The sequence below is a fragment of the Pyrgilauda ruficollis genome, unplaced genomic scaffold (assembly GCF_017590135.1).
Source record: "Pyrgilauda ruficollis isolate IOZ18807 unplaced genomic scaffold, ASM1759013v1 scaffold152, whole genome shotgun sequence".
Taxonomy (NCBI): domain Eukaryota; kingdom Metazoa; phylum Chordata; class Aves; order Passeriformes; family Passeridae; genus Pyrgilauda; species Pyrgilauda ruficollis.
This window is the reverse complement of record NW_024513877.1, coordinates 906163-971508: the sequence shown is the minus strand read 5'-3', so window position 1 is coordinate 971508 and position 65346 is coordinate 906163. Positions and strand designations below refer to the sequence as shown.

Below are 65346 nucleotides of genomic sequence, written 5' to 3'. Positions count from 1 at the left end.
ACATCTGCCGTCCTCTCCCCTGTGAGACCAGAGGCGTAGACGGTCCCAGAAAAGGTGTCGACAGAGACATGCACGTATTTAAACCTGCCGAATTCTGGGATGTGGGTGACGTCCATCTGCCAGATGTCACAACTTTTAAGTCCCCGCGGGTTGGTGCCGGCTGCAATAGCTGGCAACTGAAATGCCTGGCACTGTGGGCATGTGGCCACAATTGCTCTAGCCTGGTCCCGGGTAAGATGGAATTGTCGGACCAGGCCAGGAGCATTCTGATGGAACCGTTGGTGGCTGAGCTTTGCCTGTTGAAAGGCATTGGGAAGTGGGGCCATCTCAACTGGGGCGGCTAGAGCATTGGCACACCGATTGCCCTCGGTGATGAACCCCGGGAGGTCGGTGTGTGACCTCACATGCATAACATAAAAGGGTTGCTCTCGGTGGGAGACTAGATCTATTAGTCTCGAGGGCAAATTAAACAGAGCCGTATTGGAGACCTCCTGAAGAATTGCGTTCTCCGCTCTGGAAACGACACTGGCTACGTACGCAGAGTCAATTACTAAGTTGAATGGTTGGGAGAACCTTTCAAAGACTCTGACAACTGTGGCCAACTCGGCAATTTGAGGTGATCCTTCAGCTTTGATAATGTCTGTCTCCCACCGCCGAGTTTCAGGATCCCACCAAGTCACTACTGACTTGTGGGATGCTCCAGACGCGTCTGTGAAAACTGTCAGAGCTTTCAAAGGCTTCCGACTCTGAATGGCTTTAATTTAATTTAATTTAAGCTTAAATGGCATATCGGAATTCTTAGGGGGTAACAGAACAAACCAAATGAACCCTGCACCACAACACAGCACAAAAAGGTAAAGTGAATGTGTTCTAACTATTGAGGTATTCCAAAATGCTCTGTGAGATTCTGAGAGGGAAGACTTAGGCCCCATTTATTCTTGGGGAACCTGTTTCCCCAAGAAGTGGGGCAGATAGTTTTCACTGGCCTGCCAAGTGTATGAACAAGAATTGGCTAACTTGTGTTATATTGAAATTGAGGCAGGCCAAAGCTTGAAGGAAAATGGTGTAAAGTTAGGTACATGAACTATGATCTGTGACTGTTGAACCTTTTGATTAAAGGAGCATCTGTGGAGATAGTGAGCCTACTCATAGTCTCCACACTAGAAAAGGGATTACAAACAGCATGAACTTGATGGTTTGTGTAACACTTGTTTTCAAAGATCTTTTAAAATAGTAGTTCTTTTCTTTAAGAGAATATGCCAGTAAGACAAACATAAACACTGAGGTAGCAGTTCTAATGCTATATGCAAAAATACTTCACGAAATAATTTATGGTGGCTAAAGTGATACAGCTCTCATGGTTAAAACTTTAAAAAGTGACTCAGACAAAAAAAAGCTTTGGCACATAAAAAATGTTTTCTATATAGGATGAAACTTGGTATATAATGCATCATTTTTTTGCTGCATAATTTTATTGTTTAGCTTCTTCTCCCATCCTGTTGCTGAAAATCACCAGTTCTAATACTTTATCCTTCCATTTCTTATGGATTCATCAAAGAATATTAAATTAGCTACTGTGATGATGCAGCATAAGCCTAATACATAGCACATTGCTGTTGGTACAGAAGTGAAGTTAACTGTGGTTGTGGTTCGACTAGGTGAGGAAAGTCTCTGACCTGTTGATGTATGGATACAGAGGTCTGTGGTGGTACAGCTAAAGAGTTCTCTAGTGTGTCCCAGACTTTGGGCTTTTACAGTGTCAAAGACCCATGGCTTACTGGCACTGAGTTAATGGTGATGTGCCTTGATTTACCTCAGGATAAGCAGTGTTTGGAAAAACACAAAGGAGTAGCTATTTTATGGGACCATATTCCATTCTAACCAAGAACCGGGCATGTTTTTACATATGTATTATGTAGCATATTCCAAACAGTACATTTTTAATAAGAGTTAACTTTATCAGAAGATACAGTATAATTATTTTCAAGAATGTAGCACTCCTGAATCTGGTAATCTACAACCATCAGCTGGCTTGCCTTGCTGCAGAATGTGGGGATCTTTACAGCTTTTTTCTCCAAAATACAACACAACCAGTAATTCATCATCACAGCTTGGAATAAACAGGATAGCTGCTCTGTGAGGAACTTAAATCTGATTCAAGATAAAATCTGTGAAGGTAGTCTTCTAGAAACTGATTTCTTAAATAAACAAACAAAACCAAAGACAAATAAACAATCCCCAAAAGAAAAAAAAAAAAAAAAAAGAGCCAAAACCCCCACAAACATGGAATAATTTAGTTGTAAATCACCTTTTTAAATAATTGCAACATGTTGTTCAGGAAATGGGTTTGAAACTTAAGTGCATATTGCTCTGCTGGATCATATAAAATCTAAATGTTTTAAGTCTGACATACTTCAGAATAAGTTCTCACGAATAGCCCTTTGTATAAGGGCTGAAAGTACAACTTTGTGAAATACTTCTGAGTGAGGATGCAAGTCTTATTTTAAATACTTCTGCTCCTCTGCTTTTAGAAAAACATAAGTAATATATGTAAAATAAAGATTTTATTTTAGATTGCAGTGCAAATGGTGCATCTAATATATTTTTAGTTCTATGTACTTTGCATGTTTTATTACAGCAGGCTACCACTAGTATTTGTTTAGGCCAATTTTTATGTATGTTCTACTATAAAAATCCTTAGCCAGCAAGTACTTTGTTGGCAATATTCATATCTAGCATACTATAATTGCAGCCTTTATGGTTTATTCTGTTCATGGCTTGTAAACTTTGCATAAATTTTGGAGAATTTTTTGGTTCTTAGAAATAGGTATGAACAACTAACTTCTAATCACTGAAGTTCTTAGACAGTGAGATGACACTGAAAACAGTATTTTTCTTTGCTGTAAGTTAGGGTTTGAATATATGCCTGTCCAAATTTGAAGTTTGCTGAAAACTAAGTTGTAAGTTTTATAAGCATTATGGTCCTGCAATAAATTCTAAGCAATTAGAAAATCAGCTTCTAAACAGAGGTGCAAGTATTACACCTGTGGCACTGATCTGTGTCCTTGCAGAACTTGTTCCTAATTGATGGCCTTATTTACCATAGCTAAACTAATCCTGGAGAGTGCAGCCTAAGACTTTGCAATTCCCTCTGGAGGACAGAGGTGACTACCTCTAAACTACTAAGTTTACCTCTTAAAGGACTCAAAAGGACCTGATTTTTACAAGAGTAATATTTCTCAACAGTGCAGTAGGAAGGCAGTTGCCCATTAGAAGACTGATGAATGGGGAAAGTAATCGATCCTCAAGAATTACTGTCTGCTACAGAATAAGATACTGTACTTGTTCAGGCAAGCCACAACTTGTCAACGAATTGTTACTAATGCAGTAACTCTTTTCTGGCATTATTTTTATGGTTCCATCTATTTGCATTTTTTTGTGGGGGGAAAGGAGTCTCACCATTCACCTTGCACAGGGAGAACAGATAGCAGAAGCAGTTATAGTCACAGCAAGCAAATTTAATTTTCAGCATATTTGCCTCATTCACATCTTCTCTCTGTGTTTTGTATATCAGAAGTTCACATAATAATGCAGAATTGTTTCCCAGTCACCAGTAAGGTGAAACATTTTTTTAAAGAAAATAACACTTCAAAACCAAGCAACAAAAAAAGCCCAATAACCCTGATCAACAGTAACGTAGTAACAATAAAAAACAGTATTTTTTACTATCAAAAGACAGTAAGATACAGAGAATGTGCTGTCACAGTGTTCTTCAAGCATCTAATCTCAGTAATAAGTTTTCAACACTACAGCTGTTGGTTCTCAAATAAAAATGATGTTTCCAAACATTCAGCTTTGGCTTTTCCTTGGCATTCTCTTATTTTTCTGATTAAAACACAATGCATTAAAATACTTCACCACACTCCTTTTCTATACTTTGGGGTTTGTTTCTTACTGGTTTTTTGTCTGTCTTGTTCGTTCTGTAGGAAAATAAATAAGTACATCAACAATTACATAGATAGCTATTATCTGCTAGCTCACTTAACAGCTCTGAAGTAAGAAAGTATTGCCCTAACAGGTGGAGAAAACGAGGCAAAGGGTTCAAATTTTCATCACTAGTGAGTGCACAGGTGTAAACCAGGATTCTATAATTTCTTAAATTCTGCCATATATTCTTTCTAAGCCAAATTATCCTTAATTATGATTTCTGCTGATTCATTAAGGTAATATAGCATATTTTAATGTGTTCCTTTTTAACCAAAATACTAAAGGCAATGTGTTCTAACTAGATGAATGGTCCTTCAAATTACTGTCATGTTGTTTGTCTATATTACTAAGGTACTTCCATGTCAGTTTATATTGAAGTGCATAGTTGTCAGTTGTTTTCAGTTACCTGTACTCAGAATTTACTAAAGTTCTTCAAAGGAACTACCAACAAGCAGCTTATGTCCATAAAGGCTATGTCTTTTTTTTTTTTTTTTACAGTGGTCATCAAGAATTTCGTTATTTATTTCAAAATTTTACTGCTGAGGCATGGAATTGACTAGTGCAAATGCTTAGACAGAATTTCAAGTAAAATGCATACATTTTTTTTCTGTGCAGAGGAAACAATGGCATAGAGCTTACTCTATCCGTAAGTGTTACAGAGGACCTTAAAAAGGCATGTCTGCAAAACACTTAGCAAAAGAACAAAACAAAGGATTCCCTAGCTCTTTTACAGAATAGTACAATTAAACTCCAGTGTGTTTTTGGAGAGTCTGCTTAAAACCAACAAAGCTAAAGCATTAAGTCTATTTATACTCAGCCTATCTCCAGAATTCTGCTTCAGGTAGTATAAGGCTTGTGCAGTTTGACACTTAGAAACAACAGCTACTATGTTGCTTCAACCATATTGTCATCACTGACAACACCAAAGCCATCTCCATCTTCAAAATAGGAAGAAATGTAGTAATTTTCCTAAACCAATGGGAAAAAAATCACTGCATGTGTAGAGAAGACAATTTATAGAAGAAACATTACTTCAACTGCACTCGAGCTCCCACACTTTAAAACAGTAACAGTTTATTGGGAAAGAAAAAGGAAAATCCTGTAATGAAGTCCTCATGTATATGAAACAACAGGCATCACTGTTGTTTTAGTGATAAAAAGAAGTAATTGTGTGTATTGATTGTGTCAATACAGTCTTGTGTACAAGATCTTTTTTTCAGAGCTCTTTGTGAGTAATAAGTCTAGAACAGTCACTTGAATTTACAATACAATGTAGTGCAACAAAGATAATGATTGTAATAATTTCTCCCAAAACAACTCTGCCTTATTGGGAGCTAGGGACATTTCTTTGCTAGCAAATGCTATCAGTGACTGGGATCTGACTGTATAAATAGGAACACTAACATGATACCTTTTCATGCTCTTCACCATATTCCTCTGGTTCTTCTGCTTCTTCATCATCTTCACCTTCTTTGTCTTCTGTCTTTCTCATCCTCAGGTTTTTCTTTTTCCTCATCCTTCTTTTTTAGTGCCTGTCACAAAGCAATCTCTTAACAAGGAAATCCCATGTTACAGCAACAGCATATCCTCCATATTACCAAAGAGATAAGATGCAGTTTACAGCAAGACAGTTAGCATAACAATGCAGTGCAAATGTTGTGTGTCAGTATCTAAAACAATATGATGTGAAGCACACAAACTTAATAAGGATTTGCGTGATCAAGCATCAGCCATAAAAAAACATGTCCTGTGTAATAAACTGAGATGACAATTTCCCTTTACCATCCACTGTTAGAACAGTTGACAGAAGACCATGTCATACTTGGTAAAGCAATACCACATACTGTATGTAATAATGTAACTGCTTTAAACAACTGGTGGATCACCAGAAGAAAAAATACAAAGCTGCTTCACCTTAAAGATTCCCACTGCCACGTAAATAATTGCCAGCAAAACAGAGGTCATGTCCTAAGTTTCTGTATGTTTCTTCCTTCTCAACTTAGTAAATTGTTTAAGTTCCAACATCAGTAGATTGATGAAACAGCAACAGATTCAAAAACACTGGCACCAGTTGCTCCTTCTGTAAGCTCCAATAGTAGCTCTACTGTTCACATTAGGCTGTATTGCTACCCAGTGAAGAGCAGTTGGTTCTTGTGTTCAGGTACAACCAAAAGCAAAGAAAGTAGTTTCTTCACAGCCAGACTCTCCTGACCCTAACCCTTGTGCCACCATGCTGCAGAACAGTTGTCTGTCAGAGTAGTGAGACAAGACCAGAAAATGTGTGCTGGTTATTCCATTTGTACTCATAAACATATTAGGTTTCATTTTCCTTCAATTTCTATTGTAAAATTTATAAAATAGTATGCACATCTTACTTCAATTTTTTTAATGACATCCAGATTTCTTTTAGGCTCAGAGTTTTTTTGCCTTTTTTGTTTTTGCACCTGGTGAAATAAAATGCATCATGGTTTTCTTTTGGTTTTTTTTTTTTTTTTTTTTTTTAATTGTGAAAAAGACAAATTTTCTTGTTTTACTTGTTCTTAAGAATAAATACATCCTAAGTATGCCACGGAAATCCCATACTGTCTGTATTAAAATTACCTGAGATTTTGAGCTGCATCATTCACAGAGATGTAAATCTCTGATTTATGTAAGAGATGCCTAGAAGGCCAGTCTAAAATTCAGTTTGAACAAGTAGTTGACCAAAGGCTGTTGTGGTGCACCAGTTTAGTTGTTCTCTTGCACTGGGTGATTGGGAATTTGCACAGAATAGTTTTGTATTGCACTCTATAGCTTATATTATATCATGGGGTTTGTTACCCCATTTCCCCATCACATGGTCTTTCCCTCACCTGTCCCAGTATCACCTGGTGGTCTCTCCCCTGGGTTACCCCTGCCCTTGCCACTCCTCACTGGTATTCCATTGGCTGTGGACCTCTCCCTCTGTCCCCATCCCGGGGGGTATAAAAGCTCCCTGCTGCCAGGGAACGCTCTCTTTTCTCCCATGGGTTTGTCCGCCTGATGTGTGTCTTGGAATAAAGGACAACGTTTCCCACATGGAGGAGAGCGCTTCTCTAATCTTTTACCTTCGTCCATGAAGTATCATGTGGGCAAGGGTCTATAGCTAGCTGGAGTGGACCCTGACAGCCCAGGAAACACGCTTCTTCAAAAGGCTAGGCTAAAATATAACATTCAGCTTCACAAAATACTAGTCACCTATATACTTGAAATATGCTAAGAACCTAGAACAGAATCTCACTTGTTATGTTTGATCATCTTGAAAAGATAAAAACTCATTTTTACTAATTTATACAAAACATTAATGATGGATGCTTCAGACAAGTAGATGTAAAAAAAAGGCAGAAGTCCATTAGCTCTAACAGAAGGCATGATTACTATAGCTACATGGCTTTTGGACTACAATTGGCTCTCATCTAGTGAATCTGTGTTGTGTAATTCTGCATAGTCCCCTGATTCATGAACATAATCTTTATCAAGTTACTCCCTGATTAACTGTATGGTGGAGCAAAGATCAAAAATAGTAAACTATATACCCAGGTAAGAGGTACTTGAATGGCAGCACCCTAAACCAAAGTTCCCCAAATACTCAAGGAAGGAGAACACTGGGAACTGCTGAGAAAACACCTATATTTTATCAAAAGCATTTGTCATCAATAACATTGAGTTTATTCCAGTGTTTTGCCTAGGAAAGGATTATATGACTACTGCACGGAGGTGAGGGGAGTCAAGCTGCTCAGCAAAAACATGAACAGCATCAAAGCAAACACTTCCAGAATAAAGTAGGCTTTTTAGGAAAAGAAGCAGTGCAATTCAGAATTATCATCCCTACACAACCTCCTGCAAGCTATTACAGATAATGCATATAGAACAGACAGATATGTGACAGTTGTCTCTAAAAGCTGGGCATCTTTGGCCCTTATAAAATTAGAGACACTGGCCCATTGTTAGAACTTCAAGCAAAATAGCTCCCTACATTATATACCTTAGAGGTGCAATGGAATACAGTCTAATGTCATTTCCAAGTACCTGGTCTTACAGTACTTGGGCTAAAATGCATACATTTAAGTGCTATATACCTATGCATATGGCTAGCCTACAATGTCAACTGAACCCAGATGACATTTTTTTTTATTTTATTTATGTATTTTTTCTTTTCAGCAGGTACTGCTGGTATCTAGGATATTGCATTTCACAGCCCAGGGTCAGTGTGGGAGAAATGTGGAATTCTACCTGAAGTTTTGTCACTGAGAAGGCAGGTGGTCAGGTCTTCAGTTAAAACATCCATGGAAACCAGAAAAAGGGAGGGGAGGTGTGTAAAAGTACAGCTGCCCCTGTGCATGGAATTGCATGGTATTGATCCCAAAACCACTCCTGCAAGCTAAAAAGGGAGAATGGTAGGAACCTGGTTTGAATTTCTTTACAAATTCTGTTGATTTGTTCACCTTTGTTCCACCATGGTTAAAGTGTCACCTAATCTATGTGTCCTCAAAATACAATGAAGACACATACCGGGAGCTCTAATGGGTCATTGATCAGCTATGTACAAACTTCCTGACTCATATATGTATCATCAGGATTCCACACAAAAAAAAAAAAAACAACAAAACAAAAAAAAAAAAAACAAAAAAAAAAAAAAAAAAAAAAAAAAACAAAAAACAAACAAACAAAAAAAAACACAAACAAAAAAAAACCAAAACAAAACAAAAACAAAAAACAAACAATCAATCAAAAAACAAAACAAACAAAAAAAAAAAACAACAAAAAAAACCTAAATGTATCATCAGGAGTCCACAAAAAAACCTTAGCTCTACATTGGTTTTGCTTTCAGGGGAACCTGGTTTTTAATCCAATCAAATTCTGATGGTCAGCTGATCTTTGCCATTATAACATGTAGAGGAATGTACTTTTAAGTGCCAGTAGAGAAACTGGAACTAAAGAAAGAAGAATTCCCCCAGTGAGCAGAGCTCACTGATCTCAGGGTGAAAACTATTGTGCATAGGCTTACAGAAGCCCATGGTTTCTTCTTTTGGAATAAAACCCCAGGTATATTCTGGTCCCGCCTTTAGAGATTTAGCAAATAAATATTTCATTTTCAGTTGAATCTTACAGTCTGCCTTCTGTATCATGCTTCTCAATGATGCTCTAAAAAGGAACAAAGATTCCAGCTGAACCAGTCTCTGTGACTACACACATTCCCATTCCTTTTTCTGTTTTATCTATGAACTGAAAAATGACACATGAAAGACTTGGAAGAAAGCAAACAATTATATATAAACAGACAGCTAAACACATGAGGCCAAGTGTTTCTTCTCACAGGAGGCCACAAATTTCTACAGAGAACTTAAAATAAGATAAGTCATGCATACTAGAAAACACTTTGAAAAACAAATGATGCTGTATAATAGAAGTCTGATTTTCTGTAAGAACTAGTGCTACCAGTTCCAACTGCTTTACAAGGATCTGATTCACGATTCTGCAGACAAAAGCTGAAAATAAAGTAAAATCAGGGAAAACAGAAAATAACCCACATTAAATTACATATAAAAGGCTTTAAAAATTCAAAAATCAATCAAATCATTAACAAGATAATTGAGAAACCAAAATATAAAGGAAACCTGAACAGCCAGTTACTACTGAATAGAAGGATGAGTGCTGACTAAAGAGACAAGTTTTCAAAACAAAAAAGATTTGTGGATTTTTAAAAAATTTTTTACTGTTACATATCTTGTACATTAATATGGTGCCTCAACATAAAAGGCAGAAAAAAGGAAGGTAAATCTGTTCCAGTAAGTTAAAACATCCTACAGAAGCAAGCAAAAATCACAAAAGACAGACTAATAAAATATTTAGGGAAAGAATCTGCCAACAGCCTTAATGATTTAGACTAATTAACATCTCTAGCATTTTTTCCTCTTACTATCTCAATCACAGCTTCTGTCTCGCAACTACTATGTAATATTTGCTTCTTAAAATATATAACATACGTTTTTTGTTTGCCTTCTTTGGTTTCATCTATCTTGGGAGTCTTCTCCAATCTGTACAGAAAATAACTTTAATATAGAAAAATGATTTACGGCAGTAATCCTTCCCCTGCCACCAGGGAAAGGAAGGGTGCTCAATCCTATTTACATGCATGCCAAAATGTTTTAGCACAACAGTTTTAAGTTTTAGCTGTAATTTAAATTGAGGAACAGGAGTCAGGATTGCCATTTCACCCACATAATGACAACTGGCTTCTATCCCAAGGTGACAAAGTTCAGCCATTCCAGTGGCCCAGGGGCTCTTACTTATTATGTAATTAAGTTTTCAGTAGTGAGATAAAGACATGGGGAAGGCTAATATTATAAAACATAGCTTCCCATGACAGACATAAGGCTGGGTCATTTTTAGTAATGTCAATGTTTGCTCCCAGTTCAAAAGTCTTATGAAGTGAGTAAGGAAAAAGGAGAGCAAGAGTGAGAGCTAAATTTTGCATTTGTGCTGCCAATTGGTTGTTACAACAGAGATTCTTTCCTTTTTTTTTTTTTTTTTTTGACAAAACAACACTTAGCTTGATCTGAAATCATGCCAAGTACAATAACTCTCAACATACAAGATTGGAAGGAATATATTATGTGGTAATAATTTCATATTTTTTTATTGTTTGAAAAATAACGAATCAAATACTTAAAAGATCAAAACATTTCACAGGTTCATAGAAAATTAGCCTTTGATAATCTCAGCTATTTCCTGGTGTCCATGTTTCCTTGCTCCTTTGCTTTATCCTGGTACTCCTGACTATCTCTCAATTGCTATAGAGAAAGCGTTATTCAGTTCACAGTCAAGGCATCCAGACACAGTCCTTAATATTTACCTGTAATGCTACATACAGTGCATTTTTCTAATCCCAAGTTGAACAGTTTCTTGTTGGCAAGCAGTAAAAAAACCAAACAAAAAACCCACTCCAAAAACAAACAAAAAACACCCAATACTCCAAAAATACTATAATTTATTCTTTTATCCTTGAAAAGCATGGAATTGTTAAATGCAGATTTATTCAAAGACTAAGTAGAAACATCAAATATAACACTAACTCTCTACTCTTCAAGAGTTTCACAATCAAACCTTTATTACAAAACCAGTGAGTAACATTTAACATCACTGTTAATCATTAATAGTATCCAGTATTCCCATGTCTCAAAAGGTTGTGTCTGATCATCAGCTTCCAAGACTTTCAGTACTTTTACAATGGAAAAGCTTTGCATCCTATCCAAACCAGCAGCTAAACACTTTAATCCATTTAAGCTCCTTCCAGGCACAAGAACTAAATTGAGAAATTAATTGTAAATAATACAGTAGTCATACAGTGCAAGTACACCCATTTACACGGAATAACCTTTTATATACAGTCTCTAATGCCAAAAGCAGTAGCAAAACTTTAGTATTTTTAAATCAGTCACATTTTTTCTTGCCAAATTACCACACGCAAAATACATTTTGTGTAAAATTACTGAATCTGATTGCACTGTTAACCCAAGTAGGGATAATATTTGCAGATATTTTACAAAAAATAGTAACAAAGATAGCCTTTGACCTTTAGCATCAAAGACTTCTAGCACAAAATCACAGACTCACAGAATCACAAAAGAGTTTGAGTTGGAAGGGATCTTAACCATCATCTTGTTCTAACCCCACTGCCATGGGCAGGGACCACTTCCACTAGACCAGGTTACTCAAAGCTGCACCCAGCCTGGCGTTGAACACCTCCAGAAATGGGGCATTGTTGCAGTGTGCTTTTTGTTTTATTAGTGGGTTTATTGTTTGATTTATAATTTGGTAGTTTTCTTTATGCTGCTTCCTTTTTGTTCTCGCCTTTTCCCAGAATTTTTGTCACTTTTCTTGTTGTTAGCTGCTAGTTTCTATTTCTCCAAACTTTATCAGTTTACTGAAACTGTTCTCCTCCCTTGGAATTTTTATTTGTTTATACATTGTGGTTCCCACCTTGCTTTTTACTCCCAATTCTCCTGATTTGTTAGAGATTGTACCCTACCCTGAAACCTGCCCCCATATACAAGCTCCTGTCTGCCCCCTGTTCCTCGTCCCAGGAAGCAGAAGAGGGGAAGTTTCACCATCAAATGAAGTTTCCCCGGGACCGGTGTGCTGCCCTGTGTTTTATGCTTCGCCAACAGCTGGTAGCTGGGATTCACGGTGCTCGAGGGGGGAATCTTCCGCCCATCCCCCCTTCCCCCCCCCGCCTTGTCATCAGCTAGCCGGGAGGAGCGGCAGGACATCCACAACTTCCCTGAACAACATGTGTCAGTGCCTCAACACTGTCACAGTAAAGAATTTCTTCCTAATGTCTAATCTAAACCTACTCTCTTTCAATTTGAACCCATTCCCCCTTGTCCTGGGCATGCTATTGCCCATCTTTTCTGTAAATTCCCTTCAGATACTGAAAGGCTGCAATTAGGTCAGCCTGAAGTCTTCTCTTTTCCAAGCTGAATAATCCCAATTCTCTCAGCCTCTCCTCACAGGAGAAGTTCTCCATCCCTCTGATCAACTGAGTGGCCTCTTCTGGACTTGTTCCAACAGGTCCGGAACATGTTGTTCCAACAGGTCCAGAACATGTTGTTCCAACATGTCCTTCCTGTGTTGGGACTCCAGAGCTTATGCAGAACCGCAGGTGGGGTCCCACCAAACCAGGGAAGAGGGGAACAATCCCTCCCTCAACATGCTGGCAATGGCCCAATCCAGGTCCAGCACTTTGCACTCATTCCATGAGATTGAAATTTCCAGGTAGAATGAGATATGGCTTTCACTTGCTACCTGAATAATGAAAGACAGACAGATACATCCCAACTAATTAAAACATTTCCCTTCTCACACTTCAAAGGACCATTTGGCTCACAGATACTACTCTGAGGTTTTGTAACAATCCATTCACTCTTGTAGCAAAGACAAATTAAGAATTTCCTGCTTAGCGCCCACCCTATAACACCTTCTTAGTTTTACAAGATGTTTTGTAAACCAGGTAACAGAAAATATCAGTTAAAAATAATCTACTCTGCAGTTTCTTAAAGCTAGACCATTTTTGCCACAAAATGCAGTCCCAGAGACAACTGCACATTGCAAATGAGATAAAAACAAGCTTTTTAAATTGAAGACCATCACTGATGTAATTATAACCCACCCCACAGATGTGGCATTTTTGTACAACTCAAGATTCAATAAAAAGATACCTCAAGTTACCAACTTACCCTTGCAGGGGTGATGAGAACATTTGAAGCATTATTTTAATCTATGAAGTGGCTATCTACCTGCTTTCCCTGCAACTGCCAATTCTGGTAGGAAACAGTTTTCAAAACTGCCAGTTGTACCAAAGAATACACTCAACAACAGAGAGAGATCTCTCCATCTCAGAAAGGCTTCAGGAACAAACATAATACTGGTGAACAATAAGAATGATCACATGATGTAAAGTCAGAAAAGAGAGCTAGTATTGCCTCATAAAGCAGCTGGTTCATTGGAAATAACCCTGTTTGGCTCTCAGACACACCAGTTTTCTTTTCTGTGCCTCTAACAGAAATAGCAAACTTCAAGCCTGACAAAGATCAAGAGTACAGCTAGCCTCTAGTGAGATGGAAATCCAAAGACACTGAAACTTGTTTACCCAGAAGATGAAAGAGGACATATGACAAAAGAGTAATTCAAAATTCTTCTATCATCATAAAAGGATCTAGAAATAAGGATCAGATCTGTTCTTGCCTCATAACCAGTTTTACCTGGTTGCACAACCTGAACTCCAGCTGCAAAACAGGGGAAATACTCTGTCTTTTGTGAGCCACAACATCTGGCTGGCAGTGCGTTCACTGCTCACACTGCTGCTCCATTTCATTGTTGGCTTTAGTACACAACAACTGGACAATAAGGAGTGTTACATTCAAAGCCTAATTAAAAAGAATTGCATACAGTTTCAAAAACACCTAGAATTCACCATTACACCATGAACAGAAATGAACAAAAATTATGAGGGGACTGGATCATGCACCTATACATTATCATAATGAATATTTACCCAGAAAATATCTTGATGGGTTTTGTGTGGAAATGAAACCTTACATTTTAGATTATAAGTCAGTTCCCATTATTCAAAATCACCACGAGACAGGAAAGAAAATACTATCTAGTGTTTAGCCGCTTCAGGCTTTTAAACACTTCTATGAAACTGTCACAGCACTTTCCATTTATAACACTCAGAATAAGCACTCAGCAGCTAATTTTCCTTTTTTTTTTTTTTTTTTTGACAAAACAACACTTAGCTTGATCTGAAATCATGCCAAGTACAATAACTCTCAACATACAAGATTGGAAGGAATATATTATGTGGTAATAATTTCATATTTTTTTATTGTTTGAAAAATAACGAATCAAATACTTAAAAGATCAAAACATTTCACAGGTTCATAGAAAATTAGCCTTTGATAATCTCAGCTATTTCCTGGTGTCCATGTTTCCTTGCTCCTTTGCTTTATCCTGGTACTCCTGACTATCTCTCAATTGCTATAGAGAAAGCGTTATTCAGTTCACAGTCAAGGCATCCAGACACAGTCCTTAATATTTACCTGTAATGCTACATACAGTGCATTTTTCTAATCCCAAGTTGAACAGTTTCTTGTTGGCAAGCAGTAAAAAAACCAAACAAAAAACCCACTCCAAAAACAAACAAAAAACACCCAATACTCCAAAAATACTATAATTTATTCTTTTATCCTTGAAAAGCATGGAATTGTTAAATGCAGATTTATTCAAAGACTAAGTAGAAACATCAAATATAACACTAACTCTCTACTCTTCAAGAGTTTCACAATCAAACCTTTATTACAAAACCAGTGAGTAACATTTAACATCACTGTTAATCATTAATAGTATCCAGTATTCCCATGTCTCAAAAGGTTGTGTCTGATCATCAGCTTCCAAGACTTTCAGTACTTTTACAATGGAAAAGCTTTGCATCCTATCCAAACCAGCAGCTAAACACTTTAATCCATTTAAGCTCCTTCCAGGCACAAGAACTAAATTGAGAAATTAATTGTAAATAATACAGTAGTCATACAGTGCAAGTACACCCATTTACACGGAATAACCTTTTATATACAGTCTCTAATGCCAAAAGCAGTAGCAAAACTTTAGTATTTTTAAATCAGTCACATTTTTTCTTGCCAAATTACCACACGCAAAATACATTTTGTGTAAAATTACTGAATCTGATTGCACTGTTAACCCAAGTAGGGATAATATTTGCAGATATTTTACAAAAAATAGTAACAAAGATAGCCTTTGACCTTTAGCATCAAAGACTTCTAGCACAAAATCACAGACTCACAGAATCACAAAAGAGTTTGAGTTGGAAGGGATCTTAACCATCATCTTGTTCTAACCCCACTGCCATGGGCAGGGACCACTTCCACTAGACCAGGTTACTCAAAGCTGCACCCAGCCTGGCGTTGAACACCTCCAGAAATGGGGCATTGTTGCAGTGTGCTTTTTGTTTTATTAGTGGGTTTATTGTTTGATTTATAATTTGGTAGTTTTCTTTATGCTGCTTCCTTTTTGTTCTCGCCTTTTCCCAGAATTTTTGTCACTTTTCTTGTTGTTAGCTGCTAGTTTCTATTTCTCCAAACTTTATCAGTTTACTGAAACTGTTCTCCTCCCTTGGAATTTTTATTTGTTTATACATTGTGGTTCCCACCTTGCTTTTTACTCCCAATTCTCCTGATTTGTTAGAGATTGTACCCTACCCTGAAACCTGCCCCCATATACAAGCTCCTGTCTGCCCCCTGTTCCTCGTCCCAGGAAGCAGAAGAGGGGAAGTTTCACCATCAAATGAAGTTTCCCCGGGACCGGTGTGCTGCCCTGTGTTTTATGCTTCGCCAACAGCTGGTAGCTGGGATTCACGGTGCTCGAGGGGGGAATCTTCCGCCCATCCCCCCTTCCCCCCCCCGCCTTGTCATCAGCTAGCCGGGAGGAGCGGCAGGACATCCACAACTTCCCTGAACAACATGTGTCAGTGCCTCAACACTGTCACAGTAAAGAATTTCTTCCTAATGTCTAATCTAAACCTACTCTCTTTCAATTTGAACCCATTCCCCCTTGTCCTGGGCATGCTATTGCCCATCTTTTCTGTAAATTCCCTTCAGATACTGAAAGGCTGCAATTAGGTCAGCCTGAAGTCTTCTCTTTTCCAAGCTGAATAATCCCAATTCTCTCAGCCTCTCCTCACAGGAGAAGTTCTCCATCCCTCTGATCAACTGAGTGGCCTCTTCTGGACTTGTTCCAACAGGTCCGGAACATGTTGTTCCAACAGGTCCAGAACATGTTGTTCCAACATGTCCTTCCTGTGTTGGGACTCCAGAGCTTATGCAGAACCGCAGGTGGGGTCCCACCAAACCAGGGAAGAGGGGAACAATCCCTCCCTCAACATGCTGGCAATGGCCCAATCCAGGTCCAGCACTTTGCACTCATTCCATGAGATTGAAATTTCCAGGTAGAATGAGATATGGCTTTCACTTGCTACCTGAATAATGAAAGACAGACAGATACATCCCAACTAATTAAAACATTTCCCTTCTCACACTTCAAAGGACCATTTGGCTCACAGATACTACTCTGAGGTTTTGTAACAATCCATTCACTCTTGTAGCAAAGACAAATTAAGAATTTCCTGCTTAGCGCCCACCCTATAACACCTTCTTAGTTTTACAAGATGTTTTGTAAACCAGGTAACAGAAAATATCAGTTAAAAATAATCTACTCTGCAGTTTCTTAAAGCTAGACCATTTTTGCCACAAAATGCAGTCCCAGAGACAACTGCACATTGCAAATGAGATAAAAACAAGCTTTTTAAATTGAAGACCATCACTGATGTAATTATAACCCACCCCACAGATGTGGCATTTTTGTACAACTCAAGATTCAATAAAAAGATACCTCAAGTTACCAACTTACCCTTGCAGGGGTGATGAGAACATTTGAAGCATTATTTTAATCTATGAAGTGGCTATCTACCTGCTTTCCCTGCAACTGCCAATTCTGGTAGGAAACAGTTTTCAAAACTGCCAGTTGTACCAAAGAATACACTCAACAACAGAGAGAGATCTCTCCATCTCAGAAAGGCTTCAGGAACAAACATAATACTGGTGAACAATAAGAATGATCACATGATGTAAAGTCAGAAAAGAGAGCTAGTATTGCCTCATAAAGCAGCTGGTTCATTGGAAATAACCCTGTTTGGCTCTCAGACACACCAGTTTTCTTTTCTGTGCCTCTAACAGAAATAGCAAACTTCAAGCCTGACAAAGATCAAGAGTACAGCTAGCCTCTAGTGAGATGGAAATCCAAAGACACTGAAACTTGTTTACCCAGAAGATGAAAGAGGACATATGACAAAAGAGTAATTCAAAATTCTTCTATCATCATAAAAGGATCTAGAAATAAGGATCAGATCTGTTCTTGCCTCATAACCAGTTTTACCTGGTTGCACAACCTGAACTCCAGCTGCAAAACAGGGGAAATACTCTGTCTTTTGTGAGCCACAACATCTGGCTGGCAGTGCGTTCACTGCTCACACTGCTGCTCCATTTCATTGTTGGCTTTAGTACACAACAACTGGACAATAAGGAGTGTTACATTCAAAGCCTAATTAAAAAGAATTGCATACAGTTTCAAAAACACCTAGAATTCACCATTACACCATGAACAGAAATGAACAAAAATTATGAGGGGACTGGATCATGCACCTATACATTATCATAATGAATATTTACCCAGAAAATATCTTGATGGGTTTTGTGTGGAAATGAAACCTTACATTTTAGATTATAAGTCAGTTCCCATTATTCAAAATCACCACGAGACAGGAAAGAAAATACTATCTAGTGTTTAGCCGCTTCAGGCTTTTAAACACTTCTATGAAACTGTCACAGCACTTTCCATTTATAACACTCAGAATAAGCACTCAGCAGCTAATAAAACTAGCTAAAAATCATGAATGAAAAGAAGCACTTCTCACAGTAATAATCACCAGTGACTTCTAGATCTACAATATCCTCACAGTATGGTAAATAGACATATCAGTCTTTCTGCTCCACTTTCCTTCTTTCCCACTAGCTCAGCTTTCTGACCAGGAAGCTTGAATTTTAACAATATAATGATGATGACTGGATGTCAAGTATAACTCCAGCATTTACTGTTATCAAAAATAACAAAGCTATTAATTTTTAGTTATGCGTAAGCAAAAGCAAATCTGAGGTCCCAAAGAATAAGATCAAGATCTGGCTTATAATCCAGCTCTGCTTCTGATAAAAACTTCAATAAATCACTTATGCTCACCTCAATCTTCGTATTTCAAGGGACTTGTCAATAACACTTTCTAATATTTCCTGAATGGACTTAGGGGGGAAAAAAAACTGAGTACCTTTTACAATTTCCATCTATTAAATATAATATTATTTCTTGTGTCAAGCAGTATTTCTTGTGTGTCTTTACAATTTACAATTTCAATGAAAGCTGAATTCAACACTAGTATTTACTACATATTTCTTTGCTCTGATGAAAAAGTTTAGGGTATTGTAACACACAGAAATACCGAACTAGCTTGTACTGGCTAGCATATAATTGAAAAGGCTGCATGTAGATGGTCTAAATGTTTATTACTGTATACCAAATGGAATAGATGTTTAATACCTCTCTTTTCCACACAGTAGTGTTTTTCCAGTTACAGCACTTCAATATGTGTAAAAGCAGAAAAATTCCCTATTAGCTTAAGCTACCATTTTTCTTCCTCATTATAAGAATGAAACTAATCCTCAACACTTGCTTTACACTACCTCAACCTTCACAGAATAATAAGATATAAATAAAAATAAAAAGCACACAAACCTATAATGTTTATCTCCTACTGTCAAGAAGTATGGCATTTTTTTTGTAGTATCTCTAAGATCTTGTTTTAAGGCCAACATGTAATCTTCGTCTTCTCTTATTTTCAGAGGCACTGGCTTATTGTCCGTACTCTGTACAAATTATGTTTATTATTTATAAGGTCCTGATATCCACCAAACATACAGGTACATTAACAAAAACTACGAGAAACATATAAAAAAGGAGTGCAATTATGCACTACACTACTTCTCAAGTACACTTCATTGCATTTTGATATGCATAGTAACTATGTTTACACCTAAATTTATATATTTTATAACTTCACTTTATCTTTCTGCAAAAATGTACCACAAAATTAATGAAAAAAAATTTATTAAAATTGTTACACAGTCATTCATAGTAATCCTAAACTCTTAATTGCCAAAAGCAGTTATTCTCACCAACCTTTCTCAGAAACCACTCCCTCTCTCTTCAGTCAAGAGTAGTCTTGTTCTCAACCACTTCTATGATAGCGTTACAGCTACATTAAGTATATCTGAATAACATGGACACGCTTCCCATGACTATTATAATGTAAACAGGTTGTGTTGTAAACCAGACCCTCACACAGTTCAGTTTCTACCAGCTGAATTTAAATAAATTGTTAAGGGTTGGATTTTTGGGGTTGGAGGTAGGTTTTTTTGTGGGTTTTTTTTTTGGGGTGGTTTGTTTTTGGGGTGTTTTGTTTTTGTTTAACTTGAATCTTGAAAGTGAGAAAGATAAATATGTAAAAACAGTTTTAAAAATATCCAGAATACTACAGACAGAATTACAGAATGGACCTTGTTTCTCTCATGTGATAAATGGTGCTAAATCAATAACTGAGTGGTAGGTTGCAAAGCATGAAGTGCTATCACAAGTCCCAGATCTGGACCATGAAAGGAGCTCACTGCTTCTTCTATCTATATTTTCTAGTTGGCCAACACTTTAAATCACTTAATGTTGCTGATGCTCCTTAATTTGGTTTCTAATTGCATTTACAGAAACTTTGTGTAAATGCAGAAAGTGTCTAATAGAAATATGCAACAGCAATAATGCACTGCTTCAAAAAATTTCACTGTAAGTTAGTCAAAGTTGCAACATACTTTTGGTCATTGTCCAGTCATTAAATCAACACTTCAATTTTTTATTGATTCTACTTATACAGCTAGGTTAATTCTGATTTTCCTGAATGGCACCAGATTTGCCCTGAGAAGTTTAACTTGGTTCTGAAATTTTGTTCACAAAAGGAAGAAAGCTTTTTTACCTTCACCATGGTATACATGAAATATACTGGGGCTAGTAATTCTCCTGTAAGGCTGACTGTACCTCAAAAGATGTAGTTAGTATACAGAATTCAGATGGCACAGAACTGTGCTACCAAGCAGACTGCAACATTCATATAAAACACAGTTACAGATGACTTAATAATGTGAAATCACACATCTTAATTGTAATGCTGGATTAAGAGGATGAGTAATATATGGTTCAGTAAGTCAAAAGCTTCCCTGCACATCAAAACACTGTCAGAAAATGGTTTTTATTTCCCTTTGATTTTCAAATACATCCTAACTGCCAAGTCTCAATTACGCTCCCTTAATTACACAAAGTATCTTTCAGTTATTTTCAAATGCTGGCTTCTGCAGTACAAGACAATCATACACAATCTTTCATGTTTGCAAAAATAGTAATTTTCTAAAATCAGCAAATCTATTTATAGCTTCAAAGATTAATGTAAACTCATTTCAGACAAATTCAAGTATCCAGTGTTTCTATTCTTGTAATTTCCAGAAAACCAAATCATGATGAGGACTTCAACGCATTAACTCCTTGCAAGCAATCCAGTTAAATAGGGCATACAACAGTTAGCAAAGGGGCAGGAAAATGCCTTTGATGATGATTTAAGAAAACTGGTGACATATACATTATTATAAAATCCAAAGTTCTTAGCAGCGTTCATGTATTTCATTATGTTCTCTAAACATGACTCTAAACACAGTTTACCTAAACACAGACTGTGCTCCACGATACTAGCTGTACTTACTGGAAATGGTGGTGGAGGCTTACAGATGACATCAGGTAGAGCTGCACCTTTACCAAAGCCAATAGCCTCCATGTTGAAGGCAAATGAAGCATGCCCTCTTCCTCCATCTGACCCAGCCATTTGGATGTACTGAAAATATTACAGATTTTTAAAGATATATTTTCCTTACATGTTTCAAATTGATGTACATATTACCAAGAAAGTTAGTGTCTAACAAAGATTACATTATTTTTAAAAACAGAGATATTTTTTTAAATAGCAAGCCATTTTCAATGCCCATCTTAGATTCTTCCACAGACTGTAAATTTGATACAAGCATAAAATCAGCTTCATTCCCTTATTTCTGCTAGCCAGCTCTGCATGCCTGAAACTGCCTCCTAACCTAGGAATTTTAAGCCATCTTCTTCTAAACCTTAGTTACACTGTATTGAGTTCAACCAGAAGAACCAGAAACAAGTGAAAAAAAAGTTTAAGAACCTGGAACATTTTGTGACTACATTCTAGTGGTTTTTGAACTTTTCTCCAGAAACCAGTTTGTGTTTGTCATTCATGACTTCTTCATCCTGACTGTTTTTTGTCCTTTATCTTAGCGACTATTTCTGGATCTTGATAAAGTGACATGGGCAAAGAGGTAATAAGATAATCAAAAGTCATTAAAAACTTCAGCAGGACTGCAAGCTAACTGCTGGGGGAAAAAAAGGATGTTGCTTCTAACTGAAATATTTTAAAAGGTCATAAAAGAAGAAGAGCCTCCAGAACATTTATAGCCATATCTCTCCACTTTCATTGTTATACCTCCATCTCATTAATTGTACAACCCATGTGTTGATAAGTAAATCAAAACATGAGAATGGAGGAAAGATGTCAATAAATGGGACCCAAGAAAAGCTGAAGCACTGTGATACTGCTCACTCCCACAGACGATTCAGATCGGTGCAAGGTCCGAGCCCAGAAATCTCATGAGCTGTTCACTATTAACTGCAAGGTCACTGTATTTGCTCGGTACAACCAGGTTTTTCCAGACTTACTGCCGTACCTGTACAACTGCACCTGGTTCCCCCCAGGCAGAAGCAAAGGCTTTTTTATTAAGGCCAGAGAAAACATGTTGATGCCAGTTTTTTCCTACTTGTTACTTTCAACAGAAGTAAGCTCTATGTGGACAAAACAAAATCATAATCTGTAATTCCATGCCACTCTGCAGCACAAAATACTGTCTAAAAAATAAGAGAGACCGAAATAAATATTTTTTTTAAGAAAAAGGGAAGGGAAGGGAAGGGAAGGGAAGGGAAGGGAAGGGAAGGGAAGGGAAGGGAAGGGAAGGGAAGGTCCTCTGAAAACAGGATGAAAAGCAAGACGTGAGCCTTGCAGAATGGAGAAGATAAAAGACATTGTAAAGCCCCAAACATGAGCAATTATCTAGATGTGAAAAAAAAAAAAAAGGAAACAAGAGCAGAACAACACAACAAAATAAAAGTTAAACGAGATGCTGAGCTAGCAAGGAAAGGCATTAAATGTAGTGAATATGAAGGTCCATTTTTTTAAAAACTGCTTTAAAATTAATTCTTAGTAAATTTGCGTAAATGACATTGGTCTGATAAGACGTAATAAGCTTTAAAACTAGCAGCACTTCAACTTCACATTTTTACCCAAACTTGTGATTTTTTAAAATCATAACCTCAGAAGGTTTATGTTTACCAACAGTACAAAGTGACAGTGACTGACTGAAAAAACCTGAAGAGTTGGACAACTAAGCCACGAAGCATGACAAAGTTACCACAACTAGTGTTCTGTTTGCCTTGGGGGATTGTCTAAAAGATCACCTGGGTGTATTTTCTTGTTTCTGGGTAGTTTGTATGTCATTTATAAAAGAGAAGATTTTCAGATTTAGGCTTTTCAAATTCCTCCAAACCTATGCATGCAGTTTCTCGGGCAGTTACTCAGGGGAAGGCAGCTGATGTTTCAAGAGGGAAAGGCCCGTGGAATCCGGATCCCCGACAGCTGCCGGGCGGCCGGTGCAGCAACAGCAGACTTAAGCAGACTGAGAGTTCTGACGAGCTCTCGGTATCCAATGCTTTCCTCACAACAAAACTCCTGATCGTGTTCTGGCGTTTGTGGTCCTTGATTTTCAGAGGCAAGTGCCATCAGTTAAAGGGAAGAACAGATATAGAAGAAAGTACTGAACTTTAAATACTGAGGTTTTGTGGATGTCTTTTTAAACTAACTCCCGCGAAGGCAAGTCGGAGAAGACATTTGTCCTGAGGGTCACTAAGTTCTGCCGTGTGAGAATACCCCTCTCAGCTGCTCTCCACTCCTTTCCCGCTCCCTGCACCTCGCTGACGGCCCGTCACCCCTAGAGGGTCCCGCCGCTCCCCGCACGGCCGGGGCGCTTCGCCTTTACTGCCCGGTCCGCCGACGGGTCTCAGTGCGGAAGGAGGGCTCAAACACCCGACCCCGCCTGCCACGGCAGAACCCCTAAAGCCCGTCCGGCCTTCCCCACCGCTCACCCAACACCGTCACGCCCCGCCTGCCGCTGCCGCAGTGGGCCGGGCCCGCGCTTGCCCCGCCCCGCCCGTGCCACCGCCCGGGCGCTGGGCGGGGCGTTCGCGGGCTCGCAGCGCCGGCCGGGCCATGTCGGCGCTGGAGTGGTTCGCTCACAAGCCCCTGGGCGGCGGTATCTTTTGGATCCAAGAACGCTTCTACGAGTCGGGCAACCGAGCCAACATCTGGCTGGTGCGGGGCTCGCAGCGAGACGTGGTGATTGACGCGGGGCTGGGGCTGCGCAGCCTGCCCGACTACCTGCGTGACGCCGGGCTGCTGGCGCCAGCTGAGGGCGCCGGACCGCGGCCGCTGCTGGCTGTGGCCACCCACGTCCACTTCGACCACTCGGGCGGGCTGCAGCACTTCGAGGAGGTGGCGGTGCACAGCGCCGAGGCGGCGGCGCTGCTCCAAGGCGACAATTACGAGGCCGTGACCTGGCTGTCAGACCGGGAGGTGGCGCGACCGCCGCGGCCCGGCTGGAGCGCACGGCATTTCCGCGTCCCGCCCGTCCGGCCCAGTCGCCTGCTGCACGAGGGTATGGGGGCGGCCTCGACGCGCTGAGGGGAGCGGGGGCACAATGGTCTGGGTATTACGGAGCAGCTTCTTTTCAATTTCTTTGCTGAGCGCCTCATGGTTTACCGAGCTCCTAGTATAAAATCATTAAATCGATTAATTTTGTCACTCCGGTGGATCTAAAAGCCACCCACAGTCAGCATGGGACCAAAAAGACACATACTAGGTTAAACCGTTTCTACCAGCTCTGAAAGTTTTGGCGGCTGTTTTTTTTTTTCCATCTAGAATGAGAATCACTCAGTAATGTTTTAGGTGACTAATTGAGTACCCCAGGTTTATCCTTAGGCTTCAAACGGTATGTCAGCAGGTCATGTTCTGGTATCTGGTGACCTTTATTGTTTATAAGCTGTCAAAACATGGACAGTGCAGTTAACAGAACAATTCCTGAAATACGTACTGAGAACACAGTTTTTATTTTACAGAATTTACTGAATTTTACCTGACGTACATAAAATGTAAAAAACACTTGTTACTGATGTAGTGTTTACGGAAGTGGCTTGTTGCAGATAAAAAATGATCATTTAGTGTCTAAGGGGACTAGGTTTTTGGTAACAAAACACCTAAACTTTACAATACTGTTCAGTAGATATTAAAGGGCGGGTGTCACACAGGTGACACCTTAGGCACAGTGCTTACTCTCTTCTTGGCTTTATTAGGCCATCCCACATAGGTGCTGGAAAAGCAGAACTGAACTTACTGAAGGCTTCAGTAAGATCAGATGATATTTAACTACAGTAATAGTTAAATAACTATAGCGACATTTAACTATAGTAAATTAACAGAAGTTTACGTTGTTTTTTTTTCCTCAAAAAGTAGGGAGGATTATTAAAAAAAAAAACAAAAAACTTTTGTAGAAGAGCAAGTACATTGGCTGCTAGAATAGCATCAGAATTTCTAAGATGTTAACTGAGACATGAGACACAATATCGTTTCAGTGTCTGGTACAATTAAAAGGCATTCACTTGTAAACTGACAAAAAAGTGACCTAATGGTAAGAAAGTTCTATTTTTATGTCTTAATGAATGAGATGAAGAAAGTGTGTGAGGCCTGTCTTGGTTCTCCTCCAGCAATTTATGTTTTAGCCTTTTGTCTTATAGGAGTAGCAGCAGTGTAATTCTAGAGGAACTCTAAGGGTAAAATTATAATAAATCGTGAAATACATTCTTTGCAAAGAAGAACCAGGTTAGATGTGTTCTTTTTGTTTCCATTTTATTTTCTCTACTGCATTGCTTTTCACATTGTGCAGTTTGTTAGAATATGAATATATTCCATTAATACAACCCAAGTCTGTGTTAACTGTTAGTGAAAATAGCTTTTTGCTAAGCTTATATTTCAGACGCCTCTTTGGCACTCACAAAGAAAATAAATGCCCCACTCCCACTGTTGCAATGTGTAGCATGTATAAATTCTGCATATGAGTAGGTAGTTCTCTATGTCATTTAAGAAACATGGCAAATGAATACATTTTCCTATAACAAATCTGTTTGCAGGGGATGTGATCAACCTCGGAGATCGACAGCTCACTGTCATGCACATGCCTGGTCATTCACGAGGCAGTATTTGCTTACATGACAAGGACCGGAAGATTTTGTTCAGTGGCGATGTGGTGTATGATGGATCTATGATCGATTGGCTTCCCTACAGCAGAGTCAGTGACTATGTTGCAAGCTGCCAGCGCCTGATGGAGTTAGTAGACAGAGGTCTTGTGGAGAAGGTACTACCTGGGCATTTTAACATATTTGGAGCAGAAAGGCTGTATCGTTTAGCTTCCAACTACATTTCCCAAGCTGGAGTTTGTCACAAGATTTCTACCTATGCTATGAGATCCATTGCAAGCGTAGCACTTCTTGTTGCAAATTCAAGAATCACTTCTCAGTGACAGTCAATTTTGTGTATCTGTCACGTGCTGTACAACCAAATGGGTTATGAAAGCATCAATAACAAGCAGAAGCAGTATGTGTTAACAAAAAGATGGCCAATTGATACAGGTGAGCTTAAAAAAATTCTCCCTGTTTTTTCTGCTTTATTCATATTTTTATAAAAACTCTGTAAACTAGTAGCTTTAGCCAAAGCTATGGTTTTTCTTTCTACTTTTTCAGAGCATGTTTTTGCATGTATTGGAATTGAAATATACTGTTTTATTTTTGCTACAACTCTAGCAGATGGATATATACTAAAATGAGAGGTTTTACATTCATGCCTGAAACCTTATTGATATATTACTAGACTTGTGATTATTCATCACCTGCTCAGGTTTTGACCTAACAGAGCTGTTGCTAAGACCTAGCATGTGCTAGGAGCAGTGCCATTAGATCAGAGCAGGGGTAACACCTATGCAGGACTCTGTGAGCAGAAAAAGATAATTCTACAGCCATTGCCACCTGTAGGTTTGGTATCTGCTGCACCTCTCACCACTTGAAGCTTTATCTTTGCAAATTACTTGTCTGGCATTTTCTTTAGAATACACAAACACGTGGAAATTCTATAGACCAGACTTTCAAGCTGGAAGTCACAGATACATCAGTTTATCACAAAAGCTTTTGGCGCAGACAGACTGTTGAAGCTTTCATGTTTCCTGGTGTGGTGCAAGGAACCACTGCACCAGGAGAGAGTGAGCAAGCAGGAGCACTCTCATTCACCATTGGCTGGGGAACTTTTGCTTGTAGGCATGTGAGTTAGGAATTAGACGATTTGTGAACTAGTGAGTTAATGTGTTAATTACCCTGTACAAAGTGGATTGAGCTTTTGCTGGATGTATTTATTTTTTTCTGATCAGCTTATAAAAAATATTTGGAGAGTTTGTTGTTCTGGAAAGCTGAGAGAAGTGGACTGTGACAAGCTTTAAGGCGTTTGTTTATGCTAAAGGGTATTTTTATGTGATGGTGTTGTAACTTAGTTGTTAATCATCTGTGTTGGGGGGGGGGGGGGGATTGAGGCTTTAACATGATCTTACCATAGTGAAGGTGCTGCATTAAGTACCCAGTACACTTTTGATCACAAAGTGAATGTAGCTCAAATTGTTTACTGTTTGCATCTGAAGTATGTGCTGCACATGGTTGTTCTGAAATGTCAAGTGTGTTTCATTGAGTTTGTTCCAAAAAATATGTTGAATATATTGAGAAATGCTAAATAGCATTGCAATTTGCTTGTGAAAATTGAATGTGTGATATTTAAAAGTTGCTGAGATGATTAGAGTTTGTGTAATTATTCTAACAGTTTGTGTACATTTAACTTTTTTAAATGGACACTGTCAGAATTTATTTTTTTACATAGACATATATGTTTCTAAAAAGACTGCAAATGTTTCTCTCAAATTCTAGTGCAGTTTAACTTTTCTTGTTTACCTTCACTTTATGCAGAAGGTTTTGCCCCCATTATAGCCAATAGTCAGGGAGCCAGAATTCTGGGCTCTGTCTAAGGCATGAAGGAGAGGAAGTTGATAGCCTTCTAAATAGATGCAAATTCTTGTGGTAAAAAGACCAACCTATTACAAAATTTAAAAAGCATCTCTGTCTAAAAATTATATAAGTGAGTGTCTTAGGTAAGGCTTTTTCCATTTTATACATGCCTGCACTTCTGCCTTTACTGTGAATATATTCTTTACCAGGATTTGTACTGATTGGTTGTTGCCTAGTTCTTCTTAGAAGTGCCTATTCCAAGCTGAAGCAAAATTGTGAGTGGGCAGGCCATGTGCAGAGATGCAGCACTCGAAAGACCTGTTATTAGTCAGTTTACAGTCTCTTTTTTTGAGAAATCCATGTACATCAGTGTCTGATGTGAGGAGTGTTCAGTGGATAGACTTACATCATAAAACCAAGAGTTGTTTATCTTCACCTCAGTTGGCAGAGGTAGAAATACAAAAAGTCTGGGAAGCAGGCTGTCTCTAAAGCTTACACCAGTTATCCGGAGGATGCCATGGTGTTACAGGTTACCTGACAGTATTTGAATTCCTGCAAATTAGTTGACAGTGGTGTAACACCAGTAATAATCATTCTTTTCAAACAAAGCTTTTGTGAAGACTCTGGGAGCCCTGGTGGTAACTCCGCACGTTAAAGCAGTCACCAAGAAATCCAAAGCCTGCCAATATCGATGTCAAGTTGCTAAAGTTTTGTAGATGTTCGCTAGAAGAGTAAGATAACTTTGAATTGGCATTCTGTCTTATACTACTATCAGTTTGTTTATTTGATCCAATATTAGAATCTCTGTAGCCAGATTTTACTGTATTGTAAAGCCTGAGCTTTTATGAGAAGACTCACAGGCAATGTCAGTTCAAAAGGAAAGAACAACCTCCATCCTCCATCATTTGTGTTCAAATCTGTGCTCAATATCTCTATCAGCTGATATCCTTAAATGGCCAGATCACTGTCAAAATGCCCTATTAAGCTATGCTTAAGTCCACTAAGTACGTAACCAAAATTTTTACTTTTTTACTTTGCCACAATATAGGGGATAATTTCCTAGCTCAGAAATGAACTTTACATGCACATAACCCAAAGTGGAGTTTGTTAGTAAACTGCTGCTATAATCCAAATGAAAGTAGTTTTTTGAGGGTCATGAAATTATTTTTTGTATTATAAGAAATTCACTACTAGATAAACAATACTTAAATTATTTTAAGTTAAAAGAATGGTGTTGTATTGTGTTTTGTTATGTTGTATGCCAAGTTGGTTTGTTCCTTGTACCCCTCTAATGTAATGGTTCTGCCCTGGTTCTCTCTCTCCTTGATCGCCCCGTCTGTCACCTCTCCCCTCCCTGTTACCCCTAGCAACCATTGTATCTATTCCCTCAGTCCTTTCCTGGTTCCCTGTCTGTCACTCGGTGCCCCAGCCCTTCTGTCTAGAATCTTCCATCCTGGGCATCGAGTGATTGGATCAGGGGCCCAGACTCCACCCCTGCTCTACCCTCATTGGTTTCTCCTATGTGCCTGTTATCCTACCACCACACCCACCTTTTCTCTGATTTGCTGGAGACCACCTTTCCTCTGTCTGGGAAGCAGGCTGTCTCTAAAGCTTACACCAGTTATCCGGAGGATGCCATGGTGTTACAGGTTACCTGACAGTATTTGAATTCCTGCAAATTAGTTGACAGTGGTGTAACACCAGTAATAATCATTCTTTTCAAACAAAGCTTTTGTGAAGACTCTGGGAGCCCTGGTGGTAACTCCGCACGTTAAAGCAGTCACCAAGAAATCCAAAGCCTGCCAATATCGATGTCAAGTTGCTAAAGTTTTGTAGATGTTCGCTAGAAGAGTAAGATAACTTTGAATTGGCATTCTGTCTTATACTACTATCAGTTTGTTTATTTGATCCAATATTAGAATCTCTGTAGCCAGATTTTACTGTATTGTAAAGCCTGAGCTTTTATGAGAAGACTCACAGGCAATGTCAGTTCAAAAGGAAAGAACAACCTCCATCCTCCATCATTTGTGTTCAAATCTGTGCTCAATATCTCTATCAGCTGATATCCTTAAATGGCCAGATCACTGTCAAAATGCCCTATTAAGCTATGCTTAAGTCCACTAAGTACGTAACCAAAATTTTTACTTTTTTACTTTGCCACAATATAGGGGATAATTTCCTAGCTCAGAAATGAACTTTACATGCACATAACCCAAAGTGGAGTTTGTTAGTAAACTGCTGCTATAATCCAAATGAAAGTAGTTTTTTGAGGGTCATGAAATTATTTTTTGTATTATAAGAAATTCACTACTAGATAAACAATACTTAAATTATTTTAAGTTAAAAGAATGGTGTTGTATTGTGTTTTGTTATGTTGTATGCCAAGTTGGTTTGTTCCTTGTACCCCTCTAATGTAATGGTTCTGCCCTGGTTCTCTCTCTCCTTGATCGCCCCGTCAAATCTCTCCTCCCTGTTACCCCTAGCAACCAATGTATCCATCCCTCACTCCCTCCCCGGTTCTCTGTCTGTCACTCGGTGCCCCAGCCCTTCTGTCTAGAATCTTCCATCCTGGGCGTCGAGTGATTGGATCAGGGGCCAGGACTCCACCCCTGCTCTACCCTCATTGGTTTTTCCTATGTGCCTGTTATCCTACCACCACACCCACCTTTTCTCTGATTTGCTGGAGACCACCTTTCCTCTATGTATCCGCCCTACTTTAAAAACCCAAGTCAGAGCCCAGTTGGCTGGGTCTCCAGCTGGTAGCTCCCCTGGATGTTAAACCTGGGTTGCACTACTGCTGGAGTCCATCTCTTCTTTGCCTCTTGTGGGTTAGCAGCCCTATCTCTCTCTCTCAGCCGCGGATCCTCGTCCCTCAAGTCGAAAGCCTTAGGCGCTCCCCTGACCGAGCCCCGGATCAGGAGAGTGCCCCCGTGCTGCCGGCGGTGCTGGCCGCAGCTAGCCGGGACACACCTTAAGGTCAGCCGCCGCCGCTGCAGAATGGTTTCTGATATTTTTGTTAAGACTTACCAAATTTTAATCATAAGAGTTTGACAGTGCTCCTTTAACACTATTTGGATTAAATATTTAAAAAATACATTGTAAGTTTAAATACTATGTCATGTGAGTGTTTAGAACTCTGTTGATTTCTTTGTAGCATCTAATTATTTGTTAATGCAGTTTCCAATAGACTGGGAATTGATATAAAAATCAGATTGGAAGTTTTGTTCTGTAATCTGTCAAGGCTGTTACAATGTTAAACAACAGTTTGCATATAATTAATTTTTTTTGTGTATTATCATAATAAAATATTATAATCCTATGCAGTTAAGTAATATTTTCTAGGTATTTCTCAACAGAAGCACTTTTCATTCTAGATGGAGTATATTTACAAGTTGCTAGCAGAATTATTTATGCTTCCGAGAAAGAAACTGCATTAAAAAAGTTTACGCATTGTACATGCACTTTGCCTTGTAAGAGCAGACATCTGTAGCCAAAGAAAAAATAAAATAATGCAGCTCTGTTAAGGAGAGCTTGAGTGAGATAAAGGTGGAGGAAAAGGAGGATTTATTAATATTTAATGTTAAAAATCTGGGTCTCAGCATTCAACCAACACTGGTCCAAGTTCTTATTTATAATTAATGCATATGTAACTTAAATCAGTAAGTAGTACCTCTTGGGTCTAAAAATTCAACTATGTATTATCCAAAATACTGCTACTCCATCTAAAGTCCTTTCACTTTCAAATTGAATTAGGAAGTATAGAAATTATTTAGAAGCAATGAAAAAACCCATTCATTATGTTCTATTTTAAATTTATTTGATGTTAACTATTACACGAGGGAGCTGCTAGCCAAAACATTTTAGCTGTATTGCACCGGGTTTTCAGGGCAGTCAGACAGCCGTTCCGAGGTGCATCCGTAGTCCAGGCACTCGAATGCTGCGAAGTCCCTTTACTAACTTAAACAGCCGCCCGTTGCTTGGCGTAGTGGGATCCTACCCCAAAGCCTGTTACTGCACGTGTAGTGTCCGTAGGGTGGGAATGTCCCCTCGCTGTCCCGCCCGCTGACCGCGCCAGCTCCGCGCTGGGGGGAGCGACGCCGCCGGCTGGCCACAAGCTGGGCACGGGCTGCATTTACCATGAAAACAACAGAATCGAGTATCAAATTAGAAACCAGCGGTGTTACAAGCCTGCTCCTTGCTTTTACTGTGCTACCCAAAACAATCTTCAGCATAGTTACTCCTCATTACTCAGATTTTATTGGACAGTCTAATCTCACAATAATTTAAAAATTATTGGTTAAAGAATTATTTTAGATTTAACTCTGCATATTCCCACACGTGTCCAACAGAGTCCTGGGGAGGCAATGAGGCATTCAACAGAAATTAAAATTGGAAAAACAAACAATAAAATTTTTTAAAAACCCAAACAAACAAACAAAAACCAATCCCCAAAAAAAACAAACCAAAAAACCCCCAAAAAACCCAAAAAGACTTGACATGGAAAAAGGCTCAGAAACACTTCTGTGATTGTGCCAGGTATTTCCCAGAAGTTTGACCCAGATGCACAAAAGAAGCACATTCACAATCATCAAACTGGCAATGATACTTGGTATGTGTTTAATATGGCTTTGTATTTTTACATATGATTTGTTCTAAGAGTGACACGAACAGAACTCTCTTGATTTGCATGAAATCTTGCCCAACTTCTCCTTTAAAAAAAAATCAAGATTAATTTAATCTGATATGTGATCTGATTTTGAGCAGTTGGGATGAGGTTTATAGTCTTCTGCACACTCAAATTCAGTTTAGGACAACAGAGTGGTAGGATAGTTTCAAATACTGATAAAATTAGGACTAGAGAAGAATATATCTTCACTCAAAGGGAAGACAGACCTGGCAGACAGCCCCACAAATGACTTTTAAAAAGCAATATATGAGTTTGAAAATTAAGTAAAAGCCAGTAACAACATTTAAGTATATTCCATTATTATTTTCCTTATTAAGCTGACAGTATGTATGTGTGAGGAACATGCTAGTACTATTCTAACCTACCAACTCTATTCATAAGAGGTCGTTTTAAGATGGGTTTAACCAACTTTGAAAATGCAAGGATTTATAAGTCACTGCTACCACCACTATATTTTTAGATATTATTATTTGAGCCTGTCTGTTCTCTTCAGAATTCTTTGCTTCTCCATTTCACATGCAGTATGAGCACTGCTGCTAACTTAAATCAATTTACGAAGGGTGGAACTTTGGTTTCTAGAGCAACTTTTTAGCTTATAAATTTAGAAGTAAGGGACCTGAATGTGGATCTCCAGTTGCCAGAAGCACACGCAGAGTATCAGTATCAGGTATTTCACTCTGCTTGACACAGAGCAGCCAGGGCACAGGTGCACCATGAGAGAGGACAACGTGGAAGTGAAGTGCAGTCACATAGGCAGGGATTGTGACCTCCCTGCAGAGAAACCTGACCTGTCAGCAGCCCAGTGACTGCAGACAGTGGTAAGGTGATGACTCATGTTCATGGCCAGGCCATGAAGTCTGGTAAATATGTCAGCAAGCGCAGCACACAGTACAAGAACAGGAATAACCCCAGTGCAGCTCAGGCAAGAACCAAGGGCCCCTATGCTGACACCCAGGATCAACATGCAGAGGAGGTGAGAGTAGGGACGAATCAATGTAATTTGGGGCTCTTGGTTCAGTTGTGGGCTCCTGGTGCTACTTTCCCACACTTCACTCACCATTTGGTTAATGCTTCCTTTTCTCTCTGGACAAGTAAATGTGTTGTATGAAACACAAAAAAAAAAATTAATCTGTGGTTATATTTGTACCACAGTACAGGTTGAGGGTCAAACCTGCCAGTAATTTATGCTTTTAATTGCAAAGCTACCATCTGTAAATGGAAGTCAATTACAAACCTCTTGCCTCTGCCTATTTGATATGTGGATCAGGCATAATATGAATAGACAGAAAAATAAGTTTCATCAGTGTTTCAGTCACATATAGGGTATTTTTTTTTTTGAAAGAATGCCTAATCCAGTGTCTTGGCTGTATAGTGTGACTCTGCCAAGTAATTTGAAGAAGGCAAAAAGTCTTATTTTCACTTGACTTTGCTCAGGAAGAATGTGTCTTGACCAAGCCAAACTCTACATATTCAACTCTCTGTATTCAGTGTAAGCCCATTAATAGTTTCTTATTGGAAACATAGGTGCAAAACATCTCCAAGACCTGAAGGAATTTTTCATTGTCTAAGAATTTTCAGTCTATCTAGCCAGACTGCATAACACAGTATTAGCAAGGATCTGAATATCATCATGGTCCAGTTAGTAACACTGTACTATGTTGTCAAAGCTAGTTATGAAACAGCCCTTGTTTATGAAACAAGGCACACTGACAATTACTTTGTCACACTCCAGAGCACTGAGGCAGCACTTTTCACAAATCTGAGTTTTCTCACGATTGATATGAGCATTTGCTCCACACAGATATGTAATGTTGATTTACTGACCGTTTTGCAAGACACAGAAATATTAGTGTCAATGATAACTGGAACTATACATTAAGGTCTTCAGTCTCCACACAGTACATACTGCTTTCAATCAAATTTTTAGTAAGACAAAATCTGTACAAATGCCAGAAATGCTTCTATAAATGCCGCTTTTGTGTGCTCCTCCACAACCCACCGCACACGCAACAGCTGGAGTGAGCTGTAGCGAGCAGGCCCTGGGTCCACGGGGAGTTCTTCTGACACAGCCACCACACATCCAGGCTACAGCAAGGCCAGTAGAAGTGTTGACCACAAAAATCGGATTTGTTACCTAGTGTGCAATAAGCCAATAATTACACACTTGAGGGAGATATGGATTCTTTATTTTAGAGTTGCACTGGGTGCTGCATGGTATTCCATGAATCAAGCATGCCAACTATCAAAACTTTTTAGTATTTACACATTTTAGCAAACACATGCATTAGGCTTCAGGTTACGTAGTTCTCTTAATAATGACTATTCTAGCTTCTGTTGTTAATTATTCTCTTGCTTCTCATGCTAATTAGTCCACATGCCCAGTCGTTCTCCTGAGTCGGTGGGCAGCTGGAAGTGAAGCTGATTCAGCACAATTGCTGAGTTGCCTTTAGTAATTTCTTCCGTATGTGGGGAGTTCTGCCAAATGTCCTCGTGGCCAGGAAATTCTGAATTGTTTGCCTGACATCACTGAAATACGTCGGGCCCTAGAGCTTGCCAAGGAAATTCCGACACAAGATTTTTCTTTCTAACGCCTGGACATCACTTTAAGCTTGCTTTGTAGCGTCTATCTGTTTCAAGGATTAAATCTCCTTTCTTGTTGATTAGGCTTGAAAATCAAGATCAAACATGCAGAAACATCCTTCTTTAGGAAAACTTTCTCGTGCTGCCCGTTTCGCAGCAGAAGCGGTTCGGCGGCCGAAGGCGACACCGGGAGCCATTGCCGACTCAGAGCACACCCCTTCCGCCCTGAGTGGCAGAATCTCACCCAATAGCAGAGCGTCTAGGGCTCTCAGGCGGGAGTTTATCGACTCTCGGCCAATCAGACGTAGGTACTTGGTGGGGGCGTGGCTTGAGCGGCGTCGCCAAGGCCTGGAGTGCGCCGTCGCCGGGTCTCGGACGCTGCAGGGCCGTGCGGAGGGGCGGGGGCACGTTTGCCGGACCCGGCTGCCCGGCGACGGCACGATGAGCCTGGCCCTCAGGTCGGTACGAGCACGCCGCTTCCCTGCTTCGCCCATCCACGGAGCGCGGATGGGGGTCCCTCAGGGCCGCACCGCCCCCGTTCGGGAGGTGTTGGCGGAACGCGGGGCGCGTCAGGCCGTGGTGGGGCCTGGGTGTCATCCCCGGCCTCCAGCCGGTCACATCTGATCCCTTTGGCGCGGCCGGGGAAGGATCAGGGCCGTCTCTCTGCTGGAAGAGGGAAGGGTCCGGCGCATCTGGCCTTGGGAGGTTCTCTTCTGGGTTGTCTGATGTGCTTTCAGAAGGCCTGTGAATAGGCATAAAGTTAAACTGCTCGGCTATGTTTTGTTTATAAATTCTGATTCAGTAGCTGTTGCATAAAGGACCTGGCAATTTCTTGTCTTCAAGTGTAATGACTACGCTTACATGGTAACGGTTATCCTTAATTTTCAAGTCTAAGAACTTCATGATTAATATGGTTAAAGTAGTCGCAGAAGTGGCACTAAACTGCCTGTATGTGAGTACTGCTTTTCCTTTTGATAAATTATTTTATGCTAAGCGTTAAATGAACACTTAAGTACTCAGATTGCTCTTTCAGAAGAGCTCGGTGTTAATCTGCTTTTACATTTATAAATGGATTTCTTCATTGTAGTTCACAAAATCTGGGCTCCCTAGATCTGAACTACTCTCCCAGTCCTAATTACGTAGCAAGCTCAGAGTTATTGTGGTCCTTCCAAGAGTTGTAGTAATCCAAAGCCTGTGTGAAATCATACTGTCTCAGTTGGTCTGTTAAGGACATCTTATTCTTTGAGGGTAATGTGGTTTGAAGCAGGCTCAGCTTCTGCGGCTTGCACTTTTCATGCCTGCATTTGGGATTTTTGCTTCAGTGGTTGTTGAAATCTAAATCTAGATAAGTATTTAATCTTAGGATTTGATTAAAATTAGCAAATTGTCAACAAAGAAGGGCATAAAGTAGCTTATTAGAGAGGATTTAGAAAGTTAATCTCGCAGTTTTCTGATCAGTAATCTTTATGCATTGTGCACTAGGTGATGCAGCACTCATTCTGCCTCTGATGCAAAAGGACAAATGAGCATAAAAAGCCTGTTCCTGAGATTATGACATAAATGATACAGTAATTTAGGTTAGGAAGGACTTATGGAAGTCATCTTCCTGATGATAGCAGCTTCTACATAAAGCTGGCTGAGGATAAGCACCTTTTGTAGTTAGGTTCAAAAAATTCTGGAGACTCCTTCCCAGTGGGACTGTTCTAACACACATGCACTGAGAAAATGTTTTCCCTTAGATCCAGCTGCAGTTTCTCCTCCAGCTGCAGTTTTTTCCCTTAAATTTTGTAGTTGTTGTCTCTTGTCCTTTTACTATGTTCCTCTGAAAATATAAGCTTATTCCTAGACTAGCCAAAGAAAAGGGGGCTGTCTTTGAGCTAGATTTGCTGATTTGGAGGGCTTGTCTCTTTTGTATATACCAAAACCGAGCAAAACATCTTCAAAACATTGTGTATATGTGTATATGGGATCTAAAGGATTAAAAAAAAAAAAATTCTGCAAGTTCTCTTTGTCTAAGAACTGTTACAGGCAACAAAGCTGATTTGTAGCACCTAATGCTAGTTTTAGTAGCCAGACTTGTTTGGCCTCATTTGGCTTCCACTGGCCTGTCAGTCCCCAAATTTATTTTATTTTTTTTAAGCTACAGTGTAGAAACTAACTGTTTTCATGAGTAGTATAATTTCAACTGCTAATCTAGTTTGTAACCTCAAGAAGCCTTTTTAACTGGTAATTTTTCTAACCTCTTTTTTTTGTTGTTGTTTCTGCTTATTAACAAAAATGCCTGTGCTGGTTTTATTTTGGGTAGGAGACGAGAGGTGTCATTCAAATTTCACAAGGTAATTGTCTGTTTCTAATAATATTTTAAACTGGGAATACAAGCTGGGAAAATACTGACTAGGTAAGGTACTGATTTCTAAAATTATGGTGAGTTTCTTATTGGTGGAGAAGGTTATCTACAGTGGCATCTTCCCAGTAGAAATGTGTTACACTATGTTACCTTTTCATTATATAGGAATGAGCTCTCAGTAGATAAAACTAAAAAGAAGAAAAGAAGAGAACTGACTGAGGAGCAGAAGCAAGAAATTAAAGATGCCTTTGAATTGTTTGATACAGACAAGGATAGAGCGATAAATTATCATGAATTAAAGGTAGAAGTTTCCTTTCATTTAAGCAATTTTATAGCAGATAATATATCTGTTCCATAGTGAATTCTTAAGATGCTGGCTGTATCTTGAAAAACTTCCTTCAGAATGTGTTGCTGGGTTAAAGGAGCAAAGAAAAAAAAAAAAAAAGAAAAAACGGGAAATATTCTCTTAGTGTAAGGATAAGCTTTTCTTCTCACTTGATATAGTTCATGAATAACAGAATTGCTATAGAATTCTGAATAACCCTGGTATAATTGCTGACCTGGGATAAGCTTGGACAGATGGAAAAAGTGTCCAAGGATAAGCTTGGACAGAGGGAAAAACTGTTGAAAAACTGTTTGATTATTTTTAAAGACACTGTATAACTTAAAGCCTGGTGTTGGTTTCAGATGTGTAAGTAAAAGTTGTAAATGAAAATTGTAAAACTGTTGGCTACAAGCCAGAGCTTACCTGTATTTTTCCAAAGAAGGCCTATGATTTGTAGGAATAAGGTGTGCTTTTTGAGGGAGGCCAGTAGTTGCCCTTCCCAAAGAAGGATGCTCTTAATGATAGCTATTAGCAGATGGAGTTTAGGATCTCTTTCTAAGTAAGGCCTCCCACCTGAAAGGCTACAGAGCAGTAAATGGGGTTCACTAAACTCATCTTAAATCCTTTATGCATTTTTATTCTAATTTAGACATCAAGAACCAAAAGTAGCTTTGGAGAGGCCAGTGTTTCAGTCACATATAGGGTGAGGGTTTTTTTGAAAGAATACCTAATCCAGTGTATTTGCTTTATAGTGTGGTTCTACCAAGTAATTCAAAGAAGGAAAAAAGTCTTATTTTTACTTAATTTGCTGCTACAGGAATGTGTTAGGCAGAACAATTCCCTTCTCTTTATTTCACTTATTTTATCTTTGCTGGAAGTCACTGTTACTAGGGTTGTGCTGGGTACACTCTTGGTTACGGTAATGCTTTTTCTGGTTATGGTATGCTTTGAATTCCCAGCTGTCATGATTACTTGAAAAGCTCTTTCTTAGCTGTCTAATCAAATATTGTCATCCTGAAGCTTATACTGTGAAAGAGCAGAAATACATAAAGAGAAAAACTACTTGTCTCCTTCTCTACAAAATCAGCATATAGTATCAATTTTTGAATAACTACTTCAGTGGTTTTCCACTGTGTGTGGTTAGCCTGCATTCATCAGTTTGGAGGAAGTTAGGGTGCTGTGTGCTGAGCAGTTGCCTTCTAAGGTGAAATTGGAAACTAAATGTGGACTTCAGCACTAACGGAAAAGTAAAACCTAGGTTGGCTTCTGTGGCTGACTAGAAAAGCAGTTAAAAGTCTTGTAGGATTTGTAAATCCATGAACATACACACTTGCATACAATTTGCAGAATGATTTTCAATTTTGTCTTAAGAAGATCAGATTTTGAAATGATTTTGGAAATGAGGAATAAATTTATTGTCCTAAGATGCATTTGGTCCAGTCTGTAAAATCCCTGAAAATGCAAAGTTTTTTTTTTTTTCTCACTGTAACTAGATATTCCATTTCCTAATAGTAGTTCTAAATGGTTTTAATATCCCAAGCTCTTTTCCTTTTATTTATTTATTATTGTTACTAAACCATTGATGTGCTCTTTCTCTCTTGGGCAAGAAGGTAATTACTGAAATAAAAAGGAAAATCTGTTAAATCTTTATTTTGATCCTTATTTATGATCACACTTCCATTTTATTCCAAAAGGTGGCAATGAGAGCCTTGGGTTTTGATGTGAAAAAAGCTGATGTCCTGAAAATACTTAAAGATTATGATCGAGAATCAACAGGCAAGATCACCTTTGAAGATTTTAATGAAGTTGGTATGTGATTGTATTTGTACCTCTAGAGATATTTAGCCTGTAGTAGTGAGTACAATTTCAAAGCTGTACTTCATGGACTTCTTCAATTGTTTAAGAAATAGAAGTGGGAGATTTCATTTAGTACTTTGTTTAATATAGGCCAATAGTAAAGGAAGATAAATATTTGTTTTCTGAATTCTTAATTTGATATGTGGAGATGAATGATAGCTGCAGTATAAAAGGAAGTAGTTTACACAGTCTCTTTCAAGCTTACACAGAGGAATAAGTGCTAGTTTAAAGTGTAGATGTTCTTGTCTTGTTCATGGATCTCTGTAAGATTCTTCCTGCTTTGGAAAAGGTATTTGGCATTGAATTTCATGGGAAGGTGCGCATACACAGAGAAGCAGACTACAGACTTCATATATAAAAGATTAAAAAGATTAGAGAAGTTGAAGTAGATTTTAAATATTGTACTAGAAGAATTTTCAGCTGTTGATAGAGCCAGTAGCACTAGTTGTCTTTAATCTGAAATTTGTGTATTGTGAAATTTTATGTACTTTGAGTTTGTAGTGATCTGCAAAATTTTAAGACTTGATGTTTCTTTGAAGATTTTAGGGGATTTTTGTTATGCATAATTTATGCTTTTGCATACAATTTAAGTTTACCAAAAAGCAATCTGTATGGGTTTACATTTCTAGCTTATTATGTCCATTATAGTTCATTATGTTCATGATAGTCCATTTCTTCAAGGTCTTGTATTTCTGTAGATTTTATGGAACAAAATACCCAACCTCCCAGTACCTATTCCTGGCTACAAATAGCAATCATCTTAATGTATTGAAACAATTAGTGATTGAAATGTGGCAACTTTTAATTGTTTTACAGATTAGTACTGGATGAAATGTCTTGTTAATGGCAGGTGATGTTTTTATAGTTATATTCCAAGTTAGAGAACATTATTTTTGGTTCTTTCTGATTTATAAAGTCTGTGTGGAAGTATTAGGAAGAAAGTTAGTGTATTCATTCAATAGTAATACTAGTCTTAAAATTACATATTACATTATATAATATTATATAAAATTAATATACTGTAATTACCATGCAATTACTTTTTAAATTCCTGATGTTGAGTCCTGTTCATTGTTTTCTTGTTCTGTCCTGGCTATCAATATCAGTCATTAAGTGCTGCAAGAAGCCAGGAAATTCTTGTAGAAAACACAGTATATATATACTTAGAAGGGGATTGAACCTGTTGGAAAACTTGAGTTGAAGTAGCGTACTGCTGTGGTGCCATATGACCTTGACACACAATTAAATATATCACTTCTAAGAGAAAAACTGAGGAGTTAGATAAAATAGGTTATTGAGACATTAACTGTGAGGAGCCCTTGAATGTTAGAGCCTGTAAGCAATTCTTGAGCCATCAATTTCTCTTAATTTCATGTTCAACTGAAATACATAAAGATGCAATTATAATTTGTCTTCTATATTTTTGTATTTAGAGACATTTTATTATTTTTCAGTTGTCTTTTTTCCACAAAAGGTAGCATTTTTCAAATTATGTAATACTGTCATGCAGCACTGTTGTTTTGAAAAAATATTTAAATTTAGCATAAATCTGCAGATCTATAAACTTGATTGCTGTAGTTGGCTTGTATGAGCATGAAAAATTTTTTCCTCTCAAGTTAGCTAAGCCAGAGCAGACATTCCATCTTCAGTTAGTAGCAGATGGTAAGTGGTTCTTTCTGTGCAAAGTGTTGATGTGATTTTAATGGCTTGATAATACAAGACTAGCCCTGCAATACAAGACTGGCAGGTCCAAAGATGTGGAGACACGTTATTCTTGGTTGGTCTGAAGTAATTACTAGAGAAATATTTAACGAGGCAAGTTTGTATTTTCTGTTGTGGAAACTGACAAATTATTGTCTTGAAAAGAATAATAAAGGCTGAAGAATTCTTTCAGAATAAACATCTTGTGATTCATAGCAGCATTCTTTTCATAACCCCTATGCTTAGTCTTTTTTTGTTTTCAGGTTTGGGGGGCTGGGTTGTTGGTTGGTTATGATGGCTTTTTGTTTTATATTTAAAAGAGAGGTTTCATGTGGATGTTTTTCTTCACTTACTGTTTCAGTGTTCTCCCCAGCTCAAAATTCTATCCTGATTAAAACATGTAAGTAAAAAAAAATTCTCACCTTCATCTAAAAGAGCTGATGGTGTTTTTTTCTGAAAATTTGGAATTTTGAAAGAGTGGCATCTTGTATATACTTTAAATTCCTATTGGAAAATGTGTGGAAAGTGTGACTGTGTCTGAACTGCCATGCAGCTTCTACTGCAACAGTTAAGTCCCAAAGAGCAACTTGGGAAAGCAGAGGTGAGAAAGAGAGGTCAGACAAAAGCCAAACAAATATGCACATAGAATTCTATAGAAATGTAAGAACATGTGAAATCAGACGTGTTCTTCATATTGTCCTAGTTTGCAAAGGTCATTCTGAGTTTACCTTTCTGAATTTTTTAGTCTAACTTAAGTATCCTTTTTGCAGTGACAGATTGGATACTGGACAGAGACCCACAAGAAGAAATACTCAAGGCTTTCAAATTGTTTGATGATGATGACTCTGGCAAAATAAGTCTGAGAAATCTACGCCGGGTTGCTAGAGAATTGGGTGAAAATATGTCTGATGAAGAACTGCGGGCTATGATTGAAGAATTTGATAAGGATGGAGATGGAGAAAGTATGTGTTGGCAAATATAACACCATATCATCTTGTTCTTAATTTTTTTCCTTTTTTAGGTGTTATTTTGTTGTGAAAATGTCCTCTTTCATTTCCTTCTAGATTCCTTTCATCTCAAGCATAATTTGGCTTACAAATAATGCAGACAATTGCTTTTGACAGCTACTAATCTTGGAGTTTAAGAATCAAATTGATTCACCACCAACTCTTACTCAGTCAATGTCTATTAAAAGATGGGTGAAAGTGTAGTTGAAGGTAGAAGTAAGAGAGATTCTGTGTACCTACATTATATTTTTATTTTCTTATTAATCAGTAAAAGCAGTAAAGTGCTGAGAGGAACTCTTTTGGTCACTTACTCAATATATCTTAAGTGGCGATGTGTCCTTGTTGTGATTTCAGCATTGGATATGGAGCATTAAGCTAATAAATCATGCTGGAAGTAGCCTGGGTCTGTGTAGGATCAGGTTGCATGGCTCTTTAACATACTTCTGAACCTTGGAGTGCTGAAAAGCATAGTGTGAAAAATGGCTCTGCAAGTGACAAGGTCCAGAGTAGGCTGCAGAAGGGATTTACTAGGTAGATAAAGAATGAAGTAGCAAATCAAGTTTGATACTATGCTTGTTAAATCATTGTGAGCACTGAAACTTAGTTTTCCACTATCTTGAAAACAATCTTAGTTTTACATCAGAAACGTTAATACCTGAATTTTGAGGATCACTCACTTAAGATCTTGCACATAAAGACTGTGTCAGTCAATCGAACACCGTTCTTACAGGGTGGTGACTCATATCTGAGATTTCAGTAGCAGGTCATCAGTTTTTCCTGTGACAATGATATTTATGCTTGTAAGCATATGTTGGGCTCAAAATGCACACGTAGTATGGAAAAAATTGTGTTGTCAGCCTTTTGACAGATAGTCTTCTCTGCTGTTCAGTGTAGGGGTTATTTTTTACAGTCATAGCTGTAGAGGTGAGTGAAATTAGAATTCTTTGTGCAAATATGTTTTGTCATGTGTTGATCTCCTGGAGCTGCCAAATGAGATGTCAAAATTGTGGATCAATGTTCTTTTGTCACATTGCTATTTGGGTATTACATATGGAACATATACCATTAGCTCCTTTCAGGAGGGTTATTGAGTCATTATTTTGTGTCAGTACTACTTTTTTTTTTTTTAAATCAAATTGATCAGCTAGGACTAAGTGTCTCAGTTTCCTCTTATCAGTCATCCATTCATTGTGTTTGTTAGAGGAGTCAAGCAGAAGATTGAATATGGAAGATTGACAGCATAATGTTTGTGTGTGGTGCTGTTTATCCTTAAAGTTCTGTGTGTTTTTTGTTCCTTAAAGAAAACTGAGGCTGTTCTTAGCTTTTCAACATTCATTCTGAGAAAGTTAATGATTCTGTGAATCACCATGTCATTTGTCTTCAAACACCTGGCAAATGTGTCAAAATCTTGCTGTCATTTAATTCTCCTTTTCCTGCTCTCTGAAAAAAATTTGAAACTGTTAATCGTTAGTATTTTTTATTGATATATCAAATACAGGAATAATACCACTTTTTATTGATATATCAAATACTGGAATAATACAGGAATAATACCACTTTTACTGGTTTAAACCCTGTATTACATTTGAGAGATTGTTTTGCTCACAGTGAAATAAGGTATCTTGTATGGTACTCAAGTTACATGAACCCTTATGTTCCCAGTAAAACCACTGAGTTCTACTGGTAGAGTACAGTACTACACAGATTTCTGTAAAAGAAAGTATATTTGATGTATTTTTGTCTCCCTTAAATAATTAAATAATCTTACTTTGGTATTCCTGGGTTTAATAATTACTTCTGGTTTTGAGCACAGCTAACTTGAAAAACGGTGTAGTGTCAGTTCATGCAATTTTGATCATTTTGTGTGGATGCAACTGTAGGAAACACTATCCAATCTCATGTCTTGGATTTTTGGCACAAAATTAAGTACCCAAACCAACCATACACACCTTTAACTCTCAAGATTCTAAGTCAATATTCTCTTTCTATTAGCTGTGATTCTAGTTTGTTCTTTTATGATTACTTATGTCATGGAGTTGAGGGAAATATGATGCCATGGAAAAAAACAGTTCTTCTGCTTTCATGGTGCTTAATGCATGAAACATATGCTATATCTGAAGAAGACTAACTGGAATTACTTTGGTTACTGGAAATTGTAACTACACTGCTTTTTGAAGTTTCTTTGAATATTGCAAAATTTGTCATTATAGTGTTGTATTTCCACATTGCAGCATTATTTCAAGGATGTTGTAAACCAGAGAATATTTTTGAGACAGTGTTTGAATTTGTGCTGTTACTATGTTGTTACTGTGATAAAGCTGTGGAAATGCTTTTAAAGTCATACAGTTACTGTATTTTTGTGTCTTAAAACTGGATGTAGCTATGTGATGGACTGGTATTTCAGAGCATAGGGCCCTAAGCTAGACTAAATACACTTGTTTCCTATTTTTTATATACATCACAGCAGGACATATTTAGGTTTTTTGATTTTTTTATTCTTTAACATAGTTGAATTTATTTTCTTCTAGCTGTGAATGTAGTTCCTTCTTTGCAGTGTTTTGTTTAGGAACAGCTTGGGCTGGGATGGATAATTGTTGGGGCTTTGTATGTATCTTGTCTTTTCCATACCCGCATCTTACTCTAATCATTCCCCAGTACAGTAATTAGTTGCACAGTGAACATGTTCACCGGTTCACTCTTTTACAGGGGCTATGTTTTAACGTATGAGCAAGATCAGTACCTCAGGTATAACTGCAACAAAATAATTTATGAATGCTAATTAATGTATTATTATGACTTAATTTCTTTAAGTGCATTTGTGTAAAATTTCTGTTAATTATAAATGAAGAATGAAGAAAGTTCAGGTGGGGAAAGGCTCATCAGATGTCCACTTTAAATCTAGCTAATTTATGGAATAATTGGTAAACTATATTAAAATTTGTTTTGTATTTGTAAGTGTTATAGAATGGGTAGACAGGAATAGCATTGTTTGATCTGTGATGGTAAATTGGATGTAAATGTTTTGAATTGAGATTTTAAGAATAAAACTAGATTCAGTCATGACTAACTAAGGTATTGTTGCTTGAGAAGTACATACTTAATAAAATTTAGATACCATTCTTAACACTTTTATAGACCTTTAAAATAATACTATTTTGCATTAGCCATCTTATATATGTTTGTTGGGGTTTTTTTCCTATAATATTTCACTTTTAGAGTATTTTTACTTTTATAATAGAAATAATAGTAATTATAAGTGAGCTAGATTCTGGGTTTAGTATTCCACATAATAAAGCTTGCATTCTAGCTTCATGTTACATGAAAAGCTTGTGCAAAACCCTTGTTCTAGGAGCAAATTTGTAAACACTCACAGTAATGGATCAGATGCAGCAAATACTAATAGAGAAGCCTTTAAGTAATTTAAGTATTTTTTACTTCACTTTTAAGTAAAAAATAATGCAGATATGCATTCTTTTATTTTAAGGTTTATTGTTGTTTGCTGTTTGTCTAATGAATTTCTTTTTTTGTCCTTTTTTTTTTTTTTTTTTTTTTTTTTGCAGTCAATCAAGAAGAATTTATTGCTATTATGACTGGAGATATTTAGCATTAGAAGAAAAGAAATTAACTGACCACAAAAGGGAGGAGTTGTTGGCAGCTTCCGTTACAATATTTTGTACTTTCATTTATTTTGGTAGCTGGAGTGGTGCAGAAAGTTAGTTGTCACAGGACCAAAATAAAAACCGGTTACATGCACTGATAATTCAGTACTTTGTATCATTAAATATTATCACTAGGATAATTCATGTAATATTTTAGAAAAAAAAATAAATAATACTGCATTTCAGAATGTTTGATTAACTTTGTAAAATAGCCTTGTCTCAAATTTCTAAATTGTATCATATAAGAACTTTTTGAGCTTCTTGACTTTGTGTTAGCATTAGTTGTGGCCTTAGTTTTGATAGATAAGGTTTGAAAAACTTCCATTTTAATAAAACATTCTTTACTGTTACTGGAATGTCTTATTACTGTAGTTCAGTCTGGGCTGAACTAGAAGGGACATGAATCAGAGAAAATGTTTTTTTTCTTTTTTCATTCATAAGCTTTTACTTTTGCTCTTTAGATGAACTGCATCATTAAATGGGCAAGTATATGCATCTTCAAAGATGCTATTTATTAACTCTGTTACCCCTGTATGATAACAAGTGACACACAACTATGCATGATTTCAAAACATGCTTAAATCACTCAGATGTCAGCCAGCAATTCTTTCTCCAGTATCCACAGTTCTGATAGTTGTGGAGACAATGACAGTGGCAAACTTCCTGCAAGCCAAGCAGTATGCTTTAGAATCTAATAGCAAAAACACCCCATGTGAAATATAAACCGTATTTTAAAAATCCATTAAAAAACCTGCAACAAACCCCCACAACTCCTAACCAGTATTTTGCAATCTTAGATTTGTTTGGGAGGTGAATTTTTAGGGGAAAAAATTCAGTGTTTGGGACTGAGCCTATGGATGGCTCTTAACAAGTATTTTCTAGGATCAGTACAAGAATTGTCCAGTTCAGTAGCTTCTGAATTTACTTTTAATTTTTTTGTAAACTATTTCACGGGCACTTTTAGTTTCTGCAGACAATCAAAGTGATAAAGAACAGGAAAGGTCTGTTTGTAGTCTTCAAAAAACTTTTTCCTCAAAAATCCTACCTTTAAATTTGCTAAGTGTTCTAACATGCTGCAGTGGTCTTAAGAGGGATGGTACCATCTCTGTAGATGGCTGGTACTTATTTTTTGATAGGTGACCACTTACTATGTGTAACTCTTCAGTAAGATATACTTTTTGTCTTCTGAATTGAGGCCTTATTTCTAGCTTTTGCAATATACTTGGTAAACCTTACTTTGTTCTTGCAGACATAGCATCATTTGTTAGGGGCCAGGTAACAATAATTATAAGGCTCCATAAACAGAGGCCAGTGACCTGGAGAGAGGTCTTGTAAGTCACTCAGACTATGGGAGTGTCACAGAAGAAGGGAAAAATAAACTTTCAGAATAGTGATACTATTTTCTCAGTAGTACTTGCACTAGTGTCTCAATGTTTGGTTTTACTTTTTTTCCTCATTTCATTGTTCTGGATATTTTTGCATTTCAAAACAAAATGTGCTGCTGACTGTTGATCTTGCAGTTTTGTGTACTGGGGTACAAAATAATTATGTCAGATCAGAGACCAGAGCATGGTAAGATAAAATCTCTAAATTTGCAACTTTCAGCTCGGCCCCAGCTTTGATGCTACATTTAATTCTCTTTGCTTTGTGGCGTTCACACCTATCCTGGTACTTTTTTCGTAGTTCTCTTGGTGTATCATAGGATACAGATTCACAGTTTTTTCTTTTTATACTTTGCCTGATATCATAGAGGAGGCAAGTAATGTGGCACATTTTATCATCTCTGTTGTAGAACACTGTCAAGGGGTCATCACTACATATGTAATAGGTGTGCTGTTGAATGTGTCCCTTATTTCTAGACTTGCAAAAGTGGGTTAGTGTTAAATGAACAAGATCTGCCTTGGAGTACCGGGAACAGATGTTCCTCTGTCACCTCTGCTGTGGAGGACAGTGATGCCTGGTGGAAGTGTAAAAATGGCAGCTTGGTGTCACTAGTAGGTCAGACATGACATACGCACACGTGATCAGGGTCCAAGAAGAAAAAAGGTTTTTTTTCTGTGTGTTCTCCAGCTTATATACCCTTAACAAAGTGTGATCTTAAGTCATTAACTACATCACAATAACGTCTTAAATTCATTGGTGCAACACAATTAACGTAAATATAATTGGCAAAAGTTTTACAGAAATTTAATAAGGCAAATATACACATCTACTTATGCATGTAGCTGGTCTTACAAAAATGTTCATGTATCTTTTCTAATCTTTTCCATGCTGACGGCCCTGTCTTCTTCCTTGCTATGGATACACTTGAAAATCATCAATTGTTATTTCTTCCATTAACTCAGCTTTGCTTGCAAGCCAGCTGTTAAGACCCTCCATAGCTCAGCAAATGTTGTAATCCATTGCACTGAAATCACTGGAACCTCTTTTTAAGAGCTTATAGTAACAATTGTTTATAACTGTGCCAAATATCAGTAATTCCATTAATTAATCCATGATTAATTGCATGCAACTTTCAGGAAATTGAAAACTTTAATAAAAATACCATGTTGGAAAACAGTGTACATCAAATACTACTCTACTGGCTTATTTTAGAGTTATCTTTTATGCACTAGGTTTGTGACATCAATCATATTTGGTTTGTGTTTATTCATGCAAAAATTTCTATGGCACAGTTAAGTCATCAACAGTCAGATAATGTTACAAGTTACATGTGCTGCATCATGTAAAGGCTCTGATTGAATTGAGAAATACCTTGAGTGTTTTGCTGGTGTGCTTGACTTTACATCAGAGCTGTGCTTAAGTGTGCTGTTGGGACTTGGCAAAGAGGAAAAGGGAAACTGTCTGGCAACAGAGCAGAGGCCAAAGAGGCAGTTTGTGACAGGAGAGATGAGCACAGAGCCACTGGGAAGGGACACAGCTGGCCCTGAGTCTAAAGCTAAACCACAGGCCAGCATGAGAGGAATGGCAGCCCAAAGGGGAGGGCATCAGGGTCCATGTTGATCTCTTTGTCTTTGGTCTCTCTAGTTCATAGTAGAGCTCACAGACACAGCTTCTCTTCCTGCACTGTGGCTGGAGCTCAGGAAGATGTTTCTGTTGTGACTGGCATTGTTGGAGATTGTGTGGTAGTTAAGCCATGAAGCAAAGTGTGGAGAAATCCTTCAATTGTTAAATCCCTGGCCAAAGAAAGTTTTGCAGCCTATGTGCAGTTCTGGGATATTACAAAGTAAACTTTGTTAGCAGAAGTTTTTATCACAAATTACACAAGAATGAAGGATAAGGACAATTGCACCTAATCCATTTGCCCCACAGATTGCTTGTAGTTGCTCATAACCCCTCACACAGTTGGAGGTTTTTTGTAGACTCATATCTGATGGATACACTGCTCTGTTGAGACAAATTTCAGCAGAAAACACCCTGGAATGACCATTTCTTCTAAACAGAAAGGGCTTCAATAGTTCTTTTTTCTTCTGCCAGAGAGAAAAATGGATACCCGGGGGTGAAAGTGAAAAAAAAAACAAACCAAAAACAACAAAAAACTGTTTATTAAAAAAAGGAGAAGAAAAAAAAAAAGTGCGCACGAGGGACAGAAAAAGGAAAAAAAAAATTGAATAAATGATGAGGAACCTTAACCCCCAGAGACCCAACAGCAGCCTTCTGTCGGCTGTCAGGCCATTTCCCCTTTGTGCAGTTCCGGTCACAGCCGGCAGGGGCGCTGGTGGCTCCCCAGCTAGGCCGGGCGGGTGCGGTGATTCCCCCGCGGCTGTAGGTGGCGCTGTAGCACGAGGTTCAATCGTCCCTCTCACACGGCAATGGCTGACACGGCCGGCAGAGGGGATGGAAAAGGAGCTTCCTTTACAAGCCGCAAGGGGCAGCCGACCGTGGTGCCCCTCTGGATAGCGAAAGGAGCTGTAGCAGGGAATTTCAGGAGAAGCAAGCTGGAACGGAGGTAGCAAGCAAGCGGCAGCAGAAACTCCGCAGCTACAAGCCGGACGGCGGAGGGGGGTGAAGAGCTGCAGTGTAGCAAAACTCTCGGCAGAGGCAGTGCGAGGGGTGGGAGCAGCAGCATAGCTGCCGAGCGCTGCAGTGAGGCTCCCCGGCCTTTCTGTCTGCCGGTGGCGAGCAGCCCCCAGCGGGAAACGAGGTGATCCCGGGCTCCTGGGACACGCAGTGGCTCGGGGCTTCCCACAGCAGAGCAGCGAAAGAAGCCAAGGCGGCAACCTCAGTCACAGCGAAAAAAAAAAGAAAAAAGAAAGAAAAAAAAAAAAAAAAAAAAAAAAAAAAAAAAAAAAAAAAAAAAAAGAAAAGGAAAAAAAAAAAAAAAAAAAAAAAAAAAAAAGAAGAGAAAAGACCCCCCCCCCCAAAAAACACACCAGGGTAAACCGCGGGGGAGGTGGGGTGGGCACAGCAGCCGCCGCCCCTGGGCACAAAACACATCAACACCTAAATGGGGTGGGATAATAAACCAAGACACACTCGTTTATTTGTTTTGGTTGAACTGAGTCCTACTATTAAGCAGTAATTGGCTTTGACTGCAACTTGCCTTAGTGCACGAGGAAGCTGTTTGAAGCAAGAGCTGCGTTTTCTGCGACCTTTCAATTAAGTCAATAGGTTGTAGAAGATACCAACTTGCACTAGAAAACTTTTGTATAACTCTTGCTGTAGTTACCACAGATGTAAGTCTGTAGGGATGCTTAGAATGCTCCTATTTTTATTTAAGTAAAGAAAGAAAAACGATTCTGCAGAGGGAAAAAGTAGGACAGTGTTTTTGGTGCTTCCCTAAGGTACAGCAAGGGAAGTATCTGGACAGATCTATTCAGACATTTATTAAGGTGTTACACTTATTAGCACAAAATCAGTAGAAGCATCATATACTTCTGGGGAATGTGCAAGTGTCTTACTTTTATGATTGCACAAATGGTACATCTACTGCAAAACTGTTGCTAAGTAAACAGAACACATTGGCAATTACCAGCAGTCAGGAGTGATAGCTCTCAGAATACATAAGTGGGAAATTTCCATATGTAGGTCTTTTTAAAATTACATATGAGCGTCTTGGTGGTGGAGGTTGTATTTTGCACCTTTGCTATTTGAAAACCATTTATAAAACAGTACTTAAATGAATTTCAAGGAAGAAATCAATTTAAAGGAATAATTCTTTTAAAATTTTCCTCTTAAAGGGATAAAGAATGGACTTAGCAGGAAGGGGCTGCTTTTGTAAATAAGATAATTTCAAATGTTTAGTGGAAATGATGTTATAATATCAGATAATTCTTTTTAATTGGAAACAATAATTATGAATTCTTTATTTTAATTGTAAATTAATGAAATTAACTTCGGAGAGGTCTTATTTTGTTTGATTTTTCTGAGCTTTCAATTTTATTATTTTTTTTTTTAATTTTGTTGTTTGGCATGGGGTTTCTTTGTTCACGTTGTGGAGGTTTTGTTAGTTATGGTTTTGGATCTTTTTCTTAAGTGACCTTGAAGTTTGACTGATTTAAAGCCTACTTTATTGGCGTGGGAAGGCTTTTGACAATTTGTGTTAGCAAAAGCTTGCAGCAATTGACATCAAGTTCTGTATTCTCTTCTGAAATAAGTGGGTAGGAGATCTTTCTCCTTTTTAATGCCTTTATTAAAAAGAATCGGCTCAGGTGGGGAGAAACCAATGGGTCTCGCCCATGCCGCAGTCGCTCCCAGGGGTGGCATGGAGGAGGAGGGTGATGATGCAGCTTTGTCCGCTGGTCTGCAGGCAGAGCTGGAGATTCCGTCCTCACGAGAGATTAGGAGATTCCTCCTTTTTGGTCCAACACCTCGTGTCCTCTCCGTAGTCAATATCTTTTAGGTTAGGGTGAGAAGCAAAAAGGATCCAAGCAGGCACTGGACTACGCGCCCATTCTTAGACATCACCTAGGTCCCCTAATTCTATGTTGGCTTGTGGTTTTTAGGGGTTTTCCTGGAAAACTGGAAGATTTGGTGCAATGCATTTCTCATCTGCATACTAGCTCTGATGCCACTCCCATGCCCTGCTGCTGCAGGGTCCCAGTGTCGCTCCCGGGTAAGCACCAGGGGGACAATGGCTAATCACCAACCATTAACAGGTAATTGAAGAAGAACTCTTAACAATGAAGCTAACTTAATAGCAACTGGTCCAACCGGTTTTAACTCTGCAACCTTAAAAAAATAGATAACTTCTTATTCATAACATCTTCTTTCCCAGATGTTGGCAGGCACTCTTCCCATTCCTCTGCTGGAGTCAGAGACATTGCAGCACAGTGACTGTCCCAACTGTAAGTGAAAATATAGGAAAAAAAGAATATATTCAGGAACAGTTACCATTGAAAAAGGAGTTGCCTTCAAATAAAAAGATCTATTTTAACCCAGTTGTGATGGGGTTAAAAAAGCCCAAAACACAACCAATTTGTGCTCTCCTGGTTAGTGAAAAGCAGAGCTATACATAGAGGTTAAAACAAGAGTAGTGTGCTGTACCTGAAAAGGAAAGTAGTAAAATGTCTATATGGTATTTTTGATAGCTATATATGTAAATAAAACAATCACATCCAAATGACCTAATTAAGTGAAATCAGTAAAAAATGCTAGTTAATTGTAGGTCATACTGGGCCACCCTTAAAAAGGCATGAAAAAAGGCAACAATTCAGTTATTCAGCCCTCATTGGAAGTTAGCTACTTCCCCAGTAGTCCTAAGAGAGCAAACCATAATCCCACTGTCTTAATGAAGACCTCTTCAGTTAATAAAATAGGTGCTGATGTCTGGAGCTGTGTGAGTTAATTAATTATGCTAGTTTTTAATGGCTGCCACATTTATGGAAGCTGTTGCAGTGTTAACAGCATCTAATTCATTTCTCTGTGAAACACTGAATTTCATGACTTGGGAAAGTGTTGGCAGGACTCATTTTTCCTTCTCACACAGTTTTTTGTTTGACAAACTGTTTATGCCCTACCCAGGGCAATCTTCACAGTAAGATTTATTGATATTACTGTTGTTTTAAAACATGGATGTTCAAGATGTTACTTGATAGCTTAATGAGACAGTTCAGTAGGAATATATATCGTTCTGGCCATGAATTATGTTTTTAAAAAGTTGCACAAAAGTTAACCATGTCTTTTCATGGTCACTTTCCTAAAATCAGCAACTTCCACTTGGTCATCAAATGTGATACTTAGCTGTATTCAGAGAAGTGGAGCACAAAATTCGTCAATTATGGTTTTACCCACTAGGGGGACCCATTGTTACGACTAAAATTGGACTCTGACATTTTAAGTAAAACCAGCATGATCAAATATCAGGTGGAATTTTTATACCTGAATCTTTTCTCTCTCTTGGTGTGCATGCACACCATAAAAAAATCTGTGGGCCTTTTCTATCCATTTACCCGAAATCTGCCAACAAAGAGGCAACTGCTGTGCATCACAGATAAGAACTATTTTGCATGTATTGAAGGCTTATGTTTCTCTGTTGTGTCACTTTGCAGATATATAAAAATAGAAAACAAATATTTGGTTGCTTGTGGTGTGCAGAATTTACTGAGAAAATACGTACTTATTCAAAGGTACACTGGTAATTTTATTCGATTTTATATCTGAATGGAGGGGAAAATGTATCCTTTTTTTTTTGTTCTGACAGCCAGATAGTACACTCATGTCCTAATTTTTTCTTGCCTCAAGCAGTCACCCTGCTTTACTCTGGGCTTTGCAACTTGGTGCCCTGCTCTTACAAAGGCTCCTTGCTATATCTTCTCATGTGTGCATTTCCCCCATACTAGGCTCAGCTTTGTTCCAGTCATACCGCCCATCACACTGTCCTTCCTGTCTCCTGGCTCTGAGGTGGTCCAGTGAAGAGGATCTGTGGCTGCCCCTGTCCCTTAACTCATGATCTGTCCCCTGTACCATGCCACTCCTCAGCATCCCTTTTAGCTCCTGCAAGGACCTCACAGCTTGGCTTGACTCTGATCTCCCCCTCTTTTCACTAACACCATCACAACCCTTACGTTGCTTAGGTAGATTAGTGAGGAGCAGATTTCTAAAAGCCAGCAATAAAATGGTCTGGAAATTTCTACATGGCAGCATTTCTTGATCAGTGGTCACTTCGCCTGGTGGTGTTACAACTTTTCTCCTCCTCTTATGCTTCTGTCTGGGTGGGAGGCAGAAGAGAAGGGGCATTTTCTTGCTTCTGTTACCTTTTGTCAAGATGAATTTGTCACCCAAATTCTAAAAAGTTAAAGCAGCATGTTTCTTAGATATGAAGTAAAAAACAATGTAAGTTATTCCGTATGCCTAGAGTGAAGTTATTTTAATACTGTTTCTAATGCCATTAGTAACTATTCTTTTTCTCAGAAAGGATGCAAAGCTTTATTTATCCTTGCTATTTCACATATTTATTATTTTAAATTCTTTCCCAGTTGTGATGGGAATGTGATGCAATAATATTTCTTTTGGTTTTTAACAAGGGTTTTGTATTTAAATGTGCTCCAATGAGTGAAAATGTATTTTTTAATTAGTATTTATTGAAGTAAATTTTTTTCTCTTACATCAAAGACTGATAAACAACTGTGCTATGTAATAATTAAAAAAATTTCCAGCAAAGGGCCTATTTGGTTCAGTTCAATGGCCCTTTTTGACACATTGTGCAGAGCACTGAGATGAAGTATTCAGGCCACATTTGAGTAAGTAATGAATTTACAGCTTGATTTCCATAGTGAAAAACAGGAGATGGCAATCTCAGTCACCATCGTCTTGGCCCTTGAATCTCATTTTTTCAAATTCCAAAGGACTTTCAAATTCCTCTGCTACCACTGGAAAATAAGTACCTACACATCCCTCAGAAGTGCCTTTTACTTCCTATAACAAAGTTATTTTTGCCATTATTAGACTCATCCTGTGTTGGGATCCTGATATACTACCTGTGGCAGACTTCCAGGTAGTTTCTTTTACTATGTATTTATTATTCCTGACAGTTTAAAAAAAGGATAAAAACAAACTGCAGAAAATTTTGTGTGGTTGTGATAAAGTTGAAGGATAAATCTGCACCCACTTCTCCCCTATTAATGTGTCCTACAGAGCTGAGCCCAATGCTGGCCTTTCTGTGCTAGTCTTTGTAAATCCAACACACCTAATAATTCCAGATACAGAGTGGAAGGCAGGCATTTCCCAGGCATTTCCCTCTACTTCAGTGATGTGAAACATGATACATATCAGAATCATGGAGAATGGCTAATATTTTGCAAATGGAGTGGAAATTGAATGTGTATAAGTTCTCTAGTCCTCATGTGCTTGATTTATCCAGAGACCTGCTCCAGAGAGGTGCACTGGAGCAGCTGGAGTGGCAGTGTTAGGATGGAACACAGTCGGGGAGGTTTTGTCCTGGGTGCTGTGGGCTCCGCTGCACACACCAGCAGAAGGGACATTGTCTTCTCCTTGCTGCTGTTGTAAAATGTGGTATCTCAGTGCTCACCTAACTTTCTGTGGTGGATTAAGTCATGTAAGGTGCAAACATACACCTCTACATTTTTTGTTAGGGTGGCATTTGTTTCTTTTTCAGAATCACATCATCAGAGACACAAGAGGATGACATCTGAAATTACAGAGCCTTTGCACGTACAAGGTACTTGTCTTTTGAAACCTTGCGTTGTGTTAATTAAAGGCTCAGCTGTATTAAACTGGTACCTGTACGCTTGCTTTTTCTTAAGATTTGTAGAAGGCAGTGGAGCTATTGCATCTCCTGTTACAGTGCAACTGAGTACTGGACAGGGTATGGAGGCTCTTGTATCATGGTAGTTTTAGTGGTCTTCCCTGGGAACCTTCTGCAGACATCTGACAGTGAGTTCATGGTGCTGTACTGAGTGCATCAGGCTGGTCTGTGTTAGGTAACACAGGCTTCAATGCAAAGAAATGTGTTAATTCCAGTTTTGTTCTTGAAAAAAAACAAAGGAAAATATATGTAATCTACTAGGGAATTACTGTTTTTAAGCTGCTGTGAAGATCTGTGATGAGTAAGAGATAGAATAAATGACCTATAATGCCCCAATGATAATAGTAGTTATAACCTTGTAATTTAGTACAGGTTCATAGCATTTAATTTCTTGTTTTTTTCTGATTGCTAAGTGAGCACCTAAAAATGTGTGGTGGGTAAGTATTTATATCAGATTTCATTCACTTGAGATCATCAAACAATTACTTTTTCTTTTCTTTAGCCCATCTAAAAATCAAAATAACCTAAATGTGCTGCTAATCTAATTTGATTGCAGTCTGTAAACTATGTGTTTTAGAGAACCCAAGAATCTGGTGGCTGTTTCTGAGTCTGTTTTTCTCTTTAGTTGTGGAAAGAAGTATTTACATGGAAGGGTAATGATACTAAAATTAATAAACTAAGGAGCGACTGAAAGAAATTTGTGTGTTCTGAAATTTTTTAAAATGCGTTCTCTTTGTCTAAAAGTGAGTTGATGCTGAAAGAATGGTCGCATACTCATGTGAAAGATTAATTTCATTGTTTGTTTGTTTGCATAGTTTACAAAATCTTTATATAAATAAGCACTACACCCTAAATCCAAACTAGCAAGGTCAACAGCACTGTTTACTAAGGCCAGAGTGTACAATTTAAACCCCAAACTAACTAATACAAACAAGAATATAATTACTACTTATTTTTACTAATTTTTTTGTAAACTGTTCCTGGTATATGACAGATTCCTATGCTTGTTTTGTATGCTGAGACACATAGTAATATGACTCCAGTATCCCTCTTTTAAATTGCTATGTTAACTGCAGTTTGAAATAACTGCAAAGTTTAACGAACTGTAGACTTATTTGAAACTGCCTTTTTTCCCTCATGAGTACCTGTTTTTTCTGCTCATTAGAAGTAAACTTTTTGAATTGTAACTGACATCCTTCCTCAGAGCTTGATCTAGGAGCGCATGATAGATTTGCATATTTTGCTATATTTGCATTTTAAAAACCTAACTTAGAAAAGACAAACAAATGTAAATTGTGGGAATTCAGTGAAAGGAATCCAGAAAATCTACCAGGATCTACTAACTTGCCATTTAATATAAATACAAAAAAGGCACAGCAGTTGTGCAACTGTATGTTTATATACAGCTCCACATTTTTGACTGAAAAGAGAGCTTTCTTAATATAGACTGAAGTGTGATTTTGCTTGAAAAAGTGAATCTGTAAACTTAGCATCATGTTTATTGTCTCAATGACTTTTCAAATTCCAGACTTGATATGTACACTGGCACAGCAACTTGTTTGTCCTATCTAAATGCTTAGTCTGAGGTCAGCAAGTCTAGCTACATTCAAGGGCCCAAAATTAATGCAACAGTACATCTGTGGGAGTGGTTGCATAATTCAACATCTTACCAAGTCACCACATCAATCCAGGGTTGTGGTAGTGAGGACTATAAAAACGCTGCTGCCTTGTCTCCAAGCTTCTCTGCCCTATAATGTGTTTTCCTGTCTTCCTCCCTTCTATTTTCCACACAAAAGGGAATTTGTGGAAATGTCTAGTTTCTCCCCAAATGACTAAACATTGAAATAAAGACTGAGAAAACAGCAAGGATTTCAAATGAAGGAAGTACTTTTCTTGTTGTTAACCTAAGGCTATGCTCTGTAAAGGAGTCATTCACCAGTAGCAAATCCTTTTCGATTCAGCCTTCTAGTGCCACCAGCTCGGCTCATCCTGCAAGGCACTTTTTTGATGCATTTGCACCATCACCATCCCATTCCTGGGAACATGTAGGCCTAGGTACAGGAGGAATGTGTGTACTTAATACCTGAGGCAACCCTGAAGTCTTTGCTGACAAGTGGCTTTACAAGACGTAGTGAGCCTAACTGTGACTCCTGATGCCACTCTGAAGATGAGTGCAAGGTACTGTATTTGGTAAGGCCATGGCTGTAATGCACAACCACTTTTATTGTGTGTAGACATGGTACAAAAGAGCTGATTCAACCCTTGTGAAGGGGAGAGTGCCCTGCAGTCCTGGCACTGCATAACCTAAGGCAGCTCACCTGTGAGTGGAGCAGATATTAGAGCACTCTACCATCTAGGCTCACTACCATTGCAGTCTTAGTTAGGCTATAAATGTCAGGTTGTTTGTTGGCTTTTTTTTTTTTTAATGCATTGTGAAAGACATGACAGGATACTGCTTCAGCATTGTGTGATGAGATCATTTGGTTTCAGATAGCCCCAGTATAACTCCAAGAATGTCCTGCTGAACATCTATATAAACTGATTTTCCATCCTGAAAGATTTTCTTGTATTAATACAAGAGGTCTGGTGATGATTTTTTGTTTTTGGTTTTTTTTTTTTTTTTTTTTTTTTTTTTTTTGGGGTTTTTTTTTTGGGGGGGGTTTTTTTTTTTTTTTTTTTTTTTTATTTTCTGGGCTGAAGTCCAATTTTACACAGCAGTCGCAGAAAAAAAAGCAAACACATCTCTAGATTCAGCGAGAAATATTAAAACAGTATGCAATCCCTGTCAAGATAGAATAGCTTTGTGATTTACATTACAATAAATCCTGACCTTTAAGTCCCGCAGACTAAGATAATCTGTGAAGTACTTTTTTTTTTTGGTTTTTTTTTTTTTGGGGGGTTTTTTTTTTTTTTTTTTTTTTTTATTTTCTGGGCTGAAGTCCAATTTTACACAGCAGTCGCAGAAAAAAAAGCAAACACATCTCTAGATTCAGCGAGAAATATTAAAACAGTATGCAATCCCTGTCAAGATAGAATAGCTTTGTGATTTACATTACAATAAATCCTGACCTTTAAGTCCCGCAGACTAAGATAATCTGTGAAGTACTTCATCATTAAATCAACATGTGAAACTACAGCAAAGTGACTGTGTTTGTCCCACTTCGGTGCCACTGAAGAGCACGTAGGAAAGCAGATTAAAGTGCATGGTGCCACATGCATTGCAGCTGTGATGTAACTGAAATGTCTACTGTGGATTAATGGAGTGACTTGCTACTGTTGTAGGAAGTAAAAGTTACTATTTTTATGAACATAGAACATATAACATTTTAATTGACATGAATCAGGACATTTAGAATTAAGTTTAAAAATCTGGGCTGATTTTCTAACAATAATTTCTTTATCTCTTGCTGCCCTCATAAATTTTATTTTCATTTTTTCTAAGGATAACTTGTGTGTCAGCACAGATATTACAACCTTAATTTAAACTTTTTTGGCTTTTTTTGTCTCAATACATGTTGTTTGAATGCAGCCCTTAGTAGATGTGTCACCTCTGGCACTTCATTTAGTCTTCTCTTGTTCTTTTTTTGGAGGGAAAAGAATCCCTGGAATTAATATTTCAGTTTCTTTAATTTACCCAATGGTCACTACCAGACAACACACAATATTCACCAGATGGTGTAAGTAGGTTATCATGTAGTTATTAAAACAGGAGTTCTTGACACATTATCCAGTAACAAAGCCCCTAATTTTATTGTGTCATGGTTTGCTTGGAGCAAGTGCAGTGTACAACTTACTCATGAAGGAAAGAGGAGGAGCAGATATTGGTCTCTGTGGTGCCCCGTGACACAGGACTTGAGTATATGGTGTGAAGTCATGTCATGGGAGGTTTAAGGTGGATATTAGAAAAAGGATCTTCACCCAGAGGGCACTGGAACAGCCTCCTCAGGGAAGTGCTCATAGAACCAAGCCTGACAGGGTTCAAGAAGTGTTTGGACAATGCTCTCAGGCACATAGTGTGACTTTTGGGATGGTGCTGTGCAGGCCAAGGAGTTGGACTTGATGATGACCCTGTGGGTACTTTCCAACTCAGGATATTCTGTGATTCTCTGAAGTGTTGGTAGGAACCTGATAGCATGGAAAAAGTTTATCTGGTCTTCCTCCAGTCTTTGGGTCACACCACCAGTTTCTATTTTAATTTTATTATATATATATATATATATAATATCTATATCTGTATCTATATAGTATTCCAAGGCCATTTACATTGTCTGATACATGTCAAGAAATATATGTCCCTTATCTTGCAGCTTTCAGTTGCCTGTGCATCATTCATTACACTTTCTGAACAGGATGTATGTGTATATACTACATTATATATATAGTCAATTGTTACGTATACGTATATTTTTTACATGTGTATGTACAATATGTGTATATCTTTTTTGTTGGTTATATATACATGTATTTGTGTGTGTGTGTATATATATCTATATGTATGTATATATTTGTATGTATGTATATATTCATATATAAATTTAAAATTACATTGGGATTACTCAAGCCTGTTTGTGATAATCCAAACTTGGATCTGATAATCTGGGTCAAATCAGGAAGAAAGAGAGGAGACCAACAGGAAACATGCTGAAGATAAAGATGGACACTGATGTGCAATATTACAAAGAGGGATAATCAGTTAAAAGCTGGAAGGAGAGAAGGAGCTGCAGAACCTAAATATTCTAAACTATAATCAGTGGGAAGCTGTTTGGCAGTGTAAGATTTGCTGTTTTGCACTTGCTGTGCTTCTAAACATAAGTAATTGAAGATTTTCTGATTTTTTTTCCTTAACACAAGTTTAAAAAGTGTCTAAATTAGTGCTTTTACAACAAAACCATTTTCTGTCAATAGCTGCTTTTCAATTTCACTTTAATTAGATAATAATTTTTGACAGAAAGTTTTGAAATTGCTAGATTAATCAATTTGACAATTTTTTTTTAATTAAAATATCTCAGTTCAGTTGTGTAAACAATTTCTTTGGAAGCTTAAGCTCAAAAGCAGGTAATATCAAAATGGAAATTTTAGAAGTTTTGGGAAGGGGAGAATTTGAGAAATTTCACAGATTTCAACTATTTGTTTGTTCATATCGTTCCTTTGCTCTTGCCTTTGATGGTTTCCACTGAGATTACACAAGTTTGACTGCCACATTGTTAAGGACACATTTACCTCCAGCAATCTTCTGCCTGCCTGTGGCAGGGGGTTTGAAATCAGATCTTTAAGGTCCCTTCCAACACAAGTCATTCTATGGTTCTATGATTCTCTAAGTGTTCTTGACAACATTTACCTCTGAGACAGCAGTGATGATGCCAAGGTTATATTTACACTGAAGGACACATCAAAGAGTGACACTGGACTCTAATAGATGCTATAAGAATATTGGTTATTCCAAACTGTTCAGATATAAAAAAAAAAAAAAATTGAACAGCTGCATGCAAAGAAGAAAGAAGTGCAGATATTTCAACTAGATGCCAGTGGTAATTGCTTCTTAAAGCCCTCCCCTTAGCTGCTCGCTTGGAACCAGGTCAGGATATGAGTTAGCAGTCAGGCCAGCCAAGGAGTCATCTGCCCACAAAACTGGAATAAGAAAGAATGGGATATAGCTGTTTCATGCTTCCAGTTGGAAGGGAGCTCCATGCATCAGAAATGCATGGGAAAAGCCTGTTTTCTTTGCCTCTTAACAATTTAGGGGTCTTCCACAGGAAAGAAAAAAAAAGATAAACAATCTTGTGATGAGTCTATTTGGTTTGTTTATTCCCCTCCCTTGCCTGTTCTGTGCTTATTCATTACTCTTCCATGGTCACAGCATCCAGTAACTCCAGGTCAAAGTTCCCCTCTCTAGGTTTGGCACTCATTTTTCAAGTGAGTTTATTTAGCAATATTCTCTTAACCCCGGTCTTCTAAACAAAATGCACATCATCACATGAAGTGGTCTCGCAAAATAGTTTTCTCAAAATAATATATATTAAAGCCTCTCTGGAGAAATACTCAGGTCTGTCCATTTACTTGAAGATTTTACAGCAGCTTGTCCAGAAATGTTCCTTGTGCTTTTGTTCAATACAACCTTAAATATTTAATCAGGTCTTAAAACACAGGAGTCTGCCCATTTACTTGAAGTTGGTGGGGGGGGGGGGGGGGTGGGGGGGGGGGGGGGGGGGAGGTTCCCCTTCCTGTTAGTTTATAGTTTTCACTCTCAATTACACAGCAGCTGTACTTTTTGAAAGATCCTGGATTTTTTAGAAAACACTTATTTTCAAGAAAAAAAAGGCCAAAATTTTAAACACAAAGTGTTTCTCCCCATTATTTTAGATTCCTTGGTCACCTTCGAGAGCTAGTTAGTGACAATATGCTGCAAACAGCTGGCCTCCTAAATTACACTGTCAACTTCCTATCTGTTCATGCGGGTATCATTCTTGGACACAACCCCCGAAGTGAGTAATTTCTTATAAGAAAAAGGAGTGTGACTTTGTGAGACAGAGGAAGTTTAAGTCCCTCTAAGAAGAGAGCAGTTAATCTCAGCAATCTGTTCACAGGGTTAAGAAAGCTATCGCTGGAAGAAAAAAGTACTTTTCTAGAGTTATTTTTTTTCTTTTTATGTTTCTCCCTCTCCAAGTTGCAAATAGATTGTTGGGGTTTTTTCCAGGGAACAAAGGCTTGTCCGTGCAGTCATAAGCCTACTCATATCAGTGGTGGTTTGGGAGGGTTTAACACAGGCTGTATTGTATGCCGGCTGCAGCTGTCCACATTTGTGGTTTAGTGAACTTCTCTCAAAGGCTAGCACTACAAATGTCACTGCTGGCCAGGCTGCTTCTGTCACTGGCAGTGGCCGACCCTTCCCCTCCGCTTTCCTAGCTTTTTACCTTTTTAACCATTTTGTTATTTCCAAATATTGATTACTATATCCATATTGATTACTGTTTCAATTTTATCAGCATGAATCACACCTATTTATCACATGTGCCATTGGCTTCAAAGGTGGATTTTGAGTGCCCTACAGGTAATGGGGAGCAAATGCCACTAAACACAATTGACGCCGTGGCCTGGATCCCGGGAGAAAGGGCGAGCCTCGTAACAGGCTAGCTGCTCAGCCGTTTTCCTCCAAGCGGTGCCACCGAGTGGCCGCTCCCCGCCTCGAGCTCCTTTAGCTGGGGCCGAGGGTAGCGGTTCAGCCTTTCAGCTGGAACCTCCCCTTCTACCTGGCCTGGCCGAAGGTGGGCACCCGGAGAGGTTCCTCATTGACGCTGAGTGACACAAAGGGAGAGAGGGACTCTCTGGTGGCAAAGTTCCAAGATGTTTATTCCTTCCCCGAGGGAGACGTGTCAGGAAGAAACAGTCTCGGAAGGAGCACACACAGGAGACAGCACAGAGAACGGGATTACAAGGGCTTATAAAGGGGGACAGTCTCCTGGGAGGAGACTGCCTACAACCAATTAGAGATTAGCAAGGACGAACACAGGGTGGGCTTGCATCAGCACAACACCAATGAGGCAGAAAGAAGGAGGGGTGAATACATAATGGACAAATGGGTGAGAGGAAACAGCATAACTGACACAGAACTTTCTGGTAAAAGGGGTACATCAAAACCCTAATTGACAAGCTGCAGGGGTTGGGTTTAGACAATTGACAAGGGAGGATTTACAAGTATGGGAGGGGTAAAGGAGATTGGCATGAGGATCAGCGGAAGGAAGGGTGGAAAAATATGGGGTAAGCAGCTCTGGGAAGAGCTATTTTTGAAACTGAGCAGAGGGGTGTGGAACAAACAATTTCATAACATAGGAAAATCTAACATATTACAGTTTAAACAGTTAAAAATCCAAAACCACACCAGAACACACAATCAAAATAAAATCCCTGACACATAAGATAAAGACGTGATCAGTAGGGAAGTGCCAATTTCTCTGCTGAAATTTCCTGCTGTGTTGGTGTCCCCAGAGGCACACTAATGATGTCAACATATATGATAAATGTTTCCCAAAGCACTGAGTTTTCTATCTAGCCATTTTTGCATTTGATGATGTTGAAGGTCCAGGTCATTCCTGAAATTGTTCCTTCTACCTGCTCTCTGTGAACGAATCTGCTCAGTGTGGTGTGTGGTGGTCCTTCCTCCCTTCCCTCATTTCCAGGCTTGGCCCTAGGCTCTCCACCTCAGGAGTGTCACCCTTGTCTACAGCAGACCAACAGCCATGTGATGGGTTTTTGAGTGGATGGTTTTTGGTTTCTGTAGGCACTGGAGAAGTTGTGTCCTTGTACATTTCAGTTTGTTGGGCACACTTGGCTCCTTCCCCTGCTCCTCCTCTTGCAGGAGCAAGCTGTCACCATGATGCTGTCATGGTCCCCACCTTACCTCCATGAGGTCCTGTTCCCTGTGAACCTCTGAAATGTTCCCCCTGTCCCTTTCCTACATCTCAAAATGTAGGTGATCATCTGGAGTAACTTTAGAGGCTTCTCATCTAGTTTTTTCTGCCCTTTTTTTTTGACTGAAAGTCTCTACAGCAGTAATAAATATGAGATCACAGAAAGAGTCCACTGCTGAAAATCTTGGTGTGCCCATTTTTGTGAACCTCCTCATTGATATTTGGGGATTATTAAGGATATACCACAAATTCTTACTACTGTAAGGAAGGAAAAATATAAGAAACAAAACCAACCATGTGATCACTCAGAAAATAAATGATAGATGCCTGTTCATAATATTCCTGGAATGATTGTAAATAGCTTGAAATGAACTATCATATACAACAGCAATTTATGAATGCTTGTATCTCCTATTTTTTTTAGATTTATACAATATTAACTGTAAAAAGTCCAATAGTGGCAAGAACTGTGGAAAAATATTTTTCACTAGGAAACAATGTACTGGAAATTTATTCTGTTGCTGAGCTGTGTGAATGTGTTGACCATCTGGTGTAAAACAAAGCAAATACTCAGATTGTGAAAGGTTGTTTTCTCTCTCTGCAACTTCCTGAATATTGCCGTAACTGGATTTTCTGATTGCTTTCTGTGGTCTGCAGCTATGCACAGCAGAAGAAATTGCAGGTATCTTTTAAGCTGAGAGAGTATTTTTAGATGTTTTGTGGGCTGTGTATCAATTATTTTATAACATAGAGTTAGCAAGGAATGTATGGAATATATTTAGTGCCTTTTGATAATATTTTTAGGAGCATTGATTCTGACACATGGAATATGATTTACAGAGGTATAAGTTATATCATTATAAAATTATATATTGAGTAAACACCACAAAAAAAAAAAAAAAGCCAACAAAAAAACTTGCGGAAAAAATTGTTTGAACCCTGCCCTGAGGTATCCACCCTTGCTTTCCTTTCAAAGAAAACTTTTGGAGGATCGCACAACCTGTGATTTTTCCGTAAATTATTGCTGTATCAGTGGATATGTCAATGCCAGTTGCATCACTAGCTGACTGTTTCTCTAGCCTTAAAATATCTTTGAGACATGTACCAGTTTCCTTGTCTTGCTCTGTCTCTTGGCTTCCAAAATAGGAGGTAGGAGAAAGACCACCCTGTTCTGGGTTTTTTTAACCTTTTTTTTTCCTTATAGAAAAAGGTGAAATGTTTTGGTAATATGAGATTCTACAATGCATTTTGATTAAAAAAAAAAAATGAACCAAAGCAGAACTAATATATGTTTCTTAATATGAATAACTGAGGTATTAAACCCAGGTGTTGTTGTTTTCCTAAATGTCATTGCAGTCAGTGGGTTGAGAGGAGGGAATTGCCAAGTTCCTTCTGTTTTATTGGATACATTGGTTGCATAAGGCTAACTATAGCTTTATACTGGAAGCATTAAAAAAAAGTAAACATTCTCCCTACTCACAAAGAATATCTTGCGAAACTGAGAATGGAAAAGCCTTCCCCAAATTATACCAGCCTTGACAGAGGTGTCAGCATGGGAAGCACAGGTGAGCTCTGTG

At 38.4% G+C, this 65346-nt stretch overlaps 3 protein-coding genes across 4 annotated transcripts; 2 read left to right on the top strand and 1 right to left on the bottom strand.

Annotated features, from left to right (window-relative positions):
* Window positions 1–4872: 4872 nt before the first annotated feature.
* On the bottom strand, window positions 4873–23506 carry POLR3G (RNA polymerase III subunit G). The gene is given in 8 exon segments (XM_041461709.1): window positions 4873–4956; window positions 5399–5465; window positions 5467–5519; window positions 6363–6414; window positions 9993–10043; window positions 18925–19055; window positions 20987–21115; window positions 23491–23506. Coding segments are annotated over 7 exon segments (558 nt in total). The 5' UTR covers window positions 21107–21115; window positions 23491–23506.
* An 81-nt stretch (window positions 23507–23587) lies between these two features.
* On the top strand, window positions 23588–27424 carry MBLAC2 (metallo-beta-lactamase domain containing 2). The gene is made up of 2 exons (XM_041461708.1): window positions 23588–24059; window positions 25588–27424. Exons 1-2 carry the CDS (start codon window positions 23615–23617, stop codon window positions 25974–25976), a joined length of 834 nt encoding a protein of 277 aa, XP_041317642.1. The 5' UTR covers window positions 23588–23614; the 3' UTR covers window positions 25977–27424.
* Window positions 27425–35071: 7647 nt separating this feature from the next.
* CETN3 (centrin 3) lies at window positions 35072–46008 on the top strand. Of its 2 annotated transcripts, XM_041461706.1 has the most exons (6): window positions 35072–35220; window positions 37275–37410; window positions 39129–39243; window positions 41354–41392; window positions 41763–41954; window positions 45560–46008. In XM_041461706.1, exons 1-6 carry the CDS (start codon window positions 35204–35206, stop codon window positions 45601–45603), a joined length of 543 nt encoding a protein of 180 aa, XP_041317640.1. In that variant the 5' UTR covers window positions 35072–35203; the 3' UTR covers window positions 45604–46008. The 2 variants fall into 2 exon arrangements, with proteins under 2 accessions (XP_041317640.1, XP_041317641.1); XM_041461707.1 differs by lacking the exon at window positions 41354–41392.
* Window positions 46009–65346: the final 19338 nt, after the last annotated feature.

What these genes read in the sequence shown, in the direction of transcription:
- MBLAC2 (XM_041461708.1), top strand. Translation starts at nt 23,615, where the DNA reads ATGTCGGCGCTGGAGTGGTTCGCTCACAAGCCCCTGGGCGGCGGTATC. An exon ending in CAGTCGCCTGCTGCACGAGG is followed by an intron (nt 24,060 to 25,587) that starts GTATGGGGGCGG and finishes ATCTGTTTGCAG; the next exon opens with GGGATGTGATCAACCTCGGA.
- CETN3 (XM_041461706.1), top strand. An exon ending in TGAAGATTTTAATGAAGTTG is followed by an intron (nt 39,244 to 41,353) that starts GTATGTGATTGT and finishes TTACTGTTTCAG; the next exon opens with TGTTCTCCCCAGCTCAAAAT. An exon ending in TTCTATCCTGATTAAAACAT is followed by an intron (nt 41,393 to 41,762) that starts GTAAGTAAAAAA and finishes TCCTTTTTGCAG; the next exon opens with TGACAGATTGGATACTGGAC.